Raw genomic sequence first — 72,089 nt, 5'->3', positions numbered from 1 at the left:
AACAGCCAAGTTTTGGGAAATTCATGGTGGAGGGAGCCTCTAAACAGCCCAGTTTGGGCAAATTCATGGTGGAGGGAGCCTCTAACCAGCCCAGTTTGGACCAATTAATGGTGGAGGGAGCCTCTAAACAGCCAAGTTTTGGGAAATTCATGGTGGAGGGAGCCCCTAAAAACCCCAGTTTGGACCAATTCATGGTGGAGGGAGCCTCTAAACAGCCCAGTTTGGGCAAATTCATGGTGGAGGGAGCCTCTAACCAGCCCAGTTTGGACCAATTAATGGTGGAGGGAGCCTCTAAACAGCCAAGTTTTGGGAAATTCATGGTGGAGGGAGCCCCTAAAAACCCCAGTTTGGACCAATTCATGGTGGAGGGAGCCTCTAAACAGCCCAGTTTGGGCAAATTCATGGTGGAGGGAGCCTCTAACCAGCCCAGTTTGGACCAATTAATGGTGGAGGGAGCCTCTAAACAGCCAAGTTTTGGGAAATTCATGGTGGAGGGAGCCTCTAAACAGCCCAGTTTGGGCAAATTCATGGTGGAGGGAGCCTCTAAACAGCCAAGTTTTGGGAAATTCATGGTGGAGGGAGCCTCTAAACAGCCCAGTTTGGGCAAATTCATGGTGGAGGGAGCCTCTAACCAGCCCAGTTTGGACCAATTAATGGTGGAGGGAGCCTCTAAACAGCCAAGTTTTGGGAAATTCATGGTGGAGGGAGCCCCTAAAAACCCCAGTTTGGACCAATTCATGGTGGAGGGAGCCTCTAAACAGCCCAGTTTGGGCAAATTCATGGTGGAGGGAGCCTCTAACCAGCCCAGTTTGGACCAATTAATGGTGGAGGGAGCCTCTAAAAACCCCAGTTTGGACCAATTCATGGTGGAGGGAGCCTCTAAAAACCCCAGTTTGGACCAATTCATGGTGGAGGGAGCCGCTAAACAGCCCAGTTTGGACCAATTCATGGTGGAGGGAGCCTCTAACCAGCAGAGTTGGTGGAAATCAGGGTGGAGGGAGCCTCTAACCAGCAGAGTTGGGGGAAATCAGGGTGGAGGGAGCCTAGTATTAGCAGAATTGTGCAACGCTTATGGTGGATGAGTATGAGGATGCGGAGGAATTGGAGAGGTTGAGTACAGACATGGAGTTTCATGTTGGGGTGCTTTACACAGGTGGGCACAAAAATGACGGCTCTACCCAGTGGTGGTTCATTTTTATCAAAGTGAGCCGGTCGGCACTCTCAGCTGACAGACGGGTGCGCTTGTCAGTGATGATGCCACCGGCTGCACTGAACACCCTCTCAGATAGGACGCTGGCGGCAGGACAGGACAGCACCTCCAAGGCATATAGGGCAAGTTCAAGCCACAGGTCCAACTTCGACACCCAATACGTGTAGGGCGCAGAGGGGTCGGAGAGGACAGGGCTGTGGTCGGAAAGGTATTCCCGCAACATGCGCCTATACTTCTCACGCCTGGTGACACTAGGACCCTCCGTGGCGGCACTTTGGCGAGGGGGTGCCATCAAGGTGTCCCAGACCTTAGACAGTGTGCCCCTCGTTTGTGTGGACCGGTGAGTACTTGGTTGCCTACTGGAGGAACTGCCCTCCCTGCCGCCAACGTCACATGCTGGAAACATCTCCATCATATTCTGCACCAATTGCCTGTGGCAAGCATTGATGCGATTGGCCCTCCCCTCTACCGGAATAAAAGACGAGATGTTGTTTTTATACCGGGGGTCAAGGATAGCAAAGATCCAGTACTGGTTGTCCTCCATGATTTTGACAATACGCTTGTTGGTTGTAAAGCACCCCAACATGAACTCAGCCATGTCTGCCACAGTGTTAGTTGGCATGACTCCTCTGGCCCCACCGGAAAGTTCAATCTCCATTTCCTCCTCATCCTCCATGTCTACCCATCCGCGCTGCAACAATGGGACGATTCGAAGTTGCCCGGAAGCCTCCTGTATCACCATCACATCATCGGATAACTCTTCTTCCTCCTCCTCCTCCTCCTCCTCCTCCTCCTCCATTAAACGCAGTGAAGCGGACAGATGTGTGGACCTACTCTCCAGCTGTGATGGATCGGATGCTATCCCTAACTCCTCTGTGTGATCTGAGTTATCCCTGATGTCAATCAGGGATTCTCTCAGAACACACAAGAGCGGGATTGTAAGGCTCACCATCGCATCCTCAGAGCTCACCCTCCTTGTGGACTCCTCAAAGACCCGTAGGATGTCACAAAGGTCTCTCACCCATGGCCACTCATGGATGTGAAACTGAGGCAGCTGACTTTGTGGCACCCTAGGGTTTTGTAGCTGGTATTCCATCAAAGGTCTCTGCTGCTCAACCACTCTATTCAACATCTGAAACGTTGAGTTCCAGCGTGTGGGGACGTCGCACAAAAGCCGGTGTTGTGGCACATGCAGGCGTTGCTGGAGAGATTTTAAGCTAGCAGCGGCTACTGTCGACTTGCGAAAGTGGGCGCACATGCGCCGCACTTTCACCAGTAGCTCTGGAACATTGGGGTAGCTCTTTAGGAAACGTTGCACCACTAGGTTGAAGACGTGGGCCAGGCATGGAACATGTTGGAGTCCGGCAAGCTCCAGAGCTGCTACCAGGTTCCGGCCGTTATCACAAACGACCATGCCTGGGCCCAGGTGCAGCGGCTCAAACCATATTGCCGTCTCATCGAGGAGGGCATCCCTCACCTCGGAGGCAGTGTGCTGTCTGTCCCCCAAGCTGATCAGCTTCAGCACAGCCTGCTGACGTCTACCAACGCCAGTGCTGCAACGTTTCCAACTCGTAGCTGGGGTCAATCTAACAGCGGAGGAGGAGGCGGTGGCGGAGGAGGAGGCGGTGGCGGAGGAGGAGGCGGTAGAGGAGGAGGGGGGTGTTCTTCTCGTGTCCCTGCCAGGAATGTTAGGCGGGGAGACGAGGTACACCGGGCCAGTTTGGGAAGCAGTCCCAGCCTCAACTACATTCACCCAGTGTGCCGTCAGTGAAATGTAGCGTCCCTGTCCGCATGCACTTGTCCACGCGTCGGTGGTCAAGTGGACCTTTGTGCAAAGCGCGGAACTAAGGGCCCGCCTGATGTTGAGTGACACGTGCTGGTGCAAGGCGGGGACGGCACACCGGGAGAAGTAGTGACGGCTAGGGACGGCATAGCGAGGTGCCGCAGTTGCCATCAGGTCCAGGAAGGCGGGAGTTTCAACAAGCCGGAACGCCAACATCTCCTGGGCCAGCAGTTTAGCGATGTTGGCGTTCAAGGCTTGCGCGTGTGGGTGGTTAGCAGTGTATTTCTGCCGCCGCTCCAATGTCTGAGAGATGGTGGGTTGTTGTAAAGAAGCGCCTGATGGTGCCTTTGATGGTGCAGGAGAAGGAGATAAGACAGGAACAGGGGAGGATGAGGGAGAAGTCAACAAAGTGGCGGAGGCAGATGAAGTGGTGTCCTGGCTCGTCCTCTGGAGTGCATCGCCAGCACAGTCAGCAGTGGCAGTGGCAGAGGCAGTGGCAGAGGCAGTGGCAGTGGCGTGAACGGCAGGCGGCCTTTGTCCTGCCGTTGCTGCCTGCCACTGATTACAGTGCTTGGATTCCAAATGACGGCGCATTGAAGTGGTGGACAGGTTGCTCTTCTCAGAGCCCCTAATCAATTTCGAGAGGCAAATTGTGCAGACAACACTATATCTGTCCTCGGCGCATTCCTTGAAAAAACTCCACACCTTCGAGAAACGTGCCCTCGACGTGGGAGTTTTTCGGGGCTGGGTACGAACTGGAACATCTTGGGAGATTCCGGGTGTGGCCTGGCTTCGCCTAAGCTGCTGACCTCTGCCTCTAGCTACCCTTTTTGGTGCTGCACCTGCCTCAACATCCACACTACTTTCCCCGCTTGACATCCCCCCTGTCCAGGTCGGGTCAGTGTCCTCATCATCCACCACTTCCTCTTCCAACTCCTGTCTCATCTCCTCCTCCCGCACAATGCGCCGGTCAACTGGATGCCCTGACGGCAACTGCGTCACATCATCGTCGATGAGGGTGGGTTGCTGGTCATCCACCACCAAATCGAACGGAGATGGAGGAGACTCTAGTGTTTGAGCATCTGGACACAGATGCTCCTCTGTTAGGTTCGTGGAATCGTGACGTGGAGAGGCAGGTTGAGGGACAATGAAAGGAGCGGAGAACAGCTCTGGGGAGCAGGGACAGTTTGGGTTATTGTTCTGTAAAGCTTCGGAATTTTGGGAGGAAGGAAGACAAGACTGTTGGGTAATAGGAGGAGAGGAGGCAGAGTCTGACTGGCTGCTGGACAATGTGCTGTAAGCGTTCTCTGACAGCCATTGCAAGACCTGTTCCTGGTTCTCGGGCCTACTAAGGTTTGTACCCTGCAGTTTAGTTAATGTGGCAAGCAACCCTGGCACTGTGGAGTGGCGCAATGCTTGCTGCCCCACAGGAGTAGGCACGGGACGCCCTGTGGCTTCACTGCTACCTTGCTCCCCAGAACCATTCCCCCGACCTCGCCCACGGCCTCGTCCACATCCCTTTCCGGGAGCCTTGCGCATTTTGAATTCCTAGTTAGAAATTGGCACTGTATACCAGTAGTAAAAATTGTGGGTGCACGTAACCCCAATATATTCTTTGAATTACCAGTCAGAAACTGGCACTATATGGCAGTAGCAAGAAATGAGGGTATTTGTATTCCCAATATATTCTTTGAATTCCCAGTCAGACAATGGCACTGTATACCAGTAGTAAAAATTGTGGGTGCACGTAACCCCAATATATTCTTTGAATTACCAGTCAGAAACTGGCACTATATGGCAGTAGCAAGAAATGAGGGTATTTGTATTCCCAATATATTCTTTGAATTCCCAGTCAGACAATGGCACTGTATACCAGTAGTAAAAATTGTGGGTGCACGTAACCCCAATATATTCTTTGAATTCCCAGTCAGAAACTGGCACTATATGGCAGTAGCAAGAAATGAGGGTATTTATAACCCCAATATATTCTTTGAATTCCCAGTCAGACAATGGCACTGTATACCAGTAGTAAAAATTGTGGGTGCACGTAACCCCAATATATTCTTTGAATTACCAGTCAGAAACTGGCACTATATGGCAGTAGCAAGAAATGAGGGTATTTGTATTCCCAATATATTCTTTGAATTCCCAGTCAGACAATGGCACTGTATACCAGTAGTAAAAATTGTGGGTGCACGTAACCCCAATATATTCTTTGAATTCCCAGTCAGAAACTGGCACTATATGGCAGTAGCAAGAAATGAGGGTATTTATAACCCCAATATATTCTTTGAATTCCCAGTCAGACAATGGCACTGTATACCAGTAGTAAAAATTGTGGGTGCACGTAACCCCAATATATTCTTTGAATTACCAGTCAGAAACTGGCACTATATGGCAGTAGCAAGAAATGAGGGTATTTGTATTCCCAATATATTCTTTGAATTCCCAGTCAGACAATGGCACTGTATACCAGTAGTAAAAATTGTGGGTGCACGTAACCCCAATATATTCTTTGAATTCCCAGTCAGAAACTGGCGCTATATGGCAGTAGCAAGAAATGAGGGTATTTATAACCCCAATATATTCTTTGAATTCCCAGTCAGACAATGGCACTGTATACCAGTAGTAAAAATTGTGGGTGCACGTAACCCCAATATATTCTTTGAATTACCAGTCAGAAACTGGCACTATATGGCAGTAGCAAGAAATGAGGGTATTTGTATTCCCAATATATTCTTTGAATTCCCAGTCAGACAATGGCACTGTATACCAGTAGTAAAAATTGTGGGTGCACGTAACCCCAATATATTCTTTGAATTACCAGTCAGAAACTGGCACTATATGGCAGTAGCAAGAAATGAGGGTATTTATAACCCCAATATATTCTTTGAATTCCCAGTCAGACAATGGCACTGTATACCAGTAGTAAAAATTGTGGGTGCACGTAACCCCAATATATTCTTTGAATTACCAGTCAGAAACTGGCACTATATGGCAGTAGCAAGAAATGAGGGTATTTGTATTCCCAATATATTCTTTGAATTCCCAGTCAGACAATGGCACTGTATACCAGTAGTAAAAATTGTGGGTGCACGTAACCCCAATATATTCTTTGAATTACCAGTCAGAAACTGGCACTATATGGCAGTAGCAAGAAATGAGGGTATTTATAACCCCAATATATTCTTTGAATTCCCAGTCAGACAATGGCACTGTATACCAGTAGTAAAAATTGTGGGTGCACGTAACCTCAATATATTCTTTGAATTACCAGTCAGAAACTGGCACTATATGGCAGTAGCAAGAAATGAGGGTATTTGTATTCCCAATATATTCTTTGAATTCCCAGTCAGACAATGGCACTGTATACCAGTAGTAAAAATTGTGGGTGCACGTAACCCCAATATATTCTTTGAATTACCAGTCAGAAACTGGCACTATATGGCAGTAGCAAGAAATGAGGGTATTTGTATTCCCAATATATTCTTTGAATTCCCAGTCAGACAATGGCACTGTATACCAGTAGTAAAAATTGTGGGTGCACGTAACCCCAATATATTCTTTGAATTACCAGTCAGAAACTGGCACTATATGGCAGTAGCAAGAAATGAGGGTATTTGTATTCCCAATATATTCTTTGAATTCCCAGTCAGACAATGGCACTGTATACCAGTAGTAAAAATTGTGGGTGCACGTAACCCCAATATATTCTTTGAATTCCCAGTCAGAAACTGGCACTATATGGCAGTAGCAAGAAATGAGGGTATTTATAACCCCAATATATTCTTTGAATTCCCAGTCAGACAATGGCACTGTATACCAGTAGTAAAAATTGTGGGTGCACGTAACCCCAATATATTCTTTGAATTACCAGTCAGAAACTGGCACTATATGGCAGTAGCAAGAAATGAGGGTATTTGTATTCCCAATATATTCTTTGAATTCCCAGTCAGACAATGGCACTGTATACCAGTAGTAAAAATTGTGGGTGCACGTAACCCCAATATATTCTTTGAATTACCAGTCAGAAACTGGCACTATATGGCAGTAGCAAGAAATGAGGGTATTTGTATTCCCAATATATTTTTTGAATTCCCAGTCAGACAATGGCACTGTATACCAGTAGTAAAAATTGTGGGTGCACGTAACCCCAATATATTCTTTGAATTACCAGTCAGAAACTGGCACTATATGGCAGTAGCAAGAAATGAGGGTATTTGTATTCCCAATATATTTTTTGAATTCCCAGTCAGACAATGGCACTGTATACCAGTAGTAAAAATTGTGGGTGCACGTAACCCCAATATATTCTTTGAATTACCAGTCAGAAACTGGCACTATATGGCAGTAGCAAGAAATGAGGGTATTTGTATTCCCAATATATTCTTTGAATTCCCAGTCAGACAATGGCACTGTATACCAGTAGTAAAAATTGTGGGTGCACGTAACCCCAATATATTCTTTGAATTACCAGTCAGAAACTGGCACTATATGGCAGTAGCAAGAAATGAGGGTATTTGTATTCCCAATATATTCTTTGAATTCCCAGTCAGACAATGGCACTGTATACCAGTAGTAAAAATTGTGGGTGCACGTAACCCCAATATATTCTTTGAATTACCAGTCAGAAACTGGCACTATATGGCAGTAGCAAGAAATGAGGGTATTTGTATTCCCAATATATTCTTTGAATTCCCAGTCAGACAATGGCACTGTATACCAGTAGTAAAAATTGTGGGTGCACGTAACCCCAATATATTCTTTGAATTACCAGTCAGAAACTGGCACTATATGGCAGTAGCAAGAAATGAGGGTATTTGTATTCCCAATATATTTTTTGAATTCCCAGTCAGACAATGGCACTGTATACCAGTAGTAAAAATTGTGGGTGCACGTAACCCCAATATATTCTTTGAATTACCAGTCAGAAACTGGCACTATATGGCAGTAGCAAGAAATGAGGGTATTTGTATTCCCAATATATTCTTTGAATTCCCAGTCAGACAATGGCACTGTATACCAGTAGTAAAAATTGTGGGTGCACGTAACCCCAATATATTCTTTGAATTACCAGTCAGAAACTGGCACTATATGGCAGTAGCAAGAAATGAGGGTATTTGTATTCCCAATATATTCTTTGAATTCCCAGTCAGACAATGGCACTGTATACCAGTAGTAAAAATTGTGGGTGCACGTAACCCCAATATATTCTTTGAATTCCCAGTCAGAAACTGGCACTATATGGCAGTAGCAAGAAATGAGGGTATTTATAACCCCAATATATTCTTTGAATTCCCAGTCAGACAATGGCACTGTATACCAGTAGTAAAAATTGTGGGTGCACGTAACCCCAATATATTCTTTGAATTACCAGTCAGAAACTGGCACTATATGGCAGTAGCAAGAAATGAGGGTATTTATAACCCCAATATATTCTTTGAATTCCCAGTCAGACAATGGCACTATATGGCAGTAGCAAAAATAGTGGGTGTATATAGCTCCAATTCTATTGCTAGGGGACTTGCAGGGTATTTCTGGGGTGAAGGTGGGGGGGCACACCGTTGGAACGGGTATCGGGGGTATATATCGGGTATACGGGAATACACTGACAGTGTATTCCATTCAGGATCCTGGGAAAGCTGGGTTGCGGCGATTGAGCCCGTCAGTGCCACGTTACACTGACAAGCTTCTCCCTGGAATTGAAGTTATATGTAAGCCCAATATATTCTTTGAATTCCCAGTGAGACAATGGCACTATATGGCAGTAGCAAAAATAGTGGGTGTATATAGCCCCAATTCTATTGCTAGGGGACTTGCAGGGTATTTCTGGGGTGAAGGTGGGGGGGCACACCGTTGGAACGGGTATCGGGGGTATATATCGGGTATACGGGAATACACTGACAGTGTATTCCATTCAGGATCCTGGGAAAGCTGGGTTGCGGCGATTGAGCCCGTCAGTGCCACGTTACACTGACAAGCTTCTCCCTGGAATTTAGCTCTTACAAGAGCTGTTGTGGTTGTCTTCTCCTTCCTATCTAGCCTGTCCCTGCCTACCCAGAATCTAACCCCTAGCTAACTGGACGGAAACCTCCGTCCTCGGTGAATTGCAAGCTCAGAATGACGCGAACCTGGGCGGCGCTGTTCTTTTAAATTAGAGGTCACATGTTTTCGGCAGCCAATGGGTTTTGCCTACTTTTCTCAACGTCACCGGTGTCGTAGTTCCTGTCCCACCTACCCTGCGCTGTTATTGGAGCAAAAAAGGCGCCAGGGAAGGTGGGAGGGGAATCGAGTAATGGCGCACTTTACCACGCGGTGTTCGATTCGATTCGAACATGCCGAACAGCCTAATATCCGATCGAACATGAGTTTGATAGAACACTGCTCGCTCATCTCTAGTGAATAGCAGATGAACACATATAGGGGGTAGGAAAACAATTAAGGAGTGTCGGTTGAACATATGTACCTAAGGAGGGTGTGTCACACATCCCATCCAGAACATGATATGGGTGAAGCCCTAAGGGGTCAATTCACTCTACTCACTCAGTCTTGCACTCTCCCTTCACTCAAGCTGCAAATTGAGAATAAATCACACCCCAACACAGTTCACACACCCCTGGGTTTGTTAGAGACAAGTCGTAAAGCAATAAACCTGGCTTATGCGGCATTCACACTTGCACATTGAGTTGTCTGCCATGATTCCGCCTAAATCCCTGGAAAAACTGTATAGGGATGACTTGCCAGCGGTCATTTTAAAAACTCATTCATTTCAATGGGTTTTTAAAGCAAACCGCCGGTGACCATATGCAGCCTCTCTGCCGTGAAACAGTTTTTTTTGTTTTTTTTGCATGGACACAAAGTCCTGCATGTCCGACTTTGTGTCCGTGCAAAAAAAAAAACAGTTTCACGCCAGAGAGGCTGCATATGGTCAACAGCAGTTTGCTTTAAAAACCCATTGAAATGAATGGGTTTTTAAAATGACCGCTGGCAAGCTGTCCCTATGTAGTTTTTCCGTGGAATTAGGCAGAATCACAGTGGATACCTCAAGGTGCAAGTCTGAATGCCGAATTAGTTGAACATCTGATCTTGTGCTGCTGGAAGATCATAGTCTCCCTTCTGATATTACTTGTATATTGATATACATAGCAATATAATATAGTGATGACACATACACTCACTGGCCACTTTATTAGGTACACCTGTCCAACTGCTCGTTAACACTTAATTTCTAATCAGCCAATCACATGGCGGCAACTCAGTGCATTTAGGCATGTAGACATGGTCAAGACAATCTCCTGCAGTTCAAACCGAGCATCAGTATGGGGAAGAAAGGTGATTTGAGTGCCTTTGAACGTGGCATGGTTGTTGGTGCCAGAAGGGCTGGTCTGAGTATTTCAGAAACTGCTGATCTACTGGGATTTTCACGCACAACCATCTCTAGGGTTTACAGAGAATGGTCCGAAAAAGAAAAAACATCCAGTGAGTGGCAGTTCTGTGGGCGGAAATGCGTTGTTGATGCCAGAGGTCAGAGGAGAATGGCCAGACTGGTTCGAGCTGATAGAAAGGCAACAGTGACTCAAATAGTCACCCGTTACAACCAAGGTAGCCAGAAGAGCATCTCTGAACGCACAGTACGTCGAACTTTGAGGCAGATGGGCTACAGCAGCAGAAGACCACACCGGGTGCCACTCCTTTCAGCTAAGAACAGGAAACTGAGGCTACAATTTGCACAAGCTCATCGAAATTGGACAATTGAAGATTGGAAAAACGTTGCCTGGTCTGATGAGTCTCGATTTCTGCTGCGACATTCGGATGGTAGGGTCAGAATTTGGCGTCAACAACATGAAAGCATGGATCCATCCTGCCTTGTATCAACGGTTCAGGCTGGTGGTGGTGGTGTCATGGTGTGGGGAATATTTTCTTGGCACTCTTTGGGCCCCTTGGTACCAATTGAGCATCGTTGCAACGCCAAAGCCTACCTGAATATTGTTGCTGACCATGTCCATCCCTTTATGACCACAATGTACCCAACATCTGATGGCTACTTTCAGCAGGATAATGCACCATGTCATAAAGCTGGAATCATCTCAGACTGGTTTCTTGAACATGACAATGAGTTCACTGTACTCCAATGGCCTCCACAGTCACCAGATCTCAATCCAATAGAGCATCTTTGGGATGTGGTGGAACGGGAGATTTGCATCATGGATGTGCAGCCGACAAATCTGCGGCAACTGTGTGATGCCATCATGTCAATATGGACCAAAATCTCTGAGGAATGCTTCCAGCACCTTGTTGAATCTATGCCACGAAGAATTGAGGCAGTTCTGAAGGCAAAAGGGGGTCCAACCCGTTACTAGCATGGTGTACCTAATAAAGTGGCCGGTGAGTGTACATGAGCACTATATTCAGTAATGATATATTTGCATGGACAACATAAATCAGTAGTGATACATACACAAGTGGGCTCCTTATTAAATTATATGCATTAAAAGGAACCCAAAAACAGAACAAATGGTTTAATAAATAAATAAATGGTTTATATACCGCTAGAAATCCAACAGTGCGCTGAATTCAGTGCAATGTCGGCTTTCCCGATCTGTGCCCCGGGTGAAGAGCTATCAGTGCCGGTACTGTAGCTCTTCACCGTCAGAAGGGCATTCCTGACAGTCAGTCAGGAACGTCCTTCTTCACATCAGCACCTATAGTGTTGTACTGTGAAAGCGGGAAGGAAGTCCCCCCTCCCCTCCTGATAGTACTCGTCCATAGATGAGTACTGGGAGAGGCGTTCCTCCCAGCTCACACAATACAGTGCTATAGGCGCTGCTATGAAGAAAGACTTTCCTGACTGATAGTCAGGAACACCCTTCTGACGGTGAAGAGCTACGGTACCGACACCAATAGCTCTTCACTTGGGGCACAGATTGTGAAAGCTGACAGTGCGCTGAATTTAGCGCACTGTCGACTTTCTAGCTGTATATTTAACAAATAATTAAATGTCTAAGGTACGAAGGTGTCAACATGGAGTCACCCACTTTGCATAGCCAGAATTGATGGAGGAGTCTTACAGGCACAATGTGATAGAATTAAGCCTGCAACAAATGGAAACAAAAAAAGAGTTGAGAAAACCAAAAGCCATTAATGTGTTTCACTGCATTCTCTCCTCCTCTGTCTCAATATTTCTTCTTCTCAAGAGATGCGGAGAGGGTCTTTGATCATGTACATTGGGAGTTCCTCTCATAACCCCTTCTTCACAATGTTCTGGGCTCCAAAATGCACCTGTGAATACATAGACTAATACTCCCATCCCTCTACAGTGGTAAATGTGAAGGGGACCGTTTTCCCATTATGAACAGGACCTGACAAAAGTGCCTGCTTTTACCCCAGATTTTTTTCTTATTCTTGAAACTATTCTATATTGTGCCCGTACTAACCCAGACTTTTCTGGGATTCAGGTGGGTTCAGTAAAACACAGGGTAGCCATATATGCAGATGACTTTCCCAACCTTCTGTCAGATCTCTCCCATTATTCTTCACTCTCCACCTATAAGATTAATCTTTCCAAATCAGAAGCCATGAATGTTGCCTTACCTTGTTACATGTAATAGACTCCTTTCGACTAGTTGTCCTGCTGCCTGACATACTTGGTAATCCAGCTAACGTTCAGGACTTATACTTAGCTTGGAACAGACTTGAAGTGTCCCTAGGGAATTTTCACCTGGTTTGGTCAATTCTCCCATTCCATAATGAATATATTCCAAAATGTTTTATATTTTCTGCCGACATTGCCTATTCAGATTCACCCAGAATTAATTGCCGCCTTGCTAGTCTTCTGCACATTTCCATTTCTTGGAGCTGCCCTGTGCCTGGTCATTTTTAGAGAGCTATATGGAGAATCACTTTATCCTTCACAGATTTTTCTATACCCTTTGCTCAACCTTCTTTTTCCATCAACTTAAAGTTTTTATCAAAACATACAAACTCTTGGAGGTTAGACACCTGGCCAGTAGAACTAGTGCCTGGTATACACAGTATGTCCAGTATGAACAGAAGGTCAAGCTCACAAAGCAAGTCTATTAGAGCCTTGATCTGACTCCTACAGACCTGCACTGATAGTTTGACTTCCTGTTTATAAAGGAAACACTGTGTGCATCAGAGGAGCGAAGAGGAGGTAGCGCTCCGGGGGGAAGCACATAATCTCATAATCAAGGTGTAAGTTTGTTATTTAATAACATTGCATACCCAGAGGTTCACATTTAAATGTAGGGGGGAACAAAAAAAGAAATACTTTAGTGCTTCTTTTATATGCTGCCTGTGTGTAAATAAATGATGTATTCTGTTTGTTCTGTTATATACTGGGGAATTAAGAATGGTTGGTTGATAAGAGTAATGAATTTTAAGTTACTTTTATAGAATAAACTGTTTTGAAATGGTAAAGAGCGTTACTTCCGTGTTTGTTGAAAATATTTGCACATTTTAGTTTTGTGGGTAAGCGAAAAAATTTGACTTGATCTCTTCCGAGATAGCTAAGCCAAAATTGGACAGAAATGCATTTTCCCCTAGAAATAAAAAGTGTTCTCTGAAATTCAGCACAAGGTTTGCTTTTAGCCAAATTACAGTTTCGGTTATTCTACTACCAAGTACTGAAGAACGTCTGTTTGAGCTTATTTAAAATCAGTCCTAGAAATGACGCCACAAGGCTATTTCAAGGTTAGTACATATAATAACCTAGAAGTGCAAACATTTAGAAAGCTGAAGAAATTCCACTTTTTCCATCACATTCAGGTGTCTTATACTCCATAGTGCTAGGAAACTCTTATTTAACAAATGAAGGTTCCCTTCTAATTTTGAAGCAAACCAATAACTGTTCTATAGGATGTCATTGCAAGTGTCCTGACCCTGCCTTACATTTTTGTTTGTTTTCACAAATGTTCATTTTTTCCCCATTCTGCTGCCCCCTGGTGGAACTTGACATTAAACAGTACATTCACTGAAGTCCTACCAGCAGGGCAACAATGTCATATGCCAGCTGCTTTACTTTTATAGATGGAATTTTCTACTTAATTCTTCATAGTAACTAGGGCATATAAAGGAATATCTATTTGCTCGCACCTTTTGTTATTTTCTGTTTTCTCTGTGGATTTGGACAGTCGGTTTTCTTAGCTTTTTTCTGAATGAAAACTGAGCTGCTGGATCAGATTTGACACAGGAGTTTACACGGTGGGGTAGATTTACTAAGCTAAAAGCACCAGATTTCTGCCTTAATATGCAGCAAACAAATAAAGGCATTCCATGCCCTACATTTATTATGTTTTACATATTTTCTCAACAAAAGAACAAGTATTAGTCAAAAAGTTAGCAGGGCTTATAGAGGTTGTAACACGTTCTTGCCCCGGGTTCTATATGTGACATACCTCAGGTTTCTGGGCTAGTTCTAGCTCCAAGTCATGTAATTGTAACCAGCACCAGGCCCTGAGTTGATCTTACTTCTCACGCCTCTCCCATGTTCATAGTTTGCATTATGGGGGCTGGCTTTATCATTATTATTATTATTATTATTATTATTATTATTATTATCTGTTTTGACAGCCACTATGTTACAGGTAACTAGGAATGAACAGCGGAGAGGAGAAGGAGCGACCAACCAGGGGCCCAGGTGCTGGTTCTATTCACATAAACCAGGGTCAGTACCAGCCAAGAAACCCACGGTTTGCCATAAATACCCTGGGCAAAAAAAGTGTTGAAACACTCCCTGAAGAAACCATTTAAATTGTGATAATTTCTCTAAATACTACAGAAAGTTTCTAAGTAATCCAACTAGTAGGTGATGTAAACTTAGACTAGACGGTGTAATGCTGCAGCATTAAATTTATTATCCAACAAAAATCTGCTGCATTTAAAAAGGTCTAGTCTGGTTTTGCATTGTCAAAAAAATTAGACTGGATAAGTAAATCTGCTCCTTTATGTTTATAGACCTTTAGAGATTAAATTTATGGTTTTCAAAGGAGTTCTCTGAGTTGGTTGACTATGAGTTCCAATAAGCAAGTGGCCAGGGGCGTAACTTGAGGATGTGCAGAGGATGCAGTAGCATCGGGGTTCAGGAGCTTTAGGGAGCTTATAAGCACTGGCATCAGTATTGAGATTGCAGCTTCCATCTGGCCCATAAGCCAAGGAGACCCACAGATTACCCTAACCACACTAAGGATGATTAAACTCCTTAGCACCCGTAACCATCAGTATCAAGAATTCACTGTAGGGATGAGGTAGGGGGCCCTGGACAAAAGATTGCAACGGGGCCCACAAGACTTTAGTTATGCCACTGAAGTGGACCCTCCTTATGGGGTTACTTCCTGATACATTGTCACACTGTAAGTGTAGATTTGTAAAGTTAATCATTAGAATCTACTTTATAATAAACGTAAGATCAGGTGGGTTGGACATCCTTTTATAAGCTCAAGGAAATCCATTAGTATTCAATATGAGTAAAAATCCTTTAAGTGCACAGGGGCAGAAATATGTCAATTTAACTAAATGAAAAGAGATTATCATTAGAAATCTACAACAAATGGCTTTTCATACCATACTATATATTAAAGGCTAATTCTGATGTGTCATCAAATTCCATAGCTGGAAGATACTTCATGGTTAAAAGTATTGGGACACTTAAATCTATAGGAATCAATATGAAGTTGGCTGTACCTAAAAGAGCTTCCACTGTCTTGGCTTTCTACAGAATTTTGAATGTATCTGAGAATTTTGGACAATTCGTCCAGAACATTTGTGAGGTCAAACATTGTACGTTGTACCTTGCACTGGAAGACCGTAATGCTGAAACAGAAAAGGCTGTTCTCACAAAGGTGAAAGCGTACAGTTATCCAAATTGTCTTGGACAATGGAAGCATTAAAGGAGTATAAACCAAGATGGGAATATGCACTGCTCTATAATGTTTCCATATCTCCCATAGAGGTATATAGGGGTTGTGGAAATAGTGTAGCACGGCATCTCTCTGTAGCTTCTGGCCACCTCAGGGGGGTGTATATAGGTGCTTGCATAACTCAAATGGGAATAACCCTATAAGATTTCCCTTCACTGAAAATAAGGGGTAGAAACGAACAATAGCAATATCCTTCCTCCACTAGACTTTATAGTTGGCACAAAGCAGCCAGGCAGGTAACGTTCTCCTGACATTCACCAAACCCATCAGACTAACAGAGAGAGAAGAGTCATTTGTGAATCGACAGAAAATGTCTCCATTGCTCCAGAGTCCAGGGGTGATATGTTTTACACCACTCTTTCTAATTCTTGGCATTGTGTTAGGTGATATAAAGCTTTTTTTGCAACTCTGGAGTTGATTCGGCCTTGTACTGGCAGCAGCCCTCGGTGACCTCCCCTCTGTACTTTCAATCTTCTTCACGAGGGATACTATGTCACCTTGAGGAGACTGCTTATGGACGGAACCTTCACAGATTTGTCCCCAGAATTCCTAATGAAGCATGCATGGTCTTTAAGACTCTATACACCTGTGAAATTGGCATTGGAAGGCAATCATTGTAAGGAGACCAGAACCCGGCTCTATACTGAGGAGAGGGCAAGAACCTCAAAAAAGATGTCTGTGTATTGGTCTTATTTTCTTTCAGAAGAGATTTTCTGGTTCAGCTTCTATCCAAAGTCAAATCACAAGACTTCTTAAAAGTTGGACACTGATTTATAGGAAACTACCTTCTAATAGATGGTATTACAGTTTTCCTTTTTCCACCTAAGAAGACTTATTTGCAAATTCTTACATATTCTTTGAAATAAACATGGGCCTAATAAAGTTATGGAGTGTCCATTTACAAGGAGGAGGAAACAATGTCAGGAGGAATACTCAGCATTTTTCTCAACCGTACCTGTAATCACTTCTGTTCTCCTATCAATTTGTTATTCATTCATTTACATATATCACTTGTTCCCACATAGCTTAAGTCAAAGAATGCAATGAAGGTGGGACACGAGACCCTAACTGAAGTTGTAGTTGTAATTGTCAACATTTGGTAAGCGTGTGTTATGTCTTAACAGTGAATATTTAGTACAATCTATTTTTATATATTATATGATTATAATATTATTATATTATGATCAGAAAATAAAATAATCTTCCAGTTCACTAATACTGACTGCCAATGCCCAGTTATATTTGAATAATTCAGATATATAATGAATATTTTAGATTCCTAGTCAACAAAAGACTTTAAAAGTAAGGGAAAATACAATATTATTTGTGCTTTTTTCTATATAATACAGCAATGATTCCAAGCAAATTGTAAACAACCTTCTCATATTGCTGGATGAATATAGACGTCTTCAGTGGCGTAAGGATTGCGGTCGCAGGTCTCAGTAGTGACCCCTGGGGCGTGTGACATTTGTCACAGTCCTGAGAGGCCTGATGAGGATGCTGGAGACAGTTGGACGCAGCCAGGATGCCCAGGAAAGCTGAGACAAGGCGAATATAATTTCTGATTGTTTCTTATTTTTACTCACCTCCCCTGAGCTTCCAGTTAGTATACTCTGGAGCCTAAGGCGATCCCAGAGTACAATAATAGAATTGAAATAAACTGGAGGGCTGAACCTCAAGAATATTCTCAAGGATTCTGCTTATCCTGGAGGGAAGGGGTTCTTAAGTGAATTCTATACTGTGGGGGGGGGGTGCTTTGGGGAGCATATTATACTGTGAGGCTCCACTGTAGAGCAAAAAACTATGCAAGGTCTTTGGGGAGCATCATGTACTGTAGGGACGACTGTGGGGGGAGCATACATGTAGGCGTCACTATGGGGCACTATACTGTGGGGGGGCCCCTTCACTACTTACATCACACAGTATCTGTTTTATATCAGCCATGGAATATTATTACAGTCTGTAATTACATTGTAGGGTTATTATAAAACAGATACTGTACAATGTAAGTAGTGACGGGGTCTCAGTGCTCGAAGAAGCAGAACAGTCTCTTTAAACAGTTGATCAGCAAGGGCCATGGGTGTTGTATTCACATCAATCTTTTAGATTTTAGACTGTTAGGAACCCCGCAGATCAACTGTTTCCCAGAGTACGCAGCTCCCTGCATTGTTTATATTCTGGGCGCTGTACCCTCACCGTATTCTTGATAACTGCAGTTGTGGGTAGTATTATATATAGTTATATACTTTTCAAGTATCTGAGATATCTGCAGCACCCATAACCATCGCTATACTCACTGATTCGATTTTGTTTTGATTGATTTGATTGATTGATTGATTGATTGATTTTATACTGACTGATCTGATTTTATTATAAGTTTGCTGTTCTTTTCTAGATAAGAAATAGCATGATTTTTATATTATGAGCAATAGTTTATTATATCAAGGTGGCTATCACCAGTGTGATATCACAATTGCCAATAAAAATATTTTATTGGCAGTTGTATAAATTGTGCATTTGTGTAAGTGACCCAGTCTTGCTCTGTGTTGTGTTCCTGCCTCCATGGATTTCAGAGAGGAATATACATGTGCAAGCATTTCTTCATTAAGACCATAAAGCAAAGCCCTAATATTACAGATTAGTGGGGTTGCAATATCTGATTTATTAACTGAAATTGGCTCCATTAGGAATCAGTATCTGCCAATACAATGATTTTAATTCTTACATTTTTCAGAAATTCTGTGATCATGACACACAGAGGGTTAAAATGTGGTTAGCTTGGCATCTTCAAGTCTAACATTTAGCCAAAGAATAAATCACACTGAATTTTAGTTTGGAATTACTTAAAGAGGACCTTTCACCATATCCGGGCACAGGCAGTGTTATATACTGCCAGAAAGCTGACAGTGCGCTGAATTCAGCGCACTGTCGGCTTTCCCGATCTGTGCCCGGTGTGAAGAGCTTACGGCCCGGTACCGTAGCTCTTCTATGGTCAGAAGGGCGTTTCTGACCATTAGCCAGAGACGTCCTTCTGCCTCGCGGCGCCTATCGCGCTGTGCTGTGGAGCCGGGAGGAACGCCCCCTCCCTCTGCTCACACAGCTTGTCCGTAGACGAGCATTAGCAGGAGAGGGAGGGGGAGTTCCTCCCGGCTCCACAGCACAGCGCGATTGGCGCCGCGAGGCAGAAGGACGTCTCTGGCTAATGGTCAGAAACACCCTTCTGACTGTAAAGTGCTACGGTACCGGGACCGATAGCGCTTTACACCGGGCACGGATCGGGAAAGCCGACAGTACGCTGAATTCAGCGCACTGTCAGCTTTCTGGCAGTATATAACACTGCATGTGCCCAGATATGGTGAAAGGTCCTCTTTAACAGTTTGGACTTCTCCAGGTTAAAACATGTAAGTAAAAGGAGTTTAGCAGAAGGAATCCAAAATATTTCAAATAAAAAGTTAAGTCAATGGTATTTTATTATGTCATAGTTATTGTAGCTAGAACTGAATGTATTTTTTACTTGTCTATGCTATGCTACATGTCAATATTTAATGTCCTTTAAAAGGACTCTACCACATCCTCCAAGAATATTCAGCTGCCTCCACCAGGTTACAGAGCACACTATAGTAATAAACAATGTACTTTTATGTATGTCAGATTTGTAAATATGGAGAGAAACAAGTTTAAAGTCCTATGCAAATGAGGCAGTTGGTGCACTGGGGGCGGGCCTTCAGCTCTGAGAGCACTAATCACTGCTCAAGTATTATGGGTGATCTTATAGCCAGGAGAGAATCAACTCTTGCTACACATGACAGTCTGAAGATGGTAGGCATCTAAGTGCAAGAGCAGTGCTCCAAGACCAGCCTCCAGTGCACCATCTGCTTCAATAGCAAAATATCTCAAAGTCGTTTTCTCCAAATCTACAAAATTGACATATATAGCAAAGGTAAGTTGTTTCTCACTATAATGTGCTCTGTAACATGGTGGTGACAGCTGAATATACTTGGGGGAGGAGGTAGACTCCCTTTTAAGGGTTTCACCATGACAACCCATTTTAGAAATGATGCCAACAAGCTGATCACTGCAGATCCTGTTTCTCATATCTATTGCTATGGGAACCTGAGGTGAAAATAAAGTATTACCTAGCACCCATTCAGATACACAACCACCCAGATTCACCAGTTGTAATAGTGAGACAACCTCTATAATAATATTGTATTCTCTTTTGTGTTGGGACCTTAAAAAGAATTAGAAGAGAGCTAGCTTTTTCCCCAGAAACATTATCACTCTTGTCCATGGGCTGTGTCTGGTTTTATAGAGCATTCTCATACATGTGAATGAGGTTTTAAGTTGTGAAAACCCTTTTGATGAGACAGTAAAATGACGTTTTACTCTAGTGCCACCTGTAAGGAGCTATTTTATGAAGCTGACAGGTATACTGTGTGGGAAGGAATATACAAATAAGTCCCCCCTTAGTGGAAAAAGGGGAACTTGCTCTAGCACCACCTTTTAGACTCACATCTATGATCAGTCAACAGCCAGCCAGTGCTCTGCTCTGCTACACTCCAAAAGGTGGCACTAGAGCAGGTACCCCAAGGAAGATTTATTTGCATGTTTGTTTCCCAGAATTCTTAGCAGCACATGCATAGACTAATAAGTCTCTGAACACCACATGGTTGCCTAATATAGGTAACATCTCCTTATGGAGACATAGTACCCGTGCAGACTAAGAGATGCTGTCTGGAGCTCTAGGAAAATGATGTCTCCATGATCAATACTTTATACTACAGAAACCTGATGGTCCCTGTGATCTCAATCATGGCAATGTTAGCCGTGTTAATGCCATACTTACATATATTTTACAGAATCAGGTCTTTTACCTTCTATATCTTCATTCATATGTATTACAGATTTCTCCCATAGCAGCCAGCAGATCCATGTATTTTGCAACAATGTTTAAGAAAACTGGAGCACAGACAAAAGTAAAATCAAAATATTCAGAAAAAAATGCAATACCTGTATGAAAGGAGAACATATGGGAAAATGTATTGTACATAGCATGACAGCTCATATGATACATCTCAGATTTTCATCTATCTATGTGATCTAAACTCTTTGATGAACAGCATGTGGCCATTACAACATCAGAGGCCGCATGTCAATGAGACAGTACTGAAGACTTGCAGTCATTTCTGGACTCCATGGCGGTTATCAAAATCTTCAAGTAGGAAAGATGGATTTATACAAAGGAACCATTGTCATCTGTGTGTGGTGTGTTATGTCCTAAACACCTGCATTGCATACAGGGCAACAAGGGGTCACTTACTAAACCACATAGTAAAAAGCTGGCATTTCCCCAATAGTTATCAGCTTTGTAGGAACAAATACTATTACCTGGTAGAGGAAGAATATAATGTGAACATTGGCATTTTGTTTTATCATTTACAGAATTGAGGATTGATTGATTAAATAAAAATAATAATTATTAAAAATCAATTTAAGTGCATGTCATGTGAGTGTGCTGTTCTTTTTCATTGACCCAGGCAATGGATTTAGGAAGAGAGAACCTGACCTTGACATAACAAAGAATGTGAAGTATATCAGTTTGTGCTACTGGTATTAGTATTACTAACATGATACTTCATTTTTTACTTGAGATATCAACAGTCATTTTTTTAGTTAAGTTGTGGGTGGACAGTTGCTGTATACTGATGTGTATGAACACATGTATGTAATTTTATCCTACAAATTCTAGGTGTGCATACAAGAATAGTAATAATACATTTTATTTACCATATATACTCGAGTATAAGCCGACCCGATTATAAGCCGAGGCTCCTAATTTTACCACAAAAAACTGGGAAAACTTATTGACTCGAGTATAAGCCGGGGGGGGGGGGGGGGGGGATGCAACAGCTACTGGAAAATTTCAAAAATTAAAATGATCGGAGTTTTTGGGTGCAGTAGATGCTGGGTGCTGGGGAAGGGGAGGGGGTGTTCTGGTTGTCTGTCTGCCCCTTCCCTGAGCTTGAGGACTGTTTTTTTCCCCCCACTTGGAATTCAACCTGGCTGAATATAGGGGATCTGCAGTGCTCCTATTAACCCCTTCCCGACGGAACAGGAGCACTGCAGATACCCTATATTTGGTAGACTGGGCACTTTCAGACACAGGGATACCTAATGTGTATGTGTTTCATAGTAATTCTCTACTTTTGTTTGTATTCTAGGGAAAGGAATGATTTAGAACTGTTATTTATTTTATTATTTTAATTATTTTTTTAAAGCTTATTTATATAATCTTTATTTATTTTTTTGCTTGACTCGAATATAAGCCGAGGGGGGCTTTTTCAGCACAAAATCTGTGCTGAAAAACTCGGCTTATACTTAAGTCAAGCAAAAAAAATAAATAAATTAGAAATAAAAGAAATTACAGAGTAATAAATCAATTCACACAATTGGACTGAGGGCTCTGCTCGCAAGAGCTTACAATCTATGAGGTAGAGGGGGTGACACAAGAGGTAGCAGGGGTGGCATCGGAGGTAGCATTACTTATATAGTGGTCCAGACATTTTTGTGATAGAAGTTACTGTCATTACACCTATAGATAAAGCTGTATGAGCTGTCACCAGTCAATGTCCTTTAATATGTAGATCCAAGTTGCCTGGACATACAAGGTTACAGTCCGATATGACATGTCATGTCCTGGTGAATAATGCAGGAGCGTTAATAGGGGAGGGTTAGTTTTGCAGAAGGCTTTAGATTAGGAAATGGGATAGGCCTGCATTGTAGAGATGTGTCTTTAGGATGTGCTTGAAGCTGTAGATATTGGAGTTAATATTATTGTCCGGGGTTGAGCGTTCCAGGGAAAAGCTGCTATTGTACAAACTTTTCACGATCATTCCTATGATATTTTCATAAATATGTTACAGATTTAAGGGAACTACAGTTACAACAATTCTGCTCCACATTGGTGGTGCACTTCGCTCATCTTCCAGGGATGTTCTAGATTAGAGCGGAATAATAATGCTGATTCTTACCTATCCTGAGTACATTTGTAGGTCTTCTAGGTCCATGTAGAGGTGAGTCTTCTGTTGTGAGGGACCGATATGTAGCGGAGAGATTTGAAAGAAATTTCCCAGTGATAGGTAGGATCTTATAATGTGATGTTTCTTAATATCATTAGTTATATTGGACCAGAAACGTTCATGAACCCTTTAGAGAGTCATATATTGACAGAGTCATGGAAACAACAGTTTCTGTTTTCATTGCAATGCATTTCAAATTTCATACACTAGAAGAAGCCAGTATAATAGGTGTACCCTGTGAAACAGCACAATGAAATGATGTATATGTAAGCATATTGTTGCAGTTTAGCGACATGCCTTAAAGAGGACCTGTTAGATCTCCTGACATGGTAGGGGTTTGTCCCTACATAATTTTAAGTCTTATTGACATGTCATTGTTTTGGCAGTAATTTGCATCAGTGTTGTAAGCCAAAACCAGGTTTGTAGACTACGCAGAGACTAGGTATAATGGAAAAATTTGCACCAGTCCTATGTTTTTACCCCACTCCTGGTGTTTTCAGATAGTCACTGATGTAAATCATTGACCAAATCACTGGTGTGTGAATGAGTCCTCACATTGTGAAGTCAGTGCTTCCAGTAGGAGACTGTCTATGGACATACCTTTCGAGAAGAAGAATGGAAGCAACCAGTTGTTAAATTATTCATACATTTCTAGGAGGAATAACAGAGGAACAGCAGAACAGAACTTTAAGAAAAGATGTCCCAGAATTGTAGGGAATTTTATAGTATATACAAGTATTTTCTATAAAAGACATAATAGGTGTGGTGACAGGTCCTGTTTAAGAAATGTTGTTGTTATTTGGCGAAAATGGCTCAATGCATTAATACATGTATCACACTTTCCTGCCTAATGCTCAGTTCACATCTGCACCCAGTCACCATATGGGGATTCCATTCACCTCTCCGCATGAAAAATACGGAGATAAAAGCGCTGAAAGCAGTACTTTTATATCTGCATTTTTCGTCCTTTTGAGGCAGAAACCGAATGGAAACCATGCAGACACCAATGTAGTCTATGGGGTCCATAGGTTCCTAAGCTAACTTCTTTTTTTATGCGCATTAGGTTTCCGTTCGGGGGACCCCAAGCAAACTCCCAAATGGAAATCTGAGCGTAGATGTGAACCTAGACTTAACTGTACTCATTTCCAGGCTAATATTATCTATCGCCCTTCTGAAATTATACTATTTATGTCCTTCAGTTATTCATAGTCATTTATATTTGTGTCTCACATATATTGTTCCTCTTAAGAATGAATTCACATTATAACATGTTGGTGTAAACACTGGAAAATCTCAGACGCAAACCGCCTAGACTTTAATGGGCAAACACTTCCCAAAAAGATTTCCTTTAACATTAGGATCCTACAGTTATCACCGTATAGGCAACTGCATATTGGATATATACAGCCGTATACATCTGTTGCAAACTTTCTGGAATTTGGCAGCCAACCTGAATCATCTATTAAAAGTACAAAATATCAAGAAATTTACATTATTTCAGCAGGAATAATAATAATAATAATAATAATAATAATAATAATAATAATACCATATATGTATAGACCCTTCACCAATGCTTCCCACCAGAACAAATCTTATGACGCGTCCTATAACATTTTTCTAAATACGATGAAGATCAAAAAATATCACAATCCTAACTAAAGTATAAGAGACCCTAACAATTCATTATCTCGAATAATGTAGTATTTATTATTAAGTATATTTTTTAGTCTGTGCATTAATGTCAGCCCTGTAATACATCACAAGTACATTAATAGGAACATCAGAATCTTTATATACAGCAACAATATGCTGCCTACTAGATATTGCGTCTATGACCATGTACAGTAGTATATGGAGAGATCCTTAGTATATGACCATGTACAGTATATGGAGATATCTGTAGTATATGACTATATACAGTATATGGACATATCCTTAGTATATGACCATGTACAGTATATGGAGATATCTGTAATATATGACTATGTACAGTATATAGAGATATCCTTAGTCTATGACCATGTACAGTATATGGAGATATCTGTAGTATATTGCCATGTACAGTATATGGAGATATCCTTAGTATATGACCATGTACAGTATATGGAGATATCTGTAGTATATTACCATGTACAGTATATGGAGATATCTGTAGTATATGACTATGTACAGTATTTGGAGATATCTGTAGAATATGACCATGTACAGTATATGGAGATATCTGTAGAATATGACCATGTACAGTATATGGAGATATCCTTAGTATATGACCATGTACAGTATATGTAGATATCTGTAGAATATGACCATGTACAGTATATGGAGATATCTGTAGTATATGACCATGTACAATATATGGAGATATCCTTAGTATATGACTATGTACAGTATATGGAGATATCTGTAGTATATCACTATGTACAGTATATGGAGATATCCTTAGTATATGACCATGTACAGTATATGGAGATATCTGTAGTATATGACCATGTACAGTATATGGAGATATCTGTAGTATATGGCTATGTACAGTATATGGAGATATCCTTAGTATATGACTATGTACAGTATATGGAGATATCCGTAGTATATGACTATGTACAGTATATGGAGATATGCTTAGTATATGACCATGTACAGTATATGGAGATATCCATAGTATATGACTGTACAGTATATGGAGATATCCTTAGTATATGACCATGCACAGTATATGAAGATATCCTTAGTATTCAGGTGGTTACAAAGTCTCTGTTCCTAGGAGGAATACTGAAATAAAAAAACTTTCTGTGGGTGACAGGGTAAATTACAGGGAACTTTACATATTCCAGATTCCCTCCTGAGGGCAGAGTAACCCAGCTCACAAGTACAAATTCTCTCTATATAAAGTTCTTCTATACTGTTCACCCTATGGTGTTGGATACAGCCAGGGCTTTAGTCTGTATACTGTTCTGTCACAATTTTATCACAAGAAAACAATCAATAAAAACTAGACACATATGTATTATTAAGCGGTTTGACACATGGTAGTCAAATGGCAATAAATAAATAGAATATTCACAATAAACAGTTTGTTTTTGGTGTTTTTTCTAATTTTTTGGTACTTTTTTGAGACAATAAAATTAACAAAACTAACAAAAAAAAGCATGCTTGAGGTGTCACTTTTTTTTTCAGGTGACAAATGCCTGAGCAAAAAGCATCACAAAAAAAAAAAAAAACGCATAAAAATCATGTTTTTTTTTTTTTCCCAGCTAAAAAACCCCCCACAAAATCAGAGTTGGTGAACCTTTAGAGTAAGGCTCTAGGTAGCAAATAGCAACTGGCAAAAAACATATGGACAAAAGATGTAGCGGAAAATGCGATCCCCAAAATAATTGTTTTTTCCGGTGTTTTGCATATTTGTCTCAACCCCTTTTACGCTATGGAAAAACACAGCACATCGGACAAAAACGCTGCCTTTCCTTTATGTGTGAATTGAGACAAAAAATCATTTTTAACATATATTTTGTCAAGAGCATGAACTTGATACATTCTACTCTATTATATGGGATGCAAACAAATGAAGACTGTAGCAATCCTGACATAGAAATGAATGGCTCATTGACATTATTTTATATAAGACAGTTGCAGAATAGCCTACAGCAATAACACCAGTCCAGCTGTCATATAGTTGATAGTATGGGCTTCACTCATTTGTTCCCTTCAGCTAGGAAGCACTGGTGTCGTTTTTACCACAAAGTTGTCTAATATAAGCCCATGAGGTCTTTTTAGTTTATATTCACATTTTGCCATGATATTTGATATGCAAAGTACCTGGTCTGAAATGTCTATCGTGGACTGTAAGGTCAATGGTTTGCAGATATGTATGTGACTAAACATTGTCTCATGCATCTTGTTGGATCTGCATCCTCCTGTGTATAGATTTTCTACAAATATGTCACCTATGAACATACTCACCAAGTCTGCTGGCACCAGGGAACATCTTGCACTAGGTATTTATCCAGCAGAGTGATATATATATATGGAGGAGCTCTCACAAGTGGTAACCAGAACATGTGGAACAAGTGATGCATCAAAGTGCTGTATGTCACATTGTATCAATCCATGGGATTGTATGATGCACTGTTCTCTCTACTTCTTAAAGCCTACATGTTTGTGTACATACTTTCTCTTCCTTCCCTCATTCTTTCTTTCCTCCCTCCCTCCAAACTAAACTATGAGAGAACCAGTTACCTATGTGCAGTTGTATATTGGCTGATATACCTAAATAACCTATTGTAGTGGTATCCTTCTTGTAAACTATGGCTAATAAAAGCCATAATAATAATGATAACAATTAATACTAATCATATACTTTCATTTATTTATAAGGAAGTAACATACAACCTGGAAGCATGTCATCTATTAGGAAAAGGAGAACATTGTAGTCACAGACTGGCTTTCTGTACACATCACACTCTGCTCATCCTTATCTTCATATTCCTGTGTCTCCAGGAAGCGAATTCTCCCAACTCACTGTATAGGAAGGTATAGCATATATAACTTATATACATATAACCATATCCACAAAAAGCGACTGAAGATCTGCACAGAGCTATCTATCTATCTATCTATCTATCTATCTATCTATCTATCTATCTATCTATCTGTCTGTCTGTCTGTCTGTCTGTCTGTCTGTCTGTCTGTCTGTCTGTCTGTCTGTCTATCTATCCATCTATCCTTCTATCTGTCTCACATCTAGATTTACCTCTCTATCATATATATATATATATATATATATATATATATGCTTCATATCTATCCATCTTCAGCTCGTTCGCTCTATTTATCTATCATCTATCTAGCTAGCTCATATTTGTTTATCTATATCTATCAATATTTTACTTATCTATCTATACTTCTATCTCTCTATATCATATCTATCTATTTATCTATATCGTATCTATCTACTTCCACAATATATGTCTATCTGTCTTTCCCATCATCTATCATATATAAAATATTATGTAGTGAGTTTGCTTGGACAAATCATTTATTACCATATATTCCTTATACTCCATGTACTTATCTAATGTAACATCTATATTTACATATTTGTCTCTAGACTTTTTAATCGGATATTTAATATCGTATCTTTCACAAATATTTCTTCAGCTCTCGTTTTCCCTGTAACATTTGTATAAGAAGCCTTCGGTAGGTCGGTAATATCCGATGTATAACACGACACAAAGAACATTTCTAAATCGGTGCCAATGTTTTATTCACCTAAAAGAGTGAGACCCAAGTTATATCGCTAATGTAATCATTTATTTTATCAAAATATCAAAACATACATTATTAGATATAATTGATATTGATCGTTATTAACTACGTAGCCATCTCCATTATAGAACAGAGGATTAGAGAAGCAGCACATTATGTCAGCAATCCTTGGGAAGTGTTCAAGGTGTCTGCGAAGGTTCTTATAGGAGAAAGTTACCTGTCAGCAGAAAGGAACCAATAAATTCATATTATATCTATACTATATATAACCATGGAGATAGATAGATAGATATATAGATAGATATATAGATAGATAGATAGATAGATAGATAGATAGATAGATAGATAGATTTAGGCAAATATATCCCATCTATGTCTGCACATTTTAGTATATACTTATCAAGGAATGGTCTTTATTACTTGTAATTTATTTGACATAATTTATTTGGGATTATTTATATACACTCTATCTATCTATCTATCTATCTATCTATCTATCTATCTATCTATCTATCTATCTATCTCTTTACATACTGTATCTACCTATGTATCTATTTATCTATCTATATCTTTCCCATATATATATAATCCTACTGCAGTTTATAATTTATTAAGAAATAAATAGTTTTGACCAGTTTCAAGTATATATATATCTATATGACTGTATAAGCTTGTATCGATCTCTCAATATCTACAACTGTCTGTTTATCGATATGAACTATTCAGAAAAAAAAGTTGATAAAAGTATCAATATTTTGTAGTCATATCATTGCAATGTATTGAGCTGTGTATATAGAGATGTTTCTCAAAGTCGCTTCCATCTTTCTTCCCCTATTGCTGTATTATGGCTGGTCCTCTCAGTGACTATGAAGGGCTCTTAGAACTAAATCTGTTTTCCTCCCTTCATGTAAGTAACTTACAACTTCATACACATTATATATAGATTTAAGTTATACAGACATTATATGCTTTTGTGATACTTCTCTACATCTTTTTTATGAAATACGACAAGATATATTCTTGTGTTATATATATCATAGAGCCCCCAAATCCATCCAATCCCTAAGACTTACCATCGGTACAAGCAGAACAGATCTTGTAGATGGACATATGTGGTGTGAGACCAAGCAGAACCTGCCTCCTCAGGGTATGGAGCCTGGGACTTGTCCTCCCAGCAGTGTGCAGCTTCCAGATGTCACCCAGGAATGGCTCCCTATGTGAAGACAGAACATCTACAAGGAACTGTATTTTCAGCACTGGATCTGGGACTTCACTTATTTGCCAACATCAATATTTGCATGGAAAGCTGAAAATGTGTTGTTTTTCCAAGACGCAGTAACAACCGAGTGGAGGTAACTGGAGATGAATGAACAGCTAATGCTTGATCCACAGCCTGTGCAGATCAGTATAGCAATATACGGTACTAGGTATACAGAGACAGTATCTGCCATCAGTACCCAGACCACATACTGACCTTACCCATGAGAGCCTCTCCATGTGTTTGATGGAGTAACCCAGGGGCAGGCTGCTGTATACAGAGACACTATATGCCATCAGTACCTAGACCACATATTGACCTTACCCATAAGAGCCTCTCCATGTCTGTGATGGAGTAACCCAGGGGCATGCTGCTGTATACAGATCAACCTGTATGTGGAGGATGGACGGGGGGTAAAATGTATCTTCAGCCCTCATCAAAGAGAAGGCACATACCACAAGTGAGAGCCCTGTCTATCTACAGGCCGGTGACAGCAGGATTTACAGCCTCCAGATAAATGGCTGCAGTAATGGGAGCTGTGTGGTTACAATTAGAGCAATGGCTGCAGAACAAGTTACCTGCTCCTTATTTACAGCAGCAAATTGCTCTGTAAAAACTTCTCTTACTGATATATTGGCCTGTAATGTGTTAGGGAATTACATTGCTGTCTACATACTCAGGTCCTAGCACATTATTGCTATTACTGCATCTATTTATTACAGTATTTTAGGCTAAATCCGGAATGTTATATTAGTATTTTATTTAAATATTAATAATTCTACAATTCGATTATTTTATATTAACCAAGTAGTTAATCGTACTATTTGATAACTATTAACATGACAAGTATTTTATATATATTACTTACCTGTACATACTTAGATTTTATAAGTGTGTTATATTATTATTATTATTATTATTATTATTATTATTATTATCAGTATCATAATTACTTTCAGCTATGATTATTGGATAGTTAAAGTCCAAACAACTGAACAAGCCTGCTGAATAGTAACATGGCATCTCATTGACACAAAGTGGATCCTGGTAGAGAAATTCCAGAAAGGAGGACATACAGGGCTAGAAATGGACATGTCCTTGAATAGTCATTGGAGATATTCAGATGTGTTGCCATACAGTATATGGACAAACACATGCAGTGCTGTACATGGTTGGTTTTTAGAATACTGGTCCTGTCTTACTAAATGATATCCATTAATTCAATGTGTTCATCCACATATGGAGAAATGGTGGGCAAGAAACTACATTCCCTGCAATATATTGGAAATACAGCTGTGTATCTCAATATGGCCGTGTACTACAAGTGAGATTACTAGACTATTCCTATTACTATTATCATCAATACTAAATATTTACTAGTTTCCAAGTATGATTATTAATATTATTGCAGCCAGATATTATTATTACTTTTCTTAAAATCAATATTATCACTTTTACTACTTTTATAGATACTACAATTACTACCAGTCTATTATATTACTACTATTGTAAGTAGTGTTATTGAAGCTTACTACTGTTATTACTTCTACTACAGATACAATTCTTGTTCTTAATATTATTCTAGTATATAGTTATCCTAGATTTCTTCTGCTCTTACTACTTCTATTAGTATTAATGTAGACTTTATTCATTCCCTAAATCTTATTAATGTATAGTCCTATGGGCATATACATATAGTATATATAACTTATATACATATAACCATACCTACAAAAAGCGACTGAAGATCTGCACAAACTCATCTCAGCGATTGTTGTCCTGGCAGTTTGGAGAAATCCTGTCTGCAGTGTATGATGTGATTTTCAGATATTCCATGTATTCTCTTTATTTCTAGAAATGTCAGTGATTTATTCTATCAGGTCAGGCCACATTTACACATTCTAGAGCCACTAGTTCTTCCAGTTCTGTTCTCTGGCAAGTCTTCTTAGATCTTCAAGTGAAATGATTCTAGTTATGGGATTATTATTTCTGCTAATATTACAGAATAAGCATTCTATACATTCCTTTTATATTTTGTTTTTGGAAGAAGCAACACAGCAAAGTCCACAGTGTGTTCCCATAATAGTGAAGGTCTAGATCTCTAGACTAGTCCCGTTATCATGTACAATGAGGTGAGGAGGGAAAGGGCACTGAGATATCTATTTATCAATGACATTTGTCCTGACAGGTTTGTTGGATTCCCCAGGTTATCGTGGAGGGAGATTAATGGAAGGATGTAGTGAGACAGACACTGAACACTGTCAGATCCTACATAGATTACACACACACACACACACACACACACACATATATATATATATATATATATATATATATATATATATATATATATATATACACACACACACACACATATACAGTATATACATATATACATACATACAGTGAGGAATCAGACCTTCATCCATTTCCTTACGGTTTGCTCCTCACAGATTGGTATATGAGTGACCCTATAGAGATGATATAGTCCGGGTGTGTAGGGTCTCCTGCAGTTTACTAGCCTCCTGTAAAGCGCACTCTTTTATTGGCATATAAAATCGCTGTTGGGTTTCACATGTGAAATCCATTTTAGGCAATACACCTCACTGTAATAAGGCTGGAGAAACAAATAGCAACTAGATGAGAACAACTTTGTGTAAGGAACCGACATGAAAAAGACATGTCCCATATTAAGTGGATGAGAGTGTAATAATGCATGGAAGACATCAGGTAGGACTGTGGTCGCATATTGTATCTACACTCACAAAACTAATATTTCTAGTAGTGTCTATGTAGAATATTTAGAATATCCAAATAGGTATCTAGACCTAGATCTAGAGATACCTTCAGATACCTCATGTACATGGATCCGTCTTTGTAAATTATCTATGCACTGTGTGATTATTGGCTACAGAATACATTGATAATGAATAGAGAATACATTGATAATGAATAGAGAAATAGACAAATAAGTATGCCTGATAAGTATGTGATAAATAGATTGATAGACAGATAAATAGATTAGATAGATAGATAGATAGATAGATAGACAGATATAGATAGATAGATAATAGACAGATATAGATAGATAGATAGATAGATAGATAGATAGATAGTAAATATCCAGCAAAGTTTATCATGCAAATTATTAAAGATGATGAATTTCACACGCCATAGGTATGAGATAGATAGACAGATAGATGATAGATGATAGATAGATAGATAGATAGATAGATAGATAGATAGATAGATAGATAGATAGATAGATATGGCATACACGAGGGAGAGAAAAAGAGAGAGAGACATGGCATACATAGAAGATAGATAGATAGATAGATAGATAGATAGATAGATAGATAGATAGATAGATATTAGGATACAGAAAAGGAAAGAACAGCACCAGTGACTCCACCAATGGGTGCAGAATAGCCAATTGACCACAAAAAGTATAGTAAAAAATTAAGGGGTCAGCAGTCCAAAAATACAAAAAAAAAAAAAACCCAAAGGACTTTACTAGTCCAAAGTGAGACATTTCAGTCCTAGCATGGCCTTTTTAATGGCTTGAGAAAAAGTCCGGCTAGGATAAAAATCTTGGGCTACAAAAGGCATTTCTTTTTTTTTTTTTTACTATTTTTGGAGTGTTGCTAGATAGATAGATAGATAGATAGATAGATAGATAGATAGATAGATACATAGATAAAATTGGAAAACGGCAGCAGTCCAAAAGTTTAGAAAATAAGTTTGAAAAGGGTTCAGTTGGGGACCGAAACGTCGCCTTAAAGACTCATTTTCTATTATTTTGCAGTGCTGCTGTTTTTTTTTTTTTTTTAATGTTATTCTTGGTGGAAGTTGCCGCTTTCCAATTGGATCTGCACCCTTAACCTAGAAAGGTGAATGCTGTGCTGCTTTGGACTTTAGTATGATAGATAGATAGATAGATAGATAGATAGATAGATAGATAGATAGATAGATAGATAGATAGCGCACAGATCGAAAGATATATGTTCATAAGGAATTGTGCAAGTAATTTTAAAAAACACATAATATATATACATATATGTATGTCGCTAGCTTGCATATGTCTATACTAATTCACAAATAGTTTATTGCTATAAATATCGGTACAAAACGTCTTACCAGAAGGCCCAGCTCCGCTTTTCTTGTCTTGGTTTGGATAGGATTATCAGGGCTAGTAACTACTGTAGAATCACCATTTAGTTCCTTCCTTTGCTGTATACTGCAGTTTCCTTCCAATATTAATAGTTTAACCCTCTGTAAAAGTATGTTTACCAAATAATAAGTAGTAAGTAACGTAAGCAACCTGGATACAAGCATAGTATAGTTTTCTTTCTTTCTTTCTTTCTTTCTTTCTTTCTTTCTTTCTTTCTTTCTTTCTTTCTTTCTTTCTTTCTTATCTATGTATCCATCTATCTCTATATATTGTCTATATACGCAGCATAGACAGCAGTGGACATGGATTGTAGACTGCAAACATATTAAAGTATGACCAGTTTTGCTTCTCAGAGAGGTCTATAGCCCTGATATAAACAGGATGTATAATGTGAATAAGGATTAATGGCCTGTACATGTATGTAATCTAAGTGACATGTTAGGGATAGGATTAATTCAGATAATAAAAAGGGCTTCCTCTTTACTGGTGTGAGCCCTGAATCATCCCTTGTTTGGCTTGGGATTTAGGGGTAGGGGGCAGGGTGGAGCCACATGTTGGTGATAGGGGGCTGCTCCAAGCCCTGCAGCTGTATATAAGCCTCCTGTGGTCCCCCCTCCTGCACACTATCACTGGCTGGGTTATAATAGGAGAAGCAGCAGCTCCACGACTATGGATTATCATCTCAGCGAGAAATTCTCCATGAAGACCCCGAGCAGTAAAGCCGGCAGTGACTTCTACATGGGGGCGGGGGGCGCCCTGGAGCATGTCATGGACACTCTGGACAATGACTCCTTCTACAACAAGAACTCAGTGGGCAAATGTGTACAGGCCTTCAGTGCCATCCAGAGAAACGAGCACCATCGGCTAGACAGGAGCTCCCCATGTCAGGACAGCAATGGTAAGAGAAGTGGCAGCGAACGGGTTAAACTAAAGTGCGAGCTCTGCGGGTCAGTATGAGATATATCCTGTATAGACACCAGTCAGAGCTACTAGCAAAAGAGCAGAGGAACATAGAGGACAGGAACTCGTTTAGTGTTATGATTTTACTATTCGGTGTGTCATAAACAGTGATCTATTACTCTAATAATCTACAGCAATCCATCTAATAATCTATTATTATACCTATAATATGCTTTACCAATCCATTTACCAATCTATCATTATGCCTTTGTATAATACTCTTAAATAATCATTTACCAATATATGATTTCACCTATGTATAATAATCTACAACAATCCATCTTATAATTTGTTATGATACATATAATATGCTTTAACAATCCATTTACCAATCTATTATTTTACGCATCTATAATATGCTTTAACAATCCATCTAATATCTATTATTATACATATCTATAATACTATTTACCAATCTATCATTACATCAGTTTCACTTTTACTAACTAATTATTATATCTCGATATACATCATAACTTATTATCTGGCTAATATAATTTTCTATCTATCTATCTATCTATCTATCTATCTATCTATCTATCTATCTATCTATCTATCTATTTATCTATCTATGTGTCTATATTTCAATTAATCCTTTATCGATATCTATATCAACAAACTGGATTATGTATTCCATACATTCAGAATATTCTATAATGAGATATCTAACACGCTATGAGATCTATAAATGCGCATTGTCATTAAATTATTAAGCAATTAGCGAAAGGTTCTTTAATTTTTTTGCATAATTCTTTCTATATAATTTCTATATCTAGGTAATGTCAGGCAATGATTTCTGAATAGTTTATGACTATAGAGTTGGATCAGAACTACAGTAGTCGGGTCGGGGCTGCAGACTGTGACTTTACATAGATCTTCTGGTTTTGTCTTATGTCTAAGAAATCAAATAAGGATAAGAAGAAGAAAGGAAGAAGAAAAATATGTCGGTCACAATGTGTGGTATATAACATGTGTAGAGTATATTAGTAAGGTGTGTACAGTACATTGAGCTGCATAGATCATAGATTATTGTAATATGTAGCTTCTGAAGCTGAGAGTCATTAAAATCTAATATATGATGATGTTATTATGATAATTATGATTGTTATTATTATTACAGTGTCAGGGATAGGTCACCTAATATTCTCTTCAGCCAGAGGTCCAGGATAAGCTGAATGTTAGGACTGTCCCAATCCAGGTAGACAGCTGGGGTCTGATTATATAGGTGACAGCCCCTGAACCTGCATTAGTCATAATACCAGTATCCTTCTACCTGAGAGATTGGGAATCTAATACTGGAGACTGTGCCAATACCTGGTCACCATTAGCGATAGATAGATAGATAGATAGATAGATAGATAGATAGATAGATAGATAGATAGGCAGACAGAATGACAAATAGAATAAATGTACAGTGTCATGTATACCTAGACTAAGCTGTCTTCCTCTCTACGGCAGTGAATTATGGCATGGCTAAAGTGGAGGGGCAGCAGGCTGTGCCCCTGGAGACTTGCTGCAGTGTCCGGGTGTCACCAGTCAAGGGTCTGCAGCAGGACAAGGGGGAGATGGACGAGCTGGCGGATAAATGTGACAGTAATGTATCCAGCAGCAAGAAGAGGCGACACCGAACCACATTCACCAGTCTACAGCTGGAGGAGCTGGAGAAAGTCTTCCAGAAAACCCACTACCCCGATGTGTATGTGCGGGAGCAGCTAGCACTGAGGACCGAGCTGACTGAGGCCAGGGTGCAGGTAAGTGTCCCCATCCCCCCCACCCTCCGCCATGACACCCAGCAGGACCTACAGCCTGGATACTGGGACACTCACTGACATGCTGGGACACTCACTGATATACTGGGACACTCACTGACATACTGGGACACTCACCCACTGGCAGCCTGTGTACCGTGTGCTCTATCTTCTCATATATATATATATATATATATATATATATATATATATATATATATATATATATATATATATACACATAAATATATATATACATATCTTGCATCTTTTCATGAAAATAAAAATGCTCCATAACTCTAACAGTGCTGGGGACACTTGTGTCAGTCCGTATTCCGGAGCACTTACTTTATGAGAAGTATCCCAACTTTATGGTAAGTTTGATTTATTTGATACTTTGTGTTGCAGTAGTCCTAGGTCGCTCCTATTTACCAGCATAGCGCTTAGTGTATACTTCCTTCACCGCATCATCCTGTTTATAGACACAGCCGGGAAGGTACAATATACTTTTGCAAACAAACAAGTAAAAGTGATGTAATAAAAACACTACAACAGCAAAGTGACCCATAATGTACAGGGGTAAACAATTACACTATATATATATATATATATATATATATATATATATATATATATATATAAGCAGTACAAAAGTTACACATTTGACATTTTAGTCACTCCTATTAAACACAGTCAGACTTGTTCTATATAGGCTTGTACTGACTGACACATGAATTGTTCTCATATTTTTGGTAGCATTGTATATGTATGTACATCCATATTCCCTGAGCTACTGGATATGCCACATTGAAAATATCAGATGACAGAGTTGTCCTTTATATACCAGATCAGCCTGACATGCTAGAGATACCTCAAATATATCTAACCTCCTAAATAAGTAAGTACTTATTTCTGGGGTAAATTCTAGAGTAAAATCTAAAAATATTGGTCAATATATTATAATGTTTGTGCCAGGATTCTGGTGCATGTTTTCTTTGCACCTTCTTTTGGCTTCTGCCTAATATATATTGTAGTGTGCTATTTTCTATTTTTTTTTTCTTTTTTTACCTAATATGCCTTTTTACAAGAGTGACTTGCTATGTGGGTATGGTTTGGACTATATATATTCAGAAGTTACTATATTTTTGTGCAAGCACCCTTCACTTTTGACTTTTCTTAAAAAATGCATCAAATATCCTAAGTGAATTCTTAGAGAATTACAGCAAATTTATGAACTAACTTGAGACATTTTGATACACTATTAAAAAAAAGCCAAGTCAGAAAAGTGTCAAAAAATCTTCCCCATTGTAGGTGCCTTGTTTGATAAAAATGTTGGCAATAATCTCGGCGACTAAGTTTTACCATCGGAAAATATCATATGACAATAGTTATAGGCTGAGACATTTTAGGCATGTTTACAGAAATCCATCTGACAAATACATGTTTATTTTTTCCCCACAATGTAAATCGGTAGTGACATGTGAACTAGGCCTAGCAGTCATGTGTGAATAGTGTTTTTGCACCAATTCCATTGCATCTGCAGCACTTTGTCTATCAGTAGCACAGGCAATACATAACAAGACTAGCATCCCCTTATATTGTCACTGACAATATAGTCATATAGATGTAGCAATCTTACTATTAGCTATAGTGTAATATCAGACAACAACATGGAAAAAGTCAAGTTAAAGTGTGATGCAAAAGTTTATTTTAACAGAGTCATAATAAACTTTGTACATCTCTAAATATGTATGTTGGTCTGTAGATACTTCTGTTGTCTCTGTCCATATGGTGTCATGTGGTATAATGGACTTCTGCTAGTACCGCCTGTGCACCATATAGCCTCATACATTTGCTCCATTACAGTGTGGTACAGAATCTCTATACACTCTCTTATGTGAGGTTATTTCATATCAATCTCTTGCAATTGCTTAGATGTGCTGGTAATAAAACAAGAGACACTTTGAAGCTGTCAGAGATGAATAAAAATTATAATTCTATTATTATATTACGCCCATGTTTTATAACTGTTCCAGTTTCTTACCCTTTTGGTGTAAAAAGATAAATCCTACATATAATATGTGGCACTTTATTCATGTATCCATATCACAAATTGGAGACTCTGATTCAGATTTTTATATCATATCATCAGCTGATAATTCAGCGCAAAAATATCCCTGTCTGAACAGGCCCTTATTCTTACTGGTTTATGGACTCCAGACAGGTGCACAACCTTGTTATCACATAAGTGAATTGACTGAAAACTGTTGTATTATATCATTAAATAATATCAATTTGCATTATTTTCCAATCTAATGGAAACAAGAGGGATTTCAGCATGTAGGAGCAGTTCTTATTAATATTAGTGCTATTATTTTTAGAGCATTTACTGTACATTTTGATTTAGATTTTTTGGCAGCCAATGTAAACTTGTGGAATGGATCCATAAATTGATATCAGTTTTCCTTTCAGCTTTTGGATTTTCAAGACTATTAGACAGAATTCATGGCATCAATGTACATTTCATAGAAATATATTCGCTCCGTCAATGGATAGCTCAATTTTTTTGATTAAATTTCTACAATTAAATGTATTTTGTTTTGAAACATATTTGTAAAAAAATAAACAAAAATAAATACAGGTTAATATCATTGTTATTCATAGTGATATCAGTCTCGGATTTCTTAAGTACATTACCAGGCTATAATTTTTTATTTTTTTATTTCTGTATTAATAAAAAAATTAAATAATGTAAAAGTGATAGAAAGTGGTTGAAGAATATAGCAAATAAAAAATGTAGAAATAACAATACTAGTGAAAACAGAGCATTAAGCCAATCTGTCAGCTATTTTGACAATTTAGGTGCCATTTTTAGGATTTCTTAGACATATGTCTCTGAGTAAATGGAAGATTATTATTTCCTTTTCATATAAAGTATAATATTGAAAGTTCACTTTTTGGGTGATGTTAGAACTGTTTCAGTTTTTCAGGGTATGTCTCTTATTAGTTTGCTCTAATTGTTGGGTTTTCAGACCATTTTTCTATGGACTGAAGGTAAAAGTAAGACTAGGTTACCATGTATGAATACAATGTTCAGTATATGTGCCAGGAACGCTCGCCAAACATATGCCAAAAGAGTAGTCTTTGCCATTTGGCTGGTGTAGACTGGATGTCACAATACCATTGTTTCAATTTTATTGAAAAGTCCAGTGGACTATACTTTTCAGTAAAAAGTCAAAAATAAATCATACCATATGATGCGTGATAAATGTTATATATTTTATTTCATTTTATTAGAAGACAATGGCAGATATACATGGGGAATATGTTCGGGGATCTTCATTTCAATTATTGTATGAACCTAAAATGTAGGTCTCCTCTACATCGATGCAACAGATAACACCTCTAATAATAATGTGTAATCAATACAATTTTTTCAGTTTTTTTTTTTTGCAATACGTTTTTGTAAAACCAACTGATCCTGAAACGTCATATTCAATCTCATGGGACACATGGCCGCCAAATACAAAACTGCAACATTTTGCCGCAATCAAAAGACATAGTGATAAAAACAAAAACCCTTATTGGCTCCTCTCTTCAACAGGCCTGCTCCATTGTGTGTACCCTGTATAAATGAATCCTAATTTATATGGGTATAACCAAATACATTCTTAGGCTGAGACCACACGTTGTGGAAATGCAGCGGTTTTTGCTGCTGCGGACATATAGAGTCCCAGTAAAGTGTATTACATCATGTTTCATTTAATCCACAAAAAAATGCTGTGAAAAAGCGACATTTCAAAACCGTGCGAAAAAACCATATAAGTTGCACCTTGGGAAATGCTGCATTTTCTCAATAGACCGATATGCGCTTGCTACATATAACCTTAGCTTAGTTCTTTTACATTTCTATTTGTCAATGGCGTTTATAAAGCAGAATAGAAACAGTAATGGAAGCCCAGCCTTTGTGATGTCTTCTGTGTGCAGCTCTAACATTATAGACTCCACAGATCTCAGTAGGTCTTGTCCAGATTTCCTCCAGTGTGCTCAGCAGTGAATCCCACATGTGTTCCATATTTTTAGTTCCCATAGATTGATGAAGTAGTGTGTTTTCATATTATAGATTCTGGAATTGTTCAGTCATCCAAAAGGAATGTCTTTGTGTTAAATATACTGTCATGAGATGCAGTGGTTTTATCAGGCCTAGATAACCTGTGGCTCTTTAGATTTGAGGAGTAACATGTCCCCGAGCATGCTGAAATAGCAAATGGCTATATGAGGATCTGTAGTCCACCAAGCCATCCCGTTGAGGTGAGTCCCCAGCATCCTACAGACTTGTACAAGGCTGGAGAGCCCATGCATGTGCCTTTTCCTTGTGTAACATATCATTAGATTTAATAGTAACCTCCCTAGCATTCACCAGAAGTAAACCTGAACCTAATTTATCTCACCGGTCGCCTTTCCTGCTTCACATCAGTGTAGTAATTGGCACCCATTTAAAGGAGATTGTCAAGGTCTTTTTTCCCCCAGTGAAAGAGTCTCATTACTAAATTCTCCTAACATGTTCTCTCTGTTCCCCGGGGAGACTTCAGGAAATATTTTTTCCACCCACAGACATGATGAATACATTTACCAAGCTGAATTTTTTCCTTTCTTTTATTCCTAGGCATTTATTTCACCAGTGCCATATTTATTGTCTCTCGGTAGCAGTAAATCTCTTTATTAACCGTTTGAAGATAGACTTTAGCTAAGAGGCCTCACCTCCACTGGGAATGATGGTGCTGGATACATATAAGAGCTGATGCTGAAAATGGCCCACATGAAATGACGCCATTACCAGCCATGCCGTGCTATGTATACCTTAAGGGGAGAATTTTTCATTATGCTTAGCAGTTTTTGGCTTTGAACTTAATTGAGTTATTTTCTACAAACTCTTTTAACAGCAAGGCTTGTTGTAAGTAAATACATTCTACCAATAAAACAGGTTTCTAATGGAAGAAATCTGCTTTCTATTTATTATGTGTGATGCAGGTTGTGACAGCACTACACATGTCATGTAGGATCTGTATTTTATTATATTCGTTATTAGTGGGAAAGGAAAATGCATTGGACTTTGTTAACGTCATCACGTTCATCGTCTTTTATATATTAGTAGAGAATTAGTGAATTCTGTTTTTGGAATAAATACACTATGATGTCTTATAATGTAAAGAATAAAGAAAATGTGCGCCTTCTACCTCCTCAGTGCTCACTACTTCCCCACTACATAGTGGTTAGCACTGCAACCTTGCATCGTTGAGTTCTGGGTTTGAATCTGACCAATGACAACATATGCAAGGAGTTTGGATGTTCTCCCCGTGTTTGTGTGGGTTTCCTGAAGGTACTTTAGTTACCTCCAAACTCCAAAAAATACTGTGGAAATTAGACTATGAGCCCGACTAGGGACATTGAGTGATGATGTCTGTAAAGTGCTGCGGAATATGTTGGTGCTATAAAAGCAAGCAAAATAAATAAATAAATATAATAATACATTCAGCAGTAATTTGTGGTCATGCAGACCTTGTTTCTTATTTTATTTTAATGCATCTTGTATCTTCATGCTCCTGAATTCTGAGTATATCCCTGTTTCGATGCAGTTCTTGATACATCTTTTTCTACAAACAGAAGTTGATGAAACAAATAAAGTCTATGCTTAAGATCCATTAAAATCTGCAACAAGGCTTCTATATATAGATAATTTGTGATATTAATAGTGTAGGGCTTCATACAAATTATAACAAGCTTTGTGTAATGACAGTAACCTCTATTACAAAATTGTCTGACTATTGTATAAGCAATGCTACCTCCGATGCCGCCCCTGCTACCTCTTGTGTCACCCCCTCTACCTCATAGATTGTAACCTTCTCGTGAGCAGGGCCCTCAGTCCCATTGTGTGAAGTGACTATTTCTTTGTAATGTATCTTTTTGTCTGTATTTGAACCCTACAAATTGTACAGTGCTGCGGAATATGTTGGCGCCATATAAATAAAATTTATTATTATTATTATTGGGTTGCCTAATATGTTTTGCTAAGGAACCTATTTGTTGTAATCATCAATATTATATTGACAGTTTGGTTCTGTAGTACATTAAATGTAGACAGGTTACCAATATCTCCTTTTTATGTCTCTAAATGTAAGTGGTTCATCATAATTGCATTCATATATATCCTCTAAGTTATTCTGCCTAAGGGACAAACAGACAAAAAAAAAAAAAAGAAGAAGAAAAAAATCAACTATTTGTTAGGTACTATAGGTCAAAGCATGGTTCCCATTGAGATGCCCAAAGAGCATACAACCTACCTGATAGTAAATTAGAATGCACTGAAAACAATGGGATCAGGTATACTATCAGGTAACCCAGAATTTTATTTAAACGTATTCACCGGAACCATTGGAAGCACAATCAGACACAGTAGCTGGGATTCACATGAATAAAACACGTTTTTTTTGCTTTCTGATCATTGCTTCCATTGCTGAGATATAATTCCCCCCCCCTGATATTTAACAAGCTGTTTGGTGAACCAATGACATTACCATTGCTGTCATTGCACCAAAGAGCTAGGCTTTCCAGCACCCAGGCCCTCCCTGCTGTATTTGACATGTACCCTGCCTGGTCCTATCAGTCATAAATGGGAGGTAGCTTTTTTGGTCCAATGAGAACAAAAGTGACACCCTGATTGCCCCAAAACAGTTCATTACATATCAGGTAAAAAAGCTAATATCCCAGCATGAAGGCTCTGATCAGGAAGCAGAAAAATGTGCCATTCACCTGAACCCAAACTATGTTCTTATAGTTCAAAAGGGACTATTCTGGTGATAGACTCCCTCAAATAGATGGAACGAGCTGATCCTACATCACACGAGCTTCATTTACCTTCCTGCCTGTGCTGCCTACGGTGTAAGTCAATGCTTTCTTAATTCCTCAACTGATAAAAAAAAACCCTTGTGTGGATCCTGCTAAATTGTATGAAATTCACTATTAGAATTGTTTTGTAACTGGCTCATAGTTATTGAATGGATAATTCATAAATTGATATGAGTATGATATTTATATATGTTGATATCAGAATATATAGTCTACAAGTTGAATCAGATTTTTATATGTTTCCCATACAATATTTCTTATAAAATGGATTGTTTTATATATATATATATATATATATATATATATATATATATATATATATATATATATATATCGGTCTGAATCCCGTTGAAAGTCATTTCTACGTGCCGGTGGATCCTTTCCTTTATTTCTTAACAAAACATGTTTCCAAACTTTCATAAAAGAAAAGTGCCCTGTATGAACTCAGCTATAAACATTTTTATGGCCGCTCAGCAGTTAGGTGTCGTGTGAAATATTACCTGATTATGTGAGTCTATATAATGTTTTATTATTAGATTCTACAATGATAAGGGTTAGGCGGTGATGGAGAGTGAAGAGCGTGAGCTATAGAAGAAAGCTCCTCTTATAAAATAATTAAAAGCTCATTTATCGAATGGGAAAATAGAAATTAAGGCGACTTTCACGCAGCGCAGATTTGACAAATTTCTTTGCATTAATTTTTTCTTTACATGAAATCAGGAAAGAAATCTAAACACGATACATTATAATGGATACATTTGTGTTCTAAAAATACCTTTATGTATACTAATTTCTAACCAAATCTTCATCGTGTGAAGGGGGTGTAAGACCGGGGTAAGATCATGACTTGCTATGGAACAACATCTTATGTTTATAGTCATATAGAAATATAAAAGTATATATGATTTCTATTCATTTATAAATATACCACCATGTATCAGTTTGTGCTACAGTATTCCCTACTATTAGGTTTGAGCTGATCTTGAAATTTCAGGATCAATTTTAAAATCCAATTTCCGATCATTTTCCAACTGATCCCGATCATGAAATTTACTCGGTGGCCGATCGGGATCCGATCTTTCCCATTCCCGATCGCTAAACCCCTGTTAATGGTTCTTTATGGGAAAAGTCACTTTTAGGGTTGACCCGATCTTGAGATTTAAAAATCCAATTTCTGATAATTTTCCAGCCGATTGCGAACGTGAAATTTCCTCGATCGCCTGTCAGGTTCCGATCTTTTCTGATCCCAATTGCTCACTCTTACTATCTATCCAAAAACCTGAGAGATCCAGTTTGTCTCTGTCCACACTTTCATTTGATACTTTTTGTGCTAAAAACTGTCCAATGAATTAGAAAATCCAGTTAGCTTCTATAGGACAAAAGCGATGTGTTTATTGAACGGTGATTGGATATTATTTTACACGCTATAGAAAAATAAATAACAATATTATATGCCAAAAATAATCAATTAAATTATACATGATTAACATCGTGTCAATTCAGTCTGTTTTTAGCCAAAAAATATAAACAAGAGAATTTCTAAGATTTATAAATTAAAAAAAAAAATTGTCATAATGATATATTATTATATATTAATTGTCCAATTATGTCAGTGACATCACAAAATTTAACACATTAGCAAAATGACACTAGAGCAATGGCAACCTGCATCAATGAAACTCAGAGACATACGGAAAATCAGTGTAGCCAGAGTCCATGTTTGGGTTTTATACAAATACAATTGGATTTCAAGATTTTTTTTTTTTTTAAACTGCTGAACACTGATATCATCTTGATGGATTTATTGCCATGCAATTCGGATTAGTTTAACAAATAAAAGACAAAGAAAAAGAAAAAATGCTGGAACAATAACTAAATAGATAACTGAACCCAACCTTATAGTCTTAGGGTAGGTCTTATTGTAATGTGCTGTATATTTGCCTTGAGCTTTATAGCAATACAATGTATTTGTTAAGCGGAATGCCGGTTTTACTGCCAAGATGTTATTAAAAACATATCCCGGATTCTGTGGTGCAGCAAGGTGCAAAAATTCAACATATTTAGTTAATAAAAATTCCATTTGCTATCGATATATTTTATAGTATGTGTTTGACTGTAAGAGGTTAGTGCAGATCACAATATAGGTATTCTCCACTCAGACAGTATTGCAATTTTTAATATATATATATATATATATATATATATATATATATATATTATATATATATATATATATATATATATATATATATATATATATATAATATATATATATATATATATATATATATATATATTTATTTTGTCTGTATGTGCAAGATAAGGGGCTGTGTGATCCTCAAATATAAGGTAGAATCATATGTATAGCGGTGTTCGGCTGCTGAATGGTAGAACACAATTAATTAAAATAACATACACAAACTATGAATTCAGACTATGACACTGAACCTACATTATGAAAGTATTTTAATAGGTTGGAAAATTGATCCCATCTCCAGTGATAAGCTTTAATCTATGAGATAGTCCCACAACACTGCTTTCTATCCCACTGTGTCACTATCACGGGAAAACGTAACATTTTACAGCTTCCATTAATACATGCTGGATCCTTCACAATGAAGGTTATGCTTTACAGTTGATTTCTTCTCCAAGTAAAATCGGCCATACACATTACATTGGTAAGGGTTGGTTGAATTTTATTTTATTAACTTTAAAAATCTTTTAAAAAACTGTAATCTTTTTTTTTGGCCCCACTAGGCAACTTAAACACATGATCATTAGACTGCACAAATTGAAAAACTACTTCAGTGCATTTCATGGAAAAGTTCCTGTATTACTATTGAGCCCTGCCACAGACAGAGCTCAATAGTAATATTCCTATGCCAGGCAGGGAGCCTTCAGAAGGTTGTGGGATTCATTCTAATGGGGTGATCAGATGTCTCTGATCGCAGGTACTGTTGATAGGTCTCTGCTATGTAAAACAGCAGGGACCCATCAGCTTCTAAGCTGGTGCCACAGTTTAAAGACCAGACATCCTCTGTATTATAACAATGGATGTAAGGAAGTTTTTAGTCTTATATGGCCAGTTTAACATATGAAGGTTATTAAAGAACTGCCATTCCCAGAATTTCCTAAAAGACTGTTTGAATTTTTTTTTATAAACTAGAAACCCTCCTAAAATCATTACACCAAGTGCACTGCTACTGTACGATAGGACTTGAAGCGGTTTAATGAGAATCTGTCAGATCCTTTTCACCTCTAGATTACCATTAACACCTCATACTTCCTCTCAAATGTTGTCCCCCAGTAAAATCACTTTCATTGTCAATGTAAATTATGTGTTTTAACCCCTTCACGGCCAAGGGCGTAATAGTACGTCCTTGGTCGCATGGAAATGTATGGAGAGGGCCCAGGAGCTGAGCTCTCTCAATACGCAGTGGATGCTAGCTGTATAATACAGCTAGGACCCACTACCAACAGCTGCGATAGATAGCAACAAAGATTGCAGCTATTAACACTTTAAATGCCACGGTTAAATGTGACCGCAGCACCTAAATTGCGCAGGTACAGGATCAAGGTCCCAAGGGAGTTCCCAGGGTCCCTAGGAAAAAAAGAACAAAAAAACGCACAAAAGTTCTTAACATAACATAAGTTCTTAACATATAAAAATAAATACACAAAAGTGAAGGCAAACACTTTAGGTATCCTCATTCTCAAAAATTCGTGAACTATTAAAATATTTATCCCATACAGTAAACAGCGGGGGGAAAAAAAATCTAAATAGCCAAATGGCGTTTTTTGTTTTTTTTTGTCTCTTAAATAAAAGTTTATAAAAAGTGATCAGACCTTCCCCAAATGGTATCAACAAAAACGACATCTTGCCCTGTATAAAAAGACACCATAACCAGCTCCATAGTTGTAAATTAGAAAAGGTACAGGTGTCAGAAAATGTCAACAAAAAATGTTTTTTTTTTTCTATTTTGCAAAGGTTTTCACTTTTTAAAAAAAGTGTCAAAAGATTACAAATTCTATATAAATTTGGTATCACTGTGATTGTACTGACCCACAGAATACAGGTAGCATGCCATTTTTACCCCACAATGAAAGCCGTAAAAATTAAACCCACATGAAACTGGCACAAATGCGTTTTTTTTCCAATTCCACCACATTCTGATTTTTTTCCCCAGCTTTCCAGTACATTGTACAGGATATTGAGTTATGCCATTGCAAAGAACACATTTTTTTTTTTTTTTTGCAAACAATAAGCCATCATATGAACCGAAAAATTAAAAAGTTATGACTCTTGAAACGTGGGAGGGAAAAACAGAAGTGAAAAAGGAAAATTATTTTGGTCATTGAGGGGTTAATAAACAACCAGATTGCTACTCCTTGTGATCTTTTCAGTTGTAGTAAAATGAAAAAAAAAATAAAAAAACACAAATAATTAAAAAAGTGTGTATACTCTTGAACTTCTCTCAGTACTTTGTATTGCATTACAGCAGAGGGATATGGTGATTAGTGGTGGCAGGTCCACTTATAGACCTCTTTCTGTTGCCTTGTGTGTTCCATGTCTTGTGTCACCATTGTAGAGAGGTAATTCTTGTTTTGGATGCCGGTTGCCAGCTTCGTTTACTGATTTTCACATGGCAGGAAGTTATGAAATGTTTGATGAAAGAGTAAAGGGCCTCAAAGAAGTAAATATATGAGATTTGCTCTCCTTTGACAGTATGTGGTCATCTGGACAATGAAAACTGGACAACACCTGTTTTTTGTTCAAGATAGAGGTAGAGCTGTTGGGCTAAAATACTGTATTATACAATCACGGCTGTCTTATGGCTTTATCATATTGATATATCAATGTACAATAGGATGACTGCTGACGTTAATCTATTATTATTATTATTATTATTATTATTATTATTATTATTATTTATATAACACCATTAATTCCATGGTGCTTTACATTTGGGGGGTTACATACAATACACAGAATATACAGGTAGATATACTAACAATGACCCACTGCCACAGCGGGGTAGAGGGCCCTGCCCGCGAGGGCTTACAGTCTATGAGGGAAGGGGGGTAGAATCTATCTATCTATCTATCTATCTATCTATCTATCTATCTATCTATCTATCTATCTGTCTCTGTCCCACTGTGCCAGTCGGTTACTGTTAGTATTGTATTTGTTTTGTATATTTTGTGTATCGTATGTAAACCGTCATAAGTACAGCACCATGGAATTAATATAATAATGTACAGCACCATGGATTTAATATAATAATGTACAGCACCATGGAATTATATTTTTGGGGAAAATGAGGGTGTGTCTTATAGTCCGAATGTGGAGGAGCGGAGTGGAATTGCAGCATCGCCACACTGCTACCACTGCTGGCTTCCTGCAGGACAGGAGTGTAGCGATGCCGCAGGCCCCGGCACCTGTGTCGGCGTCTAAAACTCTCCCCGGAATCCGTAGTTCTATTACAGCTGCAGAGCGGCTGCCATAGCAACGGGGTTTCTGCTATATGTGGAGGCCTGCAGCTAATGCCCACAAATAGAATGCATTCTAATTGCGGACATAAAAACTTAACCCCCCACCCTTTTCCCAAAGTGTAAAATACCCCCGGGGCCGGTTCCCACCGGCCCCATACCTGTAAAGTTGCAGGCTGGCTCCTGCGTGGCAATATCGTAGGAGCCGACCTGTTCTGGTGACAGCCGGGAGCCTAATGAAGGCTCCCAGGCCTGTCACTGCTATATTACTATTGCAGCTGGTCCATGACCATCCGCAATAGTAATGTATAGAATCTCCAATAGACGGCAATACATGTGTATTGCCGTCTATAGGACTTGCAATCAAATGATTGCAGGTTCAAGTCCCCTAGGGGGGCTAATAAATAGTTAAATTTAAAAAAAAAAGCTTTAAAAAAAAAATAAAATAAAAAAAGTTGTAAATCACCTCCCTTCCCCAGAATACATATAAAAGTAGAAAATTACTGTGAAACACATACACATTAGGTATCCCTGTGTCCGAAAATGCCCGGTCTAGTAATATTTTTCCTGTACGGTGAACGTCAAAATAAAAAGTGCTAAACATGCCGAGTTTTTTTCACCTTTTTGCCTCTGATTTAAATAAAAAGTGATCTAAGCAATAGATATTCCCCAAAATGGTATAACTAAAAAGTACATCTAACTCTGCAAAAAAATACTCTATGCATCTCCGTACAGCTGCAGGGTCACCTGTCAATGTGGCCTTGCAGCTGTTGCAAAACTACAACTCCTATATATTAAATATTGTACCATTTTGTGCTTCAAATTTTTTTCCCCTATTTTCCTTCTCTAAAACCTAGGTGCGTCTTATAGTCCAGTGTGTCTTATAGTCCGAAAAATACGGTAATAATGTACAGCGCCATGGAATTAATATAAAAATGTACAGCACCATGCAATTAATATAATAATGTACAGCACCATGGAATTAATATAATAATGTACAACACTGTGGAATTAATATAATAATGTACAGCACCATGGAATTAATATAATAATGTACAGCACCATGGAATTAATATAATAATGTACATCACCATTTAATTAATATAATAATGTACAGGACCCTGGAATAAATATAATAATGTACAGCACCATAAGATTAATGGTGCTATATAAATAAATAATAATAAAAATAATAATAATCTATCTACTGTATATAGCTATTCTACATCATGACTCAACTTATCGTGGTATTCCAATGTGTTAAACGATATAGTGAGATCTTCTACATCTGTATATTGAAAAACATATTAGTACTGAGAAATAAAGATAGGAATTGAGGCTGTATTATCGAAATATAGATTCCTCACATAGTTTAGTATCTTGGCTGCAGCTATAGATCCACCACTCAGCCAACTTGGTTTTCTATCCACAAAGCACTATTCAAGTAAGCTGTGGTTGCATACATAAAACTGCCAGGCACAGAAGCCATCGCAAAGCCCTTGGAAATACATTTCTCACAGATTATGTTGTCCTATAATGTAGCTGTGGAGAAGCAAAAGCTCACTTATAAATTAGTGGTTAATTTTTTTGCATTCATCATGCATGTTCTCAGTGAAACCTTTTATCTTTTGTAGGTCTGGTTCCAAAACCGCAGAGCTAAGTGGAGAAAGAGAGAACGCTATGGTCAGATACAACAAGCCAAAAGCCACTTTGCTGCCACTTACGATATTTCTGTTCTGCCAAGGAGTGACAGCTACCCACAGGTAAATATGCATGATGAAACCTAACCAATCATGAAAAATGTGCAGAATACAGAACTACTATGCTAATCTGCCATTACAAGTGTACCACACCAGTGAGCCCATATGTCTGGGGAGAAATGATCATATTGAAAAGAGAAATATGAGCCAAAGAACATCCTTATTAACAGTCAATATACCTGTGTATTATACATGGTGTATTCTTCCAAATATTAGCAAGGGAAGATATACAAATAGCAGGAAGTGTTGAGGTAGTGACCTCCGCCAGAATACGGGTCACTTCCAGTGGTCAGTCACCTGCTCCAAATAAATCATGCATGTGCGCGCTGACAAAGATAAACACTGACGTTGATGCAGTTTCCATCTCAGTCCATGCAACTGGACGCTCTGGCTGCTCACACAGTACTGAGGTTTATTGAGGAAGTTACAGTTTTTATACAGGAGTGCAAGAAAGATAAGATAACGGCAGGCTGTAAGCATATACGTCTTGTATCCGAATACACTGGCGATCAGTCATTGGCTCTTAAATTTCAACATCTCTTAGCTTTCGATTTCCCGAGAAATGATACTGTCTTTCTTGTACACCACATGACGATCATGTGCGTCAGCATCTGGGTGCGGTACTGGATACAGGCACCATCTTAATGTATAAACGTTGCACAAAGAAAAATATAATTTCTTAAGCAGTATAAAGCATGTATAAAAATAAGAATGGACATGGTCTACCTTCACAGAAGCAGCAATCCACTATAAGTAATAGAAGAGTAATACCACTATAATGTATGACCTCTTCATGTGAAAGTCAATAAGTTGTCTTTCTTATTTGCTACTATTACAAATATATATTGCTACTATAATGAAGCTCCTGGGGAGCTCGGACCAGGCCATGGAGTGCACTTCACTTTACCTATTGGAGGACACCGCTCCTGATGACTGTGCGACCTGCTCTGCCTCCGGCCCACTGTTTAAAAAGTTTGAGGACCCCTGAGATAGATAGATAGATTGATAGGAGATAGATAGATAGATAGATAGGAGATAGATATATAGATAGATAGATAGATAGATAAAGAATAACATGTTCAGCTCTGCACTGTATGTCCACACATTGTGAATCTGTCTTAAAAAAAGAATGATATAATTAAAAAAAAAAAAAAGGACACAAATGGTTACACAATTCATACCATAATCTGTCTTTTTTGATGGATTCATCAATGGATATCACAATAAAATGTCCATTTGTGTCCGTTTTTGGCCGATCCATTTCCCTCTCCTCATCTTCATTCTTCTTTCTGAGTATGCACAGTGATAAATGAAGAGGGGAAATGGATTTCCCAATGGATTTCCCAACAGACCATTCCTTGGCAGTGCATTTGCGTCCGCCTTCTATAGATCTCAACATTAAAAAACGGACACAATGCTGTATCCTTATTTTTTGGATGGAGCAAAAGTCCTGCAAGTCTGATTTTTGTCTCCATCCAAAAGAGCGGGTGCACAGCAGAAATGCTCCAAGCACATACCTGCAGAAGCTTTTAAAAACCCATTGAAATCAATGTTTTTTTTAAACAACTCGCTTTAATCCGTTTTTATGATCTTTCGATGGGTCTCAGAAACTGATTAGATGCGGAGACACCAACACTAATGTAAAACTAGCCTAAGGAATGTGTTCTACGAGGGGTGGAAATGTAGGCAGTTTGATACCTGACTCCATAAGCTCTATTATCACTGACTCTTAAAGGGGATTTATCATTAAAGGCACTTATACTTCCTCTAGAAACCCCTATGCTTCCTTACCAAAAAAAAACATAGAAGTGAATGGAATGCCAGGGGACTTTCAGACCCCTGTTCTCCTGATCGCTGAGGGTAACAGTAAATACATGTCTTTATTGATAAAACCTTTGGAAATTCATGAAGCTTTTCACATTATTGATAAATGTGTTTCCTCTTATTCTGTCAGTATAGCTAGACATTTTATAGTAGCTTCATAGGATGGAACTGCCACAGTCCCTGAGTGTCCATTAAGCTTAACAGTTCATTCGCCCAGTGTTTCAACAATATATAATAGCTACATTTTTACTTTCTTTTTGCAAAATATTGTTAATATTGCTATTGTTCCTATTACCATCGGGAATACAATGTTATTGGATGTACAGTAACTATAACCAGAGCAGCCAGGGAGGTATTAACCTTTAATCTATATCATATTGCGGACAATATCGCGCAGGAGCAGACAGAACAGCGCTGTTCCTCTCCTTTATTATGTTTATTTTTATTAAGCCATTTTCTGCTGTGAGAAATCGCCTTAATGTACAACTTGCATTAGAGAGAAAACAAGAGGACGGCTGCCAAATCTGGAGGCACAGCAACTGAAATTCTTTAAGCTCTGAAGTATTTTACTGTAGGTCCTTTGGCTTTGTTGACTGCTGAATAAATAAACTGTTGGATATAAGATAGTATTGTACCTTTGGGGACTTTTTTTGTGAACCTTGGCCCCCAGTGGTAAAGGATTGCTTAAAATAACCTTTTCCAGCCAATACATCTGTTTTCATTTTTTTTCAATTACTATTACTTGTCTCCCCTTTTCCAAATGCAAGACAAACTTTTCTTATCCTTCAAAGAGATGATGATGGAAAAGAGAAATGTCCGTAGTTTTAGGAACTGAAATTGCTGCTGTCCGTGTGCTCTATACACTATTACTAGTCTTTACTATAGATAATGAGGCCTATTTATTATTGGTTTTGCACCAGAATTTTGGTGTTTTTTTTCTATTTTCTGCCTTTTTTCTCGTGTGCACCTTATCTATTATCGATTGCACCTAATGCTGTTCTATCAAAACTGACTTGAAATGTGGACTCGGTTTAGATAGTAACTGTCACTGCCACTGTATGTGACTTCTTAAAAAGTCACAACTTTTTTGTGCAAGTGTACTTTTTTGTCTTCCCCTGGATCAGCACTGTAGGGGATTGTAGGGTTATAGGTTGGACTTTATGGACTGATGTCTTCATCCATCCTCATCTACTATGTAACTATGTACATAACTCTTCTTCTATTGTGACTTAAGGAAATACATCAAAAATTCTGCAGCACATATTGAACCAGCAAGTGACATTATGATAATTGTCATAAAGATCCATACTAGAGAAAAAAACAATCATGTTGTAACATTGGCTTTTAAGAATGATAGTTATAGAAATTCCTAAAATGCTTTTTAATAAAATCTACCTATAGTGGCCAAACTTGAAATAAAAAGGGTATATTTGCAGAAAATCCTCTCTAAATTTAACATATGAAAGCTTGTGTCTACATCATGTTCATGAATTTATAAAAGATTCATTCATATGAATAAACAGGCCCAGAAAGTTCTACTGTAAATTTGCCCCATGTGAATTTACCTTAGCGTTGAGGGTTATAATATATTATAAAAGTGTATTCTAGTAATCATTGTTTTGATCCTGATTTATTTTAACATAGGCTCAGAAGAAGATATGATATTTTGGGGGTAGTTTCATTGTCAGTAGACAACGAGTTGGCGCAATTGGAACTTAATTTTAATTTTTTTCTGGAAAAAAAAGTAAAAAGTTGTCACTATGGAAAGACAGTATCCTAAAGTAAGGAAACTCTCGGGAAATTTCTGTATTATATTTAATGTATTTACTATACACATTAAATGTGTTTTACAGATTTTATTAACAATTAACACGACACTAGTAAAGCCCCAATATAAACATATACACTGCAGGGAATGAATGTATAAAAGGAAGTCTGTAGGCAGTAGCACCACTGAATGACGCCCAGCACCAGGGGTTTAATGGAATGAAATCACTGTTTGTAATGCTGGTTACACATGCTAGTTGTATATTGCTACTTGTTTTATGCCTGAGCCAGACACGACAGAAAGGAAAGTATGGCATCAGTCCTGGCACTTCTCTATCACTATGGCACAAAACTACGCCAGATCACTGGATGTTTGAGAAAATACCCTTTGATATGTTGTAGAATAGTTTCTATGATGGGCAGTGAAATGGACACAAATACATAATTGTATCCGCAACATCAAATGCTAGAAGATGGGCAGATGAAGGCAGGGGTTACTAACAGGAGGACCACATATAAGTCACAGGCACGTTTCTGAAACTGGTAGCATTGCTGAACCACAACTAAACACTATCAGCTTCTAATAGGTTAGACCTATGTTGTTTTCACTGCTTGCATTTTATACTTGAAAGTATAAAATATACATAAAGTATATATATATATATATATATATATATATATATATATATATATATATATATAAATTGGAGGCCCTTGGAGTTCTGGGGTCCTTAGCTTGAAGCTTATCTGTGTAAGGAGTTTGTATATTCTCTCTGTGTTTGTATGGGTAACCTCCCACACTCCAGTATGATGGGGGCACTTAGGCTGTAAGCCCTACCTGAGACAGTGAGTGATAACACTACCTGTAAAGCACAGCAGAATATGTCGGCACTACATAAGTAACAGTAATTAATAAGTGGCATTAATATGCAATAACGTTCTTTCCAAAACAATTCTGAATTAGAACTGTTTTGAGTTCCTAATTGGTGGGAATACCTAACTCACTCAGCCCCATCTATACAAAGCAGGGGCCATGACAAGACAAATTCTAATTGTTCCTTTTATGATGAAAACTTATACACTGTGTTTAATAAATATAATAATATAATATGTTTATCTTCAATTCTTCTATTTTTAACAAAAATCCTAATTTTCCTAATTTTTTTTGTTTTTAGATACAAAACAACTTATGGACAGGTAACCCAAATGGAGGATCTGTGGTGACCTCCTGCATGCTTCCTCGTGAACCTTCATCTTGTATGTCACCTTACTCCCACTCTTCCCGCACTGATTCTTCATATGCAGGCTTCGCAAACCATCAGAACCAGTTCAGCCATATGCCACTCAACAATTTCTTCACTGAATCCTTATTATCAGGCGCTACAAATGGACATACTTTTGAAACAAAACCGGAGTTTGAAAGGCGATCATCTAGTATTGCAGTCCTGCGAATGAAAGCCAAAGAGCACACAGCAAATATCTCATGGGCTATGTAAATTAATATTTTTTTCTTTTTAATAATTAAAGTGAATACACTCTATTTTGTAATATTTAACAATGTATAAAGACAGTGTGAAGATTATGTTTTTAATGTTCAACTTATGGTTTATTGTATTTTTTAAAGCTTGTAAACTATTTCATTTGTAAGAATAAATAGAAAATTTCCTGTAACTGTAAAGGTCTTAATCCTATTTTATAGAATGTTTCAAGAAAGACAAGTATAATATAGATATAATGTGTCACCTGTCCAGAATGCCATATGTTGTAGAAGGGCTCGTTCACACGGGGTAAGAGGGGGCGGATTTTGGCGCTGAATCCATGTCGTAATCCGCCCCCTCACAATAGAGGTCTATGTAGACCGCTAGGTTACTTTTTTCCGTGAGCGGCATGTTCCCGCTCACGGAAAAAAGAAGTGAGCTGCTCTTTCTTCAGGCAGATTCTGTGGCTGATTCAGCCCCGGCATCTGCCTCGTGGCAGCACCCTCCGGACTAGGCCCATTCATTTGAGCCTATTCTGGAGGGGGAAGCCGCAACTCTCGGAAGCCGCGACAGTCGTGGCAGGCGCATTTTGGCCCTATTGTGTCACAATACCGCCGCCCCGTGTGAACTAGCCCGAAGAGCCTCACTATTGTGTTTCAGCCCAAAATTGTATTAGTTCTAGTATAAAGCAGTTTGAAGAAATGGCCCTAACACAGTTGGGAAACAGTCCTATATAGTACATGTATTCCCCATTATGATCATGACCTTAGACCAGTTTTCTTTGTAAATTGTGCATAAAGAAAAGGGTTAAACACCATACATATTAGGTCAGTGAGACCAATAACAGCAAAACTTTGTCTGCATGGTATTGAATTTTCTGTAATATGTTAAAAACTCACAGCCTAGAGAACAATGGGGGAAATTTATTAAGATTGGCATTTCATACATCAGTCTAAATCCCCTGCCTCGTAAACATTCTGGCATACTCCTTTGTATCAGGATTGAAATCTATGCCAATAAGGGAGTGGTAGAGATTTCAGGTGGAGTTAGGCCGGGTTCATAGGGTTTTTTGGTCCGGAACCTGAGGCGGAGGTTGCTTCAGGTTCCGGTCAAAAATACGGGTAGCTGTGACGCGCACTCCGCTCCGGATTAGGCCCAAATTAATGGGTCTAGTCAGGAGTGTCTTCAGGCGGATTCGTGAGGTGACTCGGCCTGAAGAATGAGCATGTTCGTTCTTTTTTCCGGGAGCCGGAACAAACCGCTCCTGGAAAAAAGAACTGACCGGCTCCCATTGATTTCAATGGCAGCCGTCTTTTTGTTCACGATTTTGAGATGGATATGGCCTCAAAATCCTGACCAAAATACTCTGTGTGAACTCAGCCTTATAGTATTTTTTTTTTAAAATGTAGATTGTGAGCCCCATATAGGGATCATAATGTACTTTTTTTTCTTTCTATCAGTATGTCTTTTTTTTGTAGAATGGGAGGAAATCCACACAAACACGGGAAGAACATACAAACTCCTTGCAGATGTCGTTCCTGGTGGGATTCGAACCCAGGCTTATAATATATTTGTCAGGCTGAGGTATCCCCACTCAAGTGAACATGGGTCTCCACCCTACCAACTTTCGTAAGAAGACCAAACTGTGTGGCTCACCTTTGGTGCAAAATGTGCTATGCACTATAGGCGTGTCACGTAAGCTCATCTATGCAAGCAAACAGGTATAGATGGGTTAGTAACTTGCAAATGTATGTTACTTGCATCCATTTAAAGAAATGTTTATGACCTGTCTGTCTTGGTAAATGCTTTGATTCCCCTTGATATAACAATTTTGGATAATCCTTTAACTTTATGTCATACAATTCCTATTATTCCACCTATAAATGTCTAAACACATAGACAACTGGGTGTTACCAGCTGGAGATATGCCCCTGCACACTTTGATATTGTTCAATCCTTCTATGCACGGACTCATCACTATTAGCTTAGTTACCACTGTTCCAAACCGATTTTTGGCTATTTTATCTTTCTTTCTTTTTTTTTTTTTAAATCACTTATTCAAATTTTACAAAATATTCACAAAACATCCCGAAATGCAACTATTCTTTCACAAATTCAAAAAATATGTTAGCAATTTTGTAAGCGTAATATATATAAAAAAAATCCACTGGATAACCAAACTTTGTATCGTAATTTGGAAAGATCCCATTACAACTGGAATTCCTTTTGCTGTACAAATCTGTTGGTAAAAATAGAAAAGATGAAAAAAAAAGTTTTCCTAAGCGTTCTAGCCTTGTATTATTGACTATAAATAACACATGTGAAGATCAAAACAACTTCAATGTGGATTAAGCCTGCAGTCAAAGAAAATGGGAAGGTCAAACATGCAGAATATTCTGAATCTTTATCACGTGAATATGAGGATTGGCAATCTTTTTGTTCTATTTTCCATCTACATTGCAGACTGTATTTCCCCTTGCTGGGTGTGAAGATGCTAATACTATTGATGGATTTCCCGTGTGCAGACTTCATCACCTTTACTATGCTCCCATTACTATTTCGCTATTTCTGCGCGCTGCTTTGATGCCCTCTGACAGTGTTTGCTGTAAAGGGCAGAATTGTGGTAGTTTGTTTTCTCTTTGATTATAGCACTGTCCAGAAGAATTACACAGAAAATAACCCTCCCTCACTTAACTACGTGCACAGAGCAATTTCTGTCAAGAGGAATTTCCTTGCAATGTACAAATAAAGAGCAGGGGTTGCCTAGAAGAGAGAAGCCATACATAAGAAGCAATAAACTTACAGAAAGATTTCATGTTATAAGCCGTGTTCATTTTTCATGAGTATTTGATAATAAGATGTATAAGAAACAGAGAATAGTCTACAAGAAGCATCTTCAACTGCTTAACATAGCGTACGAACACAGAAAGATCTCATGTACATATACAAAGAAATACGTATATCATGCAGACATTCATAGGACAGCAAAGGCAATTATCAGTTGAGTTTTTGGCAAATTTCAACAATTCACACCCAGTCTGGCAAATTGCTGAGTATTTTTGATCTCAACAAGTAAATTACATAACTACACACAGAATGTCAGCCAGTTCAGCTCAGCTGCTTAGTATGAAGCCCCCTCCCCACTCACATAAATTGGATCTGTAATCTCTTTGCCTGTACTGAAAGTGTATGGGATATACTGTGAATTTATGGGTACAGAGCAGGCATAGCACTAGCTATGGAGACCCACCTGCGAGACCCCCACAGTAATTATAAGGAATTATGAAATAAGATCTATTAGCTGGTTGTGGGAGGCATAGGAAAGAAAGGAAAAGTGCATTAAATGGGGTTTCCATCCCCAAATGGAGTTTTCATACTGATGACCTATTTACCTATTTAGTCACTGTAATTTGCTGCAGTGGATGGGGAACACTTGGAGTTTTCTCTTCAAGTAATAGGACTGGTGCTGCAATTCTATTGAATCACGTTCCTATTAGTTGAATAGGAGTAGCCTACATGCTCCCTGTCCACTTTACCAGCTTCTGACACTCACAGACTGCTGGAATGGCTGATCAGTGTGGAGTCCAGGTGTCTACGGGATTGGTCATCAGTATGAAAGCTTTATTTGGGGACAAAAAGCCCCGTTAAGCAAAATAATCCACTCTAGTTAGTGGACCCATGGTTCCCCTAACAGATAACATACAGATTGATAAATAGAAAGATATATATATATATATATATATATATATATATATATTCTCACCGCCTGTTGGAATGGACAGTGCCCGCTATCTGTTCTAGGAAGAGAGACTGAGTTTCTGGTCTGGTGAGCGCCCTGACAATCTGGAGCTATTAGCAACAATAACTTTATGCTTTTTAACTATATATTCTTTGGTTATTGGTTTGTCCATTTGAGAGAACAATATATACAATATTTATTTCTTTGGAGCTATTACTATCCATTTAGTGTTTAATACAGTGATATTGAATTTCTATATTCATTTTTTGTTTTAATCAATATCGGATATACTTCTATTTAAAAACTATCTAGGGGTCTAGCCATTATTACTATTATTATTGTTATTATTATATACTTGATGTTTTTCTTGCGCTATTAGGTGTTGGACCTATGGCTGGGTACTCTTGACAGTTTTAAATATTTTTGTAATAAAGTGAACAACCATTTTCTTATATTTGTTTCAGATAGAAAATACCAGACATACATGGGGATGAATAATTCAAACCAAAAACATCTTGTACATAATTGGTAGCAAATTTTCTTGACTTGAAGGTCACTAGTACCATTCACTATTATGTGAAAAATAATGGTACACTGACTTAAAGAGGACTTTCCTCATGAACGTATGTGTAAGGGAATTTCTGGATAAGCAAAGTAGCTGCTGGTGAACTGTGAGGGAAGGGCACAACAAGACAGTCCCTGAACCCCCCTGTCCCTGCCTACTTGCCTGAACTCCTCTATGTAACAGATGACAACTGGGCGGCAGTCTCTTCTAATGCTATGAGTGAGGACACAGAATGCAAACAAGACATACAACAAAAGGGAGGTCAGTTAGCCAAGGGGTCGATACCAGTCAAGCAGCACAGTAAAGAGTCAAAATCCGAGAGAATAGTCAAAAGTAAAGCCAGAGGTCAGGAATTTGTATATAGATAAACAGCAAAGAGTAAATAACCAGCAAGCACAAGGCAATAGCAAGAACCAATGTTAATGTGAGTAAACAATAAAAAGGAAGGAAGAACCCACCCCAGACTTGATTGGAAGACAGGTTGCCAATCACACAGGCAAGGCTAAGATTAACTATTAGAGGAGCAGAGGGAAACCAAGGTGAAGGAGATGGGTGTGGTGGGAAATCAATGACAAAGATGAGGTAATAGGACAGTGTTCAGACTGAGTACGAAAAGAACCTAAAGCAAGGAATGATAGCTGAACACACCTCCTGTGCTGTAGGTTGCGTCCGAAGGATGGCGCTGAGGCCCAAACAGGCAAAGACAAGACAGTAGGGTGCTATATACCGCAAGAAAGCCAACAGGGCACTGAATTAAGCTCCCTGTCAACTTTCCCGATATATGCCCTAGTGGTGGAAATATCGGTGCTGTCATTTTCAGCACTGATATCTTCCCACTGTCAGAAGGGCATTTATCATAGCTCAGCGTCATCACTGGGCAGTGAGGAACACGCCCTGAATTCAGTGTACTGTTGGCTTTCTAGTGGTATATAAAACCACACATTCATGAGGACATGAATGAAATGAATGAAGTGATGTCACACGTATACGGTGTGTGAGACTTTGCGTGCCGTAAAAGCTCCCATTGATTTCAATGGGAGCCAGGATCATATACACCGCGTTATTTTGCCGCCGTGATTTTGCAGCCGCAAAATAACGCGGCGTATACGATCCTGGCTCCCATTGAAATCAATGGGAGCTTTTACGGCGCTCAAAGTCTCACGCCGTAAACGTGTCACATCACGCGGCACGTTACTCCGTGTGATTGCACCCTTAGGGTAGAATTCAAGTTGATGAAAAAATGGAGAGTGCTACATTTTTTTAACATTAATTAAGATTAGCTTGCTAACAGGTCTATATTGGGTTGTTAAAAGTACTGACCTAGTATGGCCATCACTATGTCCAGTTTTTAAGAGTCAGTCGCCTACTGTATTTCCAAATTTACTTGGAATGGGTTTCAGAAGAGAGAGTATCTTTAGGGTAAGCTCACATAGGGTTTTTGGTCAGGATTTTGAGGCCATATCCGCCTCAAAATCCTGACCAAAAAGATGGCTCCCATTGAAATCAATAGGAGCCGGTCAGTTCTTTCTTCTGGGGGCTGTTTGTTCCGGGTCCTGGAAAAAGAGGCGACATGCTGATTCTTCAGGCCGATTCGCCTCGCAATTCAACCTGAAGACACTCCCTCCTCCCGACTAGGCCCATTCATTGTGCCTAATCCGGAGTGGAGTGTGCGACTGGATGCCAGTGCAGTGCACCAGCATTCAGTTGTGGCTACCCGTTTTTTTTGGTCCGGAACCTGTGGCGGCCTCCACCTCAGGTCCCGGACCAAAAAACCCTGTGTTAACTTACCCTTAGTGGATACAGAGTCTGCAATCACACCTGGACCCAGAAGCCATAGGTGATTCATAAAGTGTCTTTTCCTAGTATGAGGAGACCAGTACTATAAACACCACATTATGGATGGGGGGGAGGGGCAGTACAGATTATACATTGGGGCCCAAGATCTTCATATTACAGCTATAGCCAAAATCGACAGAGCATTATTGTAGGAAATTTTTAATTGCTTGCTTATTCTATCCCACAAACACTATTATTACAATGTATTTATTAAATGAATTACTTTTTTTTCCAGTTCTGGAAGAGAAGCCAGTATATTTACACAATAATAAGCAAGCTATCATAATTCCATAAATGTTTCCACTGAAAGGATTAAAATGTCAGAAATGTATCCAGGACAAAATACAGAGAGAGAGGGGCACCGAGCCGACCAATGTGTAGAAATGATGGGTAAAAAGTAGGTAAGCAAAAAATTTGTCCGCTCACCTGGAAGAGTTGTGTGTGACACAACAACTCTATGACGTATAATATTGGAAGCAATAGGGACACGGGCAGCCGCTGGAAAGAACGCCTGCAAGACGTCAAGGCAATGAAGCGAAAGAGGGACCGTCCTCCTTGTGGAAGATGAAAGGAAAACCGCGCTCGCCCAGGTACAATGAAAAGACTTTATTTCGCACAACGCGTTTCGAGCATACTGCTCTTTCTCAAGTGCATATGATCAACCTTCCCTAGTTGAGGGTTAGTGCTTGAGATATAAACACCACATTATGGATGGGGGGGAGGGGCAGTACAGATTATACATTGGGGCCCAAGATCTTCATATTACAGCTATAGCCAAAATCGACAGAGCATTATTGTAGGAAATTTTTAATTGCTTGCTTATTCTATCCCACAAACACTATTATTACAATGTATTTATTAAATGAATTACTTTTTTTTCCAGTTCTGGAAGAGAAGCCAGTATATTTACACAATAATAAGCAAGCTATCATAATTCCATAAATGTTTCCACTGAAAGGATTAAAATGTCAGAAATGTATCCAGAACCATTATGGAAAAAGAAAGGAAAAATCTGCTGTGTCTGGAGAATTGCTGCATTCTTTGATTTACTTCTCCTCCCCTTTCCCCTGTCACATTCCAGACTCCTTGAGATGAGTGAGAAAGTCGCGGTTTGGTAGAAAAGTCAGTTATGGAATTCAAAAATGCTAAATACAAGGATTATAGAAGATAGAAGAATGATGTGGCCTGGAAATGGAAGAAGATCAATTAGAATATATTCAGATTAATTTATGACAATAAACCAGGAACTGTGGACATTGTAATGTTACACTAAGGGTGCATTCACACTGAGTAAACGCTAGCTTATTCTGAACGTAAAACACGTTCAGAATAAGCGGCGTCTAAAGCAGCTCCATTCATTTCTATGGGAGCGGGGATACGAGCGCTCCCCATAGAAATGAATGGGCTGCTTCTTTCACTCCGTGCAGTCCCATTGAAGTGAATGGGGAGTGCCGGCGTATACGGCAAGCTCTGCTCATGCCGGAGCGTACATGCCGGCACTCCCCATTCACTTCAATGGGACTGCACGGAGTGAAAGAAGCAGCCCATTCATTTCTATGGGGAGCGCTCGTATCCCCGCTCCCATAGAAATGAATGGAGCTGCTTTAGACGCCGCTTATTCTGAACGTGTTTTACGTTCAGAATAAGCTAGCGTTTACTCAGTGTGAATGCACCCTAAGTGTTTGAAGTGTTTGTATCAATATACTGCTATATTACAAAGCTGGAGCACTCAACACTACGGTGTCTGACTTCTTTATTAAAGTCTAGTTAGCAGGATACAAAGTAGTCAGGTGAAGGCTGGTTTGCTTATCAACATCCAAGTCTCCAATGTGTGGTAATTGACTTATTTTTATTGTTAATCAGTTTTATGTAAGATATAATATACAGTATAGTATCTTGGGGCATGCATAATGCCTAGGAATATTTGCAGGTATATAGCTTAAATCTAATTACATTACTTGGTTGACACAGACAGCAGAGGGATCTATGCTAGAACAGTATATGAGACCCTTGACCTTGAATATTGAGTGGCTTCCTTATGACAGTGTTATAATCCTATCGCTATCTATCAACCTAGCAAGCATTGGAGTAGTAAGGTAACTTAGCCAAGTACAAGGAACTGAAGTACATAGGCCAAGGGCCACAATCAACCCTTGAGGCTGCCATCGGAAACTTAGAAGGCACTGGGGCTCCTCAGTCATCCTCAGGACAGTGGAGATCAGGCTGAAGGAAGAGTGCACCAATTACCTTAATGGCATTTCTTTCCAGTGTTGCTGGATCACTGGTGATAAGTGAATATGGAGAGGAGGACATTTTTTATAAGCACTGGGAAACCAGATAGTATGATATTACTTCAGGGGGGAGGGGGGGGGTGTGTGTCAGCATACTGTATATAAGGGCAGGGCCACTATGTATGTTTAAGGGGGTACTATATTTCTATGGGAACAGCAGACTGTATATAAAGGCAATGTCACTACATTTTTATGGGGACTTGGAAATTTCAAGTAAATTTAAACCTAGTGGTATTATAGTAATGTAGAATTGTTATAGTAGTGAAAAAAACAACAACAACCCATTAACAATAATTATAAATTGTTTTGAATGTGAGTGGAATGTGTCCTGTCAAATTTTTTTATGGTATGTGCAGCCCATTTATCTGGCGGAGGTTTACACCCCTATTCTAATAAATACTATACCGTACAGGTAGTCCTCGACTTACGACGTTGATCCGTTCTTACGCGGCGTCGTAAACCGAATTTCGACGTAAGTCGGGAACATACCATACGACGCGTAGGAACGGATCAACGTGATTTAGTGTGCAGCGGCTCAGAACCGAGGAAGACTGTACCATATACAGTACAGTACAGTCTTCCTAGGTTCTGAGAAGCTGCACGTTAAAGCACGTACTATACAGGGAGAGCTGGCAGCTTGCGTTTAATGCAGCAGCTACTGGAAAATTTAAAAAATTAAAATGGCTGGAATTTTTGGGTGCAGTAGATACTGGGTGCTGGGGAAGGGGAGGGGGTGTTTTGGTTGTCTGTCTGCCCCTTCCCTGAGCTTGAGGACTGAGGGTTTCCCCCCCCACTTGAAACTCAGCCTGGCTGAATATAGGGTATCTGCAGTGCTCCTATTAACCCCTTCCCGACGGAACAGGAGCACTGCAGATACCCTATATTCAGTAGACCAGGCACTTTCAGACACAGGGATACCTAATGTGTATGTGTTTCACAGTAATTTTCTACTTTGAGGGCAGGTTCACACCAGTGCCCGATCTCCGTTATGCAGGTTTCCATTTCCTGCTCGAGAAACTGGGCAGGAGACGGAACCAGCAGGCAGTTTTCAAACCCAGGAGCGCGGCGATGCTTTACATTTCAAACTGCAGAAGTACTTACGGTACTTTTGCTAGCACGCCAGGAATCAGACACACGCTGGTGCAGGCCTGAGCTTATGTGACCACGTCACCCAATGTGTGATGGAGCAGTGTGTGTGTGTGTGTGTGTGTGTGTGTGTGGGGGACGGGGGACGGGGGACGGGGGGGGGGGGGGGGGGGTCTGCGTTCCTGACCTGCTAGCAGAAAATTACCGTAATGACTCTAGTATAAGCCGAGGAACACTTTTTCAGCACAAAAACTGTGTTGAAAAACTCGGCTTATGCTCGAGTATATACGGTACTCCAATACATGGGTGAAAAAACCATCCTGGTCTCAGAAGCAGGAATTTTGGAATATGTTCCCCCCTAGTGGCATATCTACTGAGGTAGCAGCAGTAGCGGCTGCTACATGGCCCAGGACATTAAGGGGCACAGCAGAAGCCACTACTGCTGCAGATTTTTTTTTGCTTTTTTTTATTTTAATAGGCCATTACCTGCTGGAGTAAGTCCAGCAGGTAATAGGCCCTATTTACTTACTGATCCTGGCTCCTGCTCAAAGCCACTGACGCTTCTCCTTCTGCGGTGGCGGCTGTGAGGAAGAGCCGGGATCGGTAAGTGAGGTCATGGGCCCATGAACCTCACAAACAATATCATTATACTCGGGGTTTTTTTCAGACCCCCAAGTATAATGTTCGGTGGCCCAGGGGAGGTGAGGTTAACATTAAAAAAACATTGTTACTTACCTCTTCTGACTCCAGAAGGCTTCAGGCTTACTTTTGTGACGTCCAAGACTTCACGTGGGTTGGATTTGCATCCTTATGCATCGCAATACAAGCCCTGGCTCAAGTGACGTCTCTTCCATTATAGAAGATGACCAAAATCAGCAAGGAGTGCTCTAGAGCCCAGGAGAGGTAAGTAACAGTGTTTTTTTTTTAATGCTTGTATCCTCTCCTGGATCTCTGATTATTATACTCAGAGACCCAGGAGACCACCCATATTCATGGGTGGTCCACAATGGGCATAATACTGTGTGCAGGGGCCACTATGGGGCATCAAACTGTGTGCAGGGGCCACTGTAGGGCATAACACTGTGTGCAGGGACAACTATGGGGCATAATACTGTGTGCAGGGGCCACTATGGGGCCTAATAGTGTGAGCAGGAATGCATGGGGAGGGGGTCAAGGGGGAAGTTCGCCACAAGGCCACAAGGCCCCACCATTCCTAGTGATGCCACTAGTTCCGCCCACTCAATCCTAGGGACCTGTCCTTGCCGACTAGTCTTCCTCATGTAATAGTTCTAGCTATGCTCTAATGCATCTCAAATAAACAAAATGTTTTGTGGAAAATGGTAAAAGTAAATTCTTCATATATGTTCTTATCAGTATTATACACAGGTAGAGATGAGCGAACAGTGTTCTATCGAACACATGTTCGATCGGATATCAGGGTGTTCGCCATGTTCGAATCGAATCGAACACCACGTGGTAAAGTGCGCCAAAATTCGATTCCCCTCCCACCTTCCCTGGCGCCTTTTTTGCACCAATAACAGCGCAGGGGAGGTGGGACAGGAACTACGACACTGGGGGCATTGAAAAAAATTGGAAAAAGTCATTGGCTGCCGAAATCAGGTGACCTCCATTTTAGACGAATAGTGGATTTCAAATCCGGGTCATATGAGAATGTGAACTTTGTGACTATGAGACAGGGATAGCTGTACAGGCAGGGATAGCTAGGGATAACCTTTATTTAGGGGGGAATGTTATTAAAAATAACTTTTTGGGGCTCTATCGGGTGTGTAATTGTGATTTTTGTGAGATAAACTTTTTCCCATAGGGATGCATTGGCCAGCGCTGATTGGCCGAATTCCGTACTCTGGCCAATCAGTGCTGGCCAATGCATTCTATTAGCTTGATGAAGCAGAGTGTGCACAAGGGTTCAAGCGCACCCTCGGCTCTGATGTAGCAGAGCCGAGGCTGCACAAGGGTTCAAGCGCACCCTCGGCTCTGATGTAGGAGAGCCGAGGGTGCACTTGAACCCTTGTGCACCCTCAGCTCTGCTACATCAGAGCCGAGGGTGCGCTTGAACCCTTGTGCACACTCTGCTTCATCAAGCTAATAGAATGCATTGGCCAGCGCTGATTGGCCAATGTATTCTATTAGCCTGATGAAGTAGAGCTGAATGTGTGTGCTAAGCACACACATTCAGCTCTACTTCATCGGGCTAATAGAATGCATTGGCCAGCGCTGATTGGCCAGAGTACGGAACTCGACCAATCAGCGCTGGCTCTGCTGGAGGAGGCGGAGTCTAAGATCGCTCCACACCAGTCTCCATTCAGGTCCGACCTTAGACTCCGCCTCCTCCAGCAGAGCCAGCGCTGATTGGCCAGAGTACGGAATTCGGCCAATCAGCGCTGGCTCTGCTGGAGGAGGCGGAGTCTAAGGTCGCTCCACACCAGTCTCCATTCAGGTCCGACCTTAGACTCCGCCTCCTCCGGCAGAGCCAGCGCTGATTGGCCGAAGGCTGGCCAATGCATTCCTATGCGAATGCATACTTAGCAGTGCTGAGTCAGTTTTGCTCAACTACACATCTGATGCACACTCGGCACTGCTACATCAGATGTAGCAATCTGATGTAGCAGAGCCGAGGGTGCACTAGAACCCCTGTGCAAACTCAGTTCACGCTAATAGAATGCATTGGCCAGCGCTGATTGGCCAATGCATTCTATTAGCCCGATGAAGTAGAGCTGAATGTGTGTGCTAAGCACACACATTCAGCACTGCTTCATCAAGCCAATACAATGCATTAGCCAGTGCTGATTGGCCAGAGTACGGAATTCGGCCAATCAGCGCTGGCTCTGCTGGAGGAGGCGGAGTCTAAGGTCGGACCTGAATGGAGACTGGTGTGGAGCGATCTTAGACTCCGCCTCCTCCAGCAGAGCCAGCGCTGATTGGTCGAGTTCCGTACTCTGGCCAATCAGCGCTGGCCAATGCATTCTATTAGCCCGATGAAGTAGAGCTGAATGTGTGTGCTTAGCACACACATTCAGCTCTACTTCATCAGGCTAATAGAATACATTGGCCAATCAGCGCTGGCCAATGCATTCTATTAGCTTGATGAAGCAGAGTGTGCACAAGGGTTCAAGCGCACCCTCGGCTCTGATGTAGCAGAGCTGAGGGTGCACAAGGGTTCAAGTGCACCCTCGGCTCTCCTACATCAGAGCCGAGGGTGCGCTTGAACCCTTGTGCACACTCTGCTTCATCAAGCTAATAGAATGCATTGGCCAGCACTGATTGGCCAGAGTACGGAATTCGGCCAATCAGCGCTGGCCAATGCATTCTATTAGCCCGATGAAGTAGAGCTGAATGTGTGTGCTAAGCACACACATTCAGCACTGCTTCATCACGCCAATACAATGCATTAGCCAGTGCTGATTGGCCAGAGTACGGAATTCGGCCAATCAGCGCTGGCTCTGCTGGAGGAGGCGGAGTCTAAGATCGCTCCACACCAGTCTCCATTCAGGTCCGACCTTAGACTCCGCCTCCTCCAGCAGAGCCAGCGCTGATTGGTCGAGTTCCGTACTCTGGCCAATCAGCGCTGGCCAATGCATTCTATTAGCCCGATGAAGTAGAGCTGAATGTGTGTGCTTAGCACACACATTCAGCTCTACTTCATCGGGCTAATAGAATGCATTGGCCAGCGCTGATTGGCCGAATTCCGTACTCTGGCCAATCAGCACTGGCTAATGCATTGTATTGGCTTGATGAAGCAGTGCTGAATGTGTGTGCTTAGCACACACATTCAGCTCTACTTCATCGGGCTAATAGAATGCATTGGCCAATCAGCGCTGGCCAATGCATTCTATTAGCGTGAACTGAGTTTGCACAGGGGTTCTAGTGCACCCTCGGCTCTGCTACATCAGATTGCTACATCTGATGTAGCAGTGCCGAGTGTGCATCAGATGTGTAGTTGAGCAAAACTGACTCAGCACTGCTAAGTCTGCATTCGCATAGGAATGCATTGGCCAGCCTTCGGCCAATCAGCGCTGGCTCTGCCGGAGGAGGCGGAGTCTAAGGTCGGACCTGAATGGAGACTGGTGTGGAGCGACCTTAGACTCCGCCTCCTCCAGCAGAGCCAGCGCTGATTGGCCGAATTCCGTACTCTGGCCAATCAGCACTGGCTAATGCATTGTATTGGCTTGATGAAGCAGTGCTGAATGTGTGTGCTTAGCACACACATTCAGCTCTACTTCATCGGGCTAATAGAATGCATTGGCCAATCAGCGCTGGCCAATGCATTCTATTAGCGTGAACTGAGTTTGCACAGGGGTTCTAGTGCACCCTCGGCTCTGCTACATCAGATTGCTACATCTGATGTAGCAGTGCCGAGTGTGCATCAGATGTGTAGTTGAGCAAAACTGACTCAGCACTGCTAAGTCTGCATTCGCATAGGAATGCATTGGCCAGCCTTCGGCCAATCAGCGCTGGCTCTGCCGGAGGAGGCGGAGTCTAAGGTCGGACCTGAATGGAGACTGGTGTGGAGCTATCTTAGACTCCGCCTCCTCCAGCAGAGCCAGCGCTGATTGGTCGAGTTCCGTACTCTGGCCAATCAGCACTGGCCAATGCATTTCTATGGGGAAAAGTTAGCTTGCGAAAATCGCAAACTGACAGGGATTTCCATGAAATAAAGTGACTTTTATGCCCCCAGACATGCTTCCCCTGCTGTCCCAGTGTCATTCCAGGGTGTTGGTATCATTTCCTGGGGTGTCATAGTGGACTTGGTGACCCTCCAGACACGAATTTGGGTTTCCCCCTTAACGAGTTTATGTTCCCCATAGACTATAATGGGGTTCGAAACCCATTCGAACACTCGAACAGTGAGCGGCTGTTCGAATCGAATTTCGAACCTCGAACATTTTAGTGTTCGCTCATCTCTATACACAGGGTTTGTGTTGAAAATCTTTACCTTGCTACACAAAAGCAGGGTTATCATAGAAAAGTAGCGTCTCTGTAGTTAGTATTACTGTAGAGTTGTCAGCCAGCAGAGTGCAAACATACTACTAAGATCACATTCACACAGTCAGCATGTGGTCACTATTTTGCATCAGTATTTGTAATTCAAAACCAGGAGTGGGTCTGAAACACTGAAAAGGTAGAAATCTTTCCATTATACATCTCTCTACATTCCAGTTCTGATTTTGGTTTGCAAACAGTTATGCAAAATAAAGAGCAAAGCAATCTTATTAACCCTACATTCCCCACTATATAAGTAATGAAGGAAAACATGTTAGGGAAAAATATCGTAACTTAAAGGCTATGAACACCATAGCAACCAATTTTTTTCTAAAATATAAAATGGAGCAACATTGCATATAGACTTGATTAAAAATTTCTTGTTATGTTTCTGCAGTTCCTATGCATACCTATGTGTCTCCATGGTATCAGACTACAACTTATCTTGCTGTCATTTCTCTTTCATCTGCTACTTCTTGCTAAACTATTAGTGTGTTCATAGTCTGCACCATGGAGACACATTGGTCTGCATGTGAGCTGTAGAAAAAATACATTTATAATACAGTCCTATGAAAAAGTTTGGGCACCCCTATTAATCTTAATCATTTTTAGTTCTAAATATTTTGGTGTTTGCAACAGCCATTTCAGTTTGATATATCTAATAACTGATGGACACAGTAATATTTCAGGATTGAAATGAGGTTTATTGTACTAACAGAAAATGTGCAATATGCATTAAACCAAAATTTGACCGGTGCAAAAGTATGGGCACCTCAACAGAAAAGTGACATTAATATTTAGTACATCCTCCTTTTGCAAAGATAACAGCCTCTAGTCGCTTCCTGTAGCTTTTAATCAGTTCCTGGATCCTGGATGAAGGTATTTTGGACCATTTCTTTCTACAAAACAATTCAAGTTCAGTTAAGTTTGATGGTCGCCGAACATGGACAGCCCGCTCACAAATGATCTGAAAACAAAGATTGTTCAACATAGTTGTTCAGGGGAAGGATACAAAACGTTGTCTCAGAGATTTAACCTGTCAGTTTCCACTGTGAGGAACATAGTAAGGAAATGGAAGACCACAGGGACAGTTCTTGTTAAGCCCAGAAGTGGCAGGCCAAGAAAAATATCATAAAGGCAGAGAAGAAGAATGGTGAGAACAGTCAAGGACAATCCACAGACCACCTCCAAAGAGCTGCAGCATCATCTTGCTGCAGATGGTGTCACTGTGCATCGGTCAACTATACAGCACACTTTGCACAAATAGAAGCTGTATGGGAGAGTGATGAGAAAGAAGCCGTTTCTGCACGTACGCCACAAATAGAGTTGCCTGAGGTATGAAAAAGCACATTTGGACAAGGCAGCTTCATTTTGGAAACAAAAATTGAGTTGTTTGGTTATAAAAAAAGGCGTTATGCATGGCGTCCAAAAAGAAACAGCATTCCAAGAAAAACACATGCTACCCACTGTAAAATTTGGTGGAGGTTCCATCATGCTTTGGGGCTGTGTGGCCAATGCCGGCATCGGGAATCTTGTTAAAGTTGAGGGTCGCATGGATTCCACTCAGTATCAGCAGATTCTTGAGAATAATGTTCAAGAATCAGTGACGAAGTTGAAGTTACGCCGGGGATGGATATTTCAGCAAGACAATGATCCAAAACACCGCTCCAAATCCTCAGGCATTCATGCAGAGGAACAATTACAATGTTCTGGAATGGCCATCCCAGTCCCCAGACCTGAATATCATTGAACATCTGTGGGATGATTTGAAGCGGGCTGTCCATGCTCGGCGACCATCTAACTTAACTGAACTTGAATTGTTTGTCCAAAATACCTTTATCCAGGATCCAGGAACTGATTAAAAGCTACAGGAAGCGACTAGAGGCTGTTATCTTTGCAAAAGGAGGATGTACTAAATATTAATGTCACTTTTCTGT

The 72,089-nt window shown here is 39.8% G+C and overlaps 1 protein-coding gene across 1 annotated transcript; it reads left to right on the top strand.

Moving 5' to 3' along the window:
- The first annotated feature begins 34,370 nt into the window (after window positions 1-34,370).
- ALX1 (ALX homeobox 1) lies at window positions 34,371-55,652 on the top strand. Its single transcript, XM_075274535.1, has 4 exons — window positions 34,371-34,599; window positions 36,120-36,412; window positions 50,440-50,568; window positions 55,332-55,652. Exons 1-4 carry the CDS (start codon window positions 34,371-34,373, stop codon window positions 55,650-55,652), a joined length of 972 nt encoding a protein of 323 aa, XP_075130636.1.
- Window positions 55,653-72,089: the final 16,437 nt, after the last annotated feature.

The sequence above is a fragment of the Leptodactylus fuscus genome, chromosome 5, assembly GCF_031893055.1.
Source record: "Leptodactylus fuscus isolate aLepFus1 chromosome 5, aLepFus1.hap2, whole genome shotgun sequence".
Classification (NCBI taxonomy): domain Eukaryota; kingdom Metazoa; phylum Chordata; class Amphibia; order Anura; family Leptodactylidae; genus Leptodactylus; species Leptodactylus fuscus.
This window is presented reverse-complemented; position numbering and strand designations above follow the sequence as displayed.

What these genes read in the sequence shown, in the direction of transcription:
- ALX1 (XM_075274535.1), top strand. Translation starts at nt 34,371, where the DNA reads ATGGATTATCATCTCAGCGAGAAATTCTCCATGAAGACCCCGAGCAGT. An exon ending in TGACTGAGGCCAGGGTGCAG is followed by an intron (nt 36,413 to 50,439) that starts GTAAGTGTCCCC and finishes TATCTTTTGTAG; the next exon opens with GTCTGGTTCCAAAACCGCAG. An exon ending in GGAGTGACAGCTACCCACAG is followed by an intron (nt 50,569 to 55,331) that starts GTAAATATGCAT and finishes TTTTGTTTTTAG; the next exon opens with ATACAAAACAACTTATGGAC.